The sequence below is a fragment of the Gossypium hirsutum genome, chromosome D06 (genome assembly GCF_007990345.1).
Source record: "Gossypium hirsutum isolate 1008001.06 chromosome D06, Gossypium_hirsutum_v2.1, whole genome shotgun sequence".
NCBI lineage: Eukaryota > Viridiplantae > Streptophyta > Magnoliopsida > Malvales > Malvaceae > Gossypium > Gossypium hirsutum.
Window position 1 is genome coordinate 26,425,262 of NC_053442.1, and position 72,089 is coordinate 26,497,350.

The 72,089-nt window shown below is 35.2% G+C and overlaps 1 non-coding gene and 1 pseudogene across 1 annotated transcript; one reads left to right on the plus strand and one right to left on the minus strand.

Moving 5' to 3' along the window:
- Window positions 1–16,619: 16,619 nt before the first annotated feature.
- On the plus strand, window positions 16,620–19,093 carry LOC121218397 (protein Ycf2-like; annotated as a pseudogene).
- A 1,005-nt stretch (window positions 19,094–20,098) lies between these two features.
- Window positions 20,099–20,179, minus strand: TRNAL-CAA (transfer RNA leucine (anticodon CAA)). Its single transcript has one exon. It is a non-coding gene; the product is annotated as a tRNA-Leu (tRNA).
- Between the last annotated feature and the right edge of the window lie 51,910 nt (window positions 20,180–72,089).

Here is a 72,089-nt window from a genome sequence, read left to right on the forward strand (position 1 = left end):
TCTGCCAGTAGTTATCTCAGCAGAGTTAACACCTGATCAGGAGACTAAGTTACTAGATGTTTTGAGGTGATCTAAGAAGGTACTGGGATGGACAATCGCCAATATCAACGGAATCAGCCTTGCTATCTGCATGTATAAGATTTTACTAAAGGATTTCCATAACAATTCTATTGAGCAGCAGAAAAGGTTGAACCCCATCATGAAGGAAGTTGTCAAGAAGGAGATTATCAAATAGCTCGACACTAGCATAATATACCTTATCTCTGATAGTTCGTGGGTGATCCTTATTCAATGTGTACCCAAGAAAGGGGGTGTCATCGTGATTAGCGATGACAACAATGAACTCATTCCAACTTGTATTGTCACGGGATAGAGGATATGCATGGACTATTGCAAGCTTAACAAAGCAACTTGGAAGGACCATTTCCCCTTACCTTTTGTTGATCAAATGTTGGATAGATTAGTTGGGAAAGCCTTCTATTTTTCTTAGATGGTTACTCGGGTTATAATCAGATTTTCATAGCTCCCAATGACCAAGAGAAGACCACTTTCATGTGTCCATACGAAACTTTTGCATTTAGATAAATGCCATTCGGGGTTTGTAATGCCCTAGCAAAATTTCAGCGTTGCATGATGGCGATATTCTCAAACATTGTGGAAAAGTTTTTTGAAGTATTAATGGACAATTTCTCTATTTTTAGTGATACTTTTGAGAACTATTTGAAGAATTTGAAGTTAGTTCTTTGTCGTTGTGAAGAAACTAATCTTGTCATGAACTGGGAAAAATGACACTTCATGGTTTATAAAGCCATTGTTCTGGGACAAAATATCATAGAAAGGGATTTTCATGGACAAAGCAAAGATTGAGGTGATCGAAAAGTTTCTACCACCTACCAGTGTCAAAGGTATTCAAAGTTTCTTAGGCCAGTAGGGTTTTATCGAAGACTTATTAATGATATTTTGAAGATATCTAAACCCCTTTGTACCTTGTTAGAACACAATAGAGCCTTCAATTTTGGTGAACCCTGTTTGAAAGCATTTGAAGAATTAAAAAAGCAACTAGTGACAACATCGATTGTCATAGCACCGGATTGGACACTATCTTTTAAACTTATATGTGATGTTAGCGATTTTGTTGTAGGAGCAATATTGGGGCAAAGGAAGGACAAAGTATTCCATGCTATATATTAAGCGAGCAGGACCCTGACAGACGCACAACTTAACTACACTACTACTGAAAAGGAGCTATTAGCTGTGATATTTGTGTTTTACAAATTCAGATCCTATCTAGTTGGTACCAAGGTCACAGTTTATACAGATCATTCTGTGATTAAGTATTTGGTGACCAAGAAGGATGCCAAACCTAGGTTAATCAAGTGGATATTACTGCTGCAGGAATTTGATCTTAAAATTCGAGACAGGATAGGGACCGAGAATCAAGTGGCTGATCACTTATCAAGGATGGAAGAAGGAAATGAATATGAAAATATTAAACTCATTAAGGAAGAATTCCCAGATGAGCAGCTACTAGTTATCACGGTATTACCTTGGTATTCTGATATAATAAATTTCTTAGTAAGTGGGTTGCTGCCACTTGAGCTCACCATTCAAAGAAGAAGGAAATTTCTTCATGATGCCAAGCAATATTATTGGGATGAGCCATTCTTATTCAAACATTATGCAGATCAAATTATTAAGAGATGTATTCCGGATGATGAAATTCAGAGTATTTTGCAACACTGTCATCAGCACCTTACGGAGGACATTTTAGAGGAATGAGAACTGCTACAAAGGTTCTCCAATCTGGTTTCTATTGGCCAAGTTTGTTTAAAGATGCTCATGAATTTTATCAGACATGTGACCACTATCAACGAACGGGAAACCTATAGATGAGGCAAGAAATGCTGGTGTAAAACATTTTAGAAGTTGAGTTGTTTGATGTGTGGGGGATCGATTTTATGGGTCCATTTCCACTTCTTGGGGCAATATGTACATACTTGTGGTCGTAGATTATGTTTCCAAGTGGTTAGAAGTTGTTGCTCTCCCTACTAATGATGCCAAGTCGGTGGTGCGGTTCTTGCATAAAAATATCTTTAGAAGAGTTGGTACACCCCGTGTGCTTATTAGTGATGAGGGCTCCTATTTCGATTGTAAATTAGTTGCCAATGCATTGAATATGTATGGGGTGAAGGATAAGATTTTCACGGCATATCACCTCCAAACAAATAGACAAGCTGAAGTTTCTAATAAAGAAATTAAACAGATTTCAGAGAAAGTGGTAAACCCAACACGCAAAGATTGGTCATCCAGACTGGATGAAGCTCTAGAGGCGTATCATACTACACTCTAAACACCATTAGGGATGTCACCTTTCAAGCTTGCCTATGGGAAGCCTTGTCATTTACCTGTTGAGCTCGAACATAAACCATTTTAGGTCATTAAGAAGCTGAGCATGGATTGATTCGCTGATGGTAATAAACGATTACTTGAGTTGTAACACCCCAAACTCGGCCTAGACGTTATGGCCGAATCTGCCATGTCACATTGAATTCGTTCCTAAGTTTAAAAACCTCTCTATTATTATTTAACAAATCATCAAGTCAAAACGGTTGTCTTGTTAACTACCATTGCTATTATAGGTTAATATAAAATCGCGGAAGCTTTTGAAAACTCTAATGTTTAAATTACGTGTCTTTGAAAGCAGTAACTATTTTGAAAATTCATCTTCTCCTACACTAGCATTTTAAAATAAGTAAGTAAAAACCCAATTAAAAATTTTAAACAATCATAAATGGCATTATTACATAAACAAAACCCAATACAAACATTAAATTTAAGTAAAAGCAAGTGTAGAACAACTGTAGTTACGTGGCCACCCCCGAGTCCCTCACACCACCAAATCGCCTATGGCTGAGGATTACCTGTATAGTTAAAAGAAAATGGTGAGTTTACAAAAAAACAGTGTGTAATCCCCTATCATTCAGTCAGTATACAACAAGCATAGCAGTCTGGGCCTGAGCCCTATTCATTAATAATACAGTGCGGGCCTTAGCCCAATACAATATCAGTACAATACAATAATGCAACCCATCCAAATCCAGCCAACACACCTCTCCGTACCACCAACACACCATATGGAGATAAAATCGACCCACCCAGCCAACACACCAATATCGCAGCAAAGCTGCCAGTAATAGTATTGCAGCAAAGCTGCCAGTAACAGTATCGCAGCAAAGCTGCTAGCATGTCATGTAATAAATCATATGTGTATGCAAAATGTCATACTTAGTAACAGTCATATACAAATCATGAACACATCAATCAACCTACCTCTAGGGGTATAACGATCATTTCCATCTATTAAGGGTAAAACAGTCATTTTACCCTTTAAGGGCATTTTGGTCATTTTACCTATTTTGAGCTCTCGGTGCAAAAATCGATCACTCGAAAGGTACGCAATCGCCTCGAGTGACTCAGGTAACCTAAATGGTCATAATGATGTAACTGGGCCCAAGGCCCATTACTCGGCCCAAGTGGGCCCAAATTTTGCCACGGCTATAGGATCTACATAACCTAGTCCAGTATTAGCCACAAATCGTGGATTTCATCCATGTGGCGCTCACGAGCCCGTTGAGCCCACACGGCCCATTTTGGCCTAACGTGGCCCATTACAATGCCCATGGAGGCCTCTATAGTCTATCGCTCATGATTCACAGGTTTGGCTTACTACAAGAGATCTCGTACGCCTGTGTGGTCTCAGACGACGTATTTTTGGCTTTTTGACTTTTTTCGTTCTAAAGTTAAAGTGGGGTGTTTACACGCCTGATTGTGGAAACGCACCAAGATCCACAAGCACCAAAGCCTCGATTGTCAAATGTGGCTTAGCCCACTTATACCACTGACGAAGGTTGACTACAATCTCTTTGACGGATATCTTTGATCAAGTGATGAGAGAAAGATTTTGACGATTTTAATATTACTAGATACTCTTTCACTCCTTAAAGAATTCGAACCGTCAGAGAATAGTTGTCAAGCCGAAAACAAAATTGAAGAGGTGAAGAGGGAGAGAATGGCAATATTCAGTAAACAGTTGACCAAAAAGAGGTAGAGGAAGAAGAACAATCCGGACAAAAGATGCAACACAAACTACTTCAACACTATTCGATCAAGGTTTGGAAAAGTAGAGAAACAAAAAGAAGCAACAAAGAGAAGAGGGGAAGAAAAAGAGAATTCGACACCAAAAGCAAAAAGAGGCAAACGATACACAAAATCGAAAAGAAAAATATACCCAAAATGAGCAGTACACCCCTTTGGCTGAATTTTCTGGGTATCATAGTCCATTTTCGACACACTTCTCCTCCCCCCTCACTTCCCTTGATTTTCTCCTAATATCACTCCCATTATCCCTCATTGAATTATTCTACCGATTTCTCCTCAACTCCCCCAACAACTCCATTCAAATTCTATTCAAACTCCTCTTAGCTGTGTTTCAGTCCAACTCCACTACTTACATAGCTCAAGTAGCAAAATAAATACTCCATTGCACAACTTAGGATTTGAACCTCAAACCTCACAGTTACACAACACGCCACATTGCCACTAGACCACAAGCTCTTTTTGTGTCATAAAACAAACACTATTATTTATAAGACCTATTTGCCAATGTCCAAATTCATTTAAAAGCAAAACTAAAGATTCTGCAAAAGCTAAGATTTGAACCCAGGCTTCTCAAACACTGCCATACACACCCAAATCACTTAGGCATTGAACCAAACAAGCAATTTGTGGCATTTCAAGCAAAGAAATTAAAGACTTAAATTTTTGGGGCGTTACAACTCTACTCCCTTAACGAAATTTTAGCCTAAAAATTTACCTGGTTAGAAAAAATGAGGGTATTGTTGTCGCATCGGCTCTTCGGGTTCCCATGTGGCCTCTTCTGAACTGTGATTATGCCAAAACACTTTGACTAGTGGAATAGATTTCTTCCTTATTACCTTAACCACACGGTCCAGTATCCGCTCTGGCTCCTACTCGAAGGTCAGTTCTGACCCAACCTCGATCTCCTCGACTGGTACTATATGTGTGGGATTAGAGCGATAACGCCTCAGCATGGAGATGTGGAACATATCATAAATCCACTCTAATTTTGGAGGCAACTCAAGTTGATAGGCAATCGGTCCCACACGCTTTAGTATACGGTAAGACCCAATGAACCTAGGGCTAAGCTTACCCTTCCGCCCAAACCTCGGTAACTTCTTCTATGGGGAAACCTTGAAAAATATGAGGTTCCTTATAGAATACTCAATCACTCGGCGTTTAAGATCCGCGTAAGACTGCTGCTTATCAGATGCTTCCTTCAGTTGGTCTCGAATCAGTTTTACCTTCTCTTCGGTATCAGAAACTAACTCTGGCCCTAGAACTCGCCGCTCGCCCAACTCAGTCCAACAGGTAGGAGTACGACAGCTACGACCATATAACGCCTCATACGGTGCTATTTGAATACTGGACTGGCAGCTATTATTATACGCGAACTCTGCTAGCGGCAAATAGTCTTCCCAGCTGCCTCGAAAATCTATTACACAACTTCTTAACATATCCTCCAATATTTGAATCACCCTTTCTGATTGACCATCTGTCTGGGGATGAAACGCAGTACTAAAGTCTAGTCTTGTACCCAAAGCCTCGTGTAACTTCTTTCAGAATTGAGATGTGAAGCGAGGATCTCTATCTAATATTATGGAAACTAATACCCCATGCAGTTTTACTATCTCAGCCACATACAGTTTACTCAACTTCTGTAAAGAGTAATCAGTACAAACTGGTATAAAATGGGCTGACTTGGTCAACCGATCGACTACAACCCATACCGCATCCTTCTCAGTAGGTGTTAGGGGCAGCCCACTAACGAAGTCCATAGTTACTCTCTCCCACTTCCAAAGTGAAATTTTAAGTGCCTATAGTAACCCTAAAGGTAACTAATATTTAGCCTTCACTTTTTGGCAAGTTAAACACTTACTTACAAAATCAATAACTTCACACTTAAGACCAGGCCACCAATATAACTCACGAAGGTCACGGTACATTTTAGTCCCGCCGGGATGCATAGCATAAGGACTACTATGCGCCTCTCGCAGTATAGACTACCTCAAATCATTATCCCTCGGTACACAAACTCTCCCACGGAAACACAGTACTCATTCACTATTCAACCCAAAATATGAAGTTTCCCCATGCTCAACCTGTCGGAGACGAGGAACCAGTGACTCATCCACCATGTGATAGCCCGAAATAGGGCCTAATCGGAACAGTGGTTTTGTAACGACAAATTTGAAGTGAAATAGTTTAATTTTATAAATTTTTATTAATTATTGATTGATTGAAATATTGTGTGAAAATATGGATAGGAAATTTTAATGATTTAGTGCCTAATTGAATTTTTAGGACTAAATTGAGAAAAAAATACAAAACGTGTCTAATTAGTGATTAAATGACTTAATTGAATTATTGCATGAAATTGGAAGTGTTTATGTGGAAAATAGACCATAAATTAGTGTTATGGACACATAAGGGTAATTCTAGAAAAATATCTAAGTAAATGGGTCAAGGACATTTTTGTCAAAATTGAATAAAAGAGAAAATAAGATGAAAATAAGTGTTCATCTTCTTCAAAATTGGAGCTTGCTGCCAAAAATTCCATGTTACCATAGCTAGGGTTCTTGATTTTTCTAAGCTCAATTGTAAGTGATTTCTTGCCCCGTTTTTAATTATTTTTGTATTTTTATGCTTATTGAAGCTTAAATTTCATGTTTCTACCATTTATTTTAAATGGAATTGAAGTTTAAAAATTGACCCATTCATGATATAGTTTTAATTTGATGAGTGATGTTAGATAATGAATGTTTGAAGTGTTAATTACGAGTTTTACTAGATAAATTTCGATAAAAATGTTGAAAAAGGACTAAATTGTGAAACATAGTAAAGTGTGTATAAAGTTGTGATTTTGTGAAATTGAGGGCTGTTATGAGCATGAAATATGATTTAGTGAGGTTTGAAATTAAAGAATTTAGTGAATTTTATTTTTATGAGCTTTGGGACAAAAGTGTCATTTTTGAAAAGTTATGGGAAAAAAATGTAAATTTGCCAAAATATTGAGTATGAATTGTATTTGAATTTTATGTTGATAAAATATATTAAATTGTGTTAATATAGATCAAGAAAGAAGAAATAGTGGAAGTGATCGGGGAAAAGAGAAGGTTATCGACTAATTTACAAAAATAGTCATTTTGCATCCGAGGTAAGTTACGTATAAATAATAGCAATATATTTTTATAAATTGTGAATTATATTTGATATGTGAATTAATATTGAATGTGGAAGGAAAATTGTTCATGAATTGTTCAAGTGATAAAGTGTTTAAAATAAAGTGTTAAGTGTAAACTTCCGGTTGAAATTAGGAATAGAAGTGGATACAAGTGACATGTCACTAGAGACCAGTGTTACAATGTTACAGTGAGTCCCGGGTGCTGGGTGATCTAGCATGTGTTGCAGATACTTGACAGCTTGCATGAGCAGGCCCGTGGACATTTCCAGTGTTATTGATCAGTGGTAGCTTCGGCTATATTTCAGTGGTAGCTACGGCTGCATATCAGTGGTAGCTTCGGCTACATATCAGTGTGGCACTTATGTGCTAATTCTCTACGTATCCGTGTATATTCTGAGTGTTCAACAGGATTAATAATGAGTTAAAGTGAACATGAAATGAAGTGTGTATCCAAGTACATTTGATAGAATGAGCATATGTGATAAAGGTTAACTGTGTAAATGTATGTGCAAGTGAATTGGTAAGATTGTGCATGTGTAAGTGATTGAAATTGCTAAGAAATGTATTGATTAGTTATATGTTAAAAATGTTAATTATTAAATGAGTACTTATTGTTCACATGTAACTTACTAAGCTATTAGTAGCTTACACCTTTCTTCCTTTCCTTTGTTTTATAGTGTTTTGAGCTTGCTCGAATTGAGGATTGTCGGAGCCTCGTATCACACTATCAACATACATTTCGATATTATGTGATTTCAAAATGTTTAAAGTTATGACATGTATAGAGACTTATTCATTTTGAGTATGTTCATATGATATGGCTTAAGATTAGCTATTGAAATGGTTAGTAAAGAATATGTTTTGGTGTTATGTATGCTTAAATGGTAACTAAAACAAAGAAACTATAAAAAAGTAAAATTTTTTGCAAAGAAGCAGTTTTTGGGACAACAGTAGTGACGTGAATTTGAAAATTCACCAAAAATAGTATAAATGAAATTAGAGAGTGAATGATATATAGAATTAAATCTTATCAAGTTTATTTTTACATGAAAGAAACAGTGTAGACAAAGGAATTTTATATTTTGAGATATTTTAATTTTAGTGAAACAGGGTCAGAATGGTTTTTGAAATCCTCTGTTATGAATTTCGAAATTCATTAAAAATTGTACAGAAAGAATTATGAGTCATAATTTATATGTATAGATTCCTTAGTGAGTATATTTTCTATAAAAAAAATAGAAACACCATGTGAAATCTGTACGTTGAGATAATTGATTTTTAGTGAGTAGTGGTCAGAACCATCAGATAGTGAAACAGGGGAGTCTTCAATGAATAAAATGTACTAATTGGCTCAACCAAAAATTCTAAAAATTTCATGGTAATAAGATATATGAGTCTAATTTCAGGGAAAATTTAAGGATTTAAAATTTGAGTTTCTTAAATCGAGTTATAATTAAATTAGTGACAGTCGCGCAGGTGGATAGTTTTGTTGTGAATAGTGAAATGAATTCTAAAAGCAAATTTTTATGCTCCGAACTAGTAAGTTAAGTTAGATAAAGCCTCATGCTTGAGTCCGAAAATGGTCTCAGGTAAAGGGTGTTACACAACAACTGTTTTCCCTTAATCTGTTCAGTTTACGTCGGTCTAACTTGTAGCTCAGCCAACAAGCTACCATCATCAAACAAGCTGAGACGAGCAAACATTTCTCTCAAATCAGATACAACCCTACCGCTCAATGCGTCAGCTACCACGTTAGCCTTACCAGAGTGGTACTCAATCGAGCAATCATAATCCTTAAGCAGCTCTATCCATCTTCACTGCCGAAGATTCAACTCCTTTTCAATGAGGAGGTACTTAAGGCTCTTGTGATCTGTGTAGATAGTACACTTCTCACCGTATAAATAATGCCTCCAAATTTTCAGTGTGAATACCACCGCGGCTAACTCTAAGTCATGAGTAGGGTAATTTGCCTCGTGAGGCTTAAGCTGACGAGACGCATAAGCAACAACCTTACCCTCTTGCATCAGCACACAACCCAAACCAACGTGTGATGCATCACTGTAGACAGTGAATTCTTTTCCAGACTCTGGCTATATCAAGACAGGGGCCTCGGTCAGAACTTTCCTCAATTTCTCAAAACTTTCTTACTGTTTATTAGTCCAGTTAAACGGTACCCCTTTACACAGCAACTTAGTCAGAGGTGCAGCAATCAAGGAAAACCCCTAAAGAAAGTGTCCGTAATACCCTACCAGACTCAGAAAACTTCGAATCTCAGATACGGTCCGAGGTGGTTTCCAATCCAATACGGCTTCAATTTTTCGAGGATCTATCCTAATCCCCTCAGAAGATACCACATGACCCAGAAAAGTCACTTCTCACAGCCAGAACTCACACTTGCTAAACTTAGCGTACAGTTGTTTCTCCCTTAAAATCTGCAAAACAAGATGTGCATCATGCTCATCCTCGGTTCTCGAATACACCAAGATATCATTTATAAACACCACCACGAACTGATCCAAGTAAAGCTGGAATACTCAGCTCATTAAGTCTATAAAGGCAGCTGGTACATTCGTCAGCCCAAATGGCATCACTTGGAACTCGTAATGACCATAACGAGTCCTAAATGCAGTCTTATACACGTCAACCTCCTTGACTCTCAGCTGATGGTACCCAGAACGGAGATCTATTTTGGAGAAAACCAAAGCTCCTCGCAACTGATCAAATAAATCATCTATCCTCGGCAAAGGATACTTATTCTTAATAGTTAGTTTATTCAATTGCCGATAGTTGATGCACATGTGCATGGACACATCCTTCTTCTTTACGAACAACACTGGTGCTCCCCATGGAGATAGACTAGGTTGAGTGAATCCTCAATCCAATAGTTCTTGGATTTGAGCTTTTAATTCCACCAGCTCTTTCGGTGTCATCCTATAAGGGGAGATGGACACTAGAGCTACTCTTGGCAAGAGCTCGATACCATATTCAACTTCGTGGCTCGAAGGCAACCCAGGGAGCTCATCAGGAAATACATCAGAAAAATCTTTAATTGTTCTGATATCTCGAATAGAAGGACCCTCAAAAATAGATACACCAATATAGACTAGAAAAACCTAACAACCCTTGCAAACTAGTTTTTCGACCATAAATGCAGAGATCACATTAGACAGAAAGTCCCTTCGCTCCCCAATCACAGCCACCTCCTCATCTTCAATAATCTTCAACACCATACGCTTAGCAACACAATCCAATCTTGCACGGTGTTTTACCAACCGATCCATCCCCAAGATTAGGTCAAATTCACCAAACAGTAGCTCCATCAAATCCGCTAGAAATATAACTCCTTGAACCTCTAGGTTCACATCCCTGGACAACTTGTCTACCCTTACTATCTGTCCCATTGGACTTAACACAGTCATCTCATTTCAAGTACACTCACACATGATACCCAAGGTGTTAGACACAGTGCATGTAATGTATGAATGCATAGACCCTATATCAATCAGAGTAGTGTAAGGTACATTATGAATTAGGAACGTACCGGTTATAACATCTGGAGCGTCACCATCCTCTCGGCGACAAGAAGTATAGACTAGTGCTGGCTGCCTCGCCTCAATGTTACCAGCACCTCTTCCTGGCGCTCCACCACCCTGTCCCACACCATTTCCACCTTTGGCTTGTCCACGGCCTCTCAGTGGTTGCTAACCACCTCTCACTGGCTGAACATAACCCTGACCTGTAGCTTGCATCTGGACAGTCCTCTGAGGATAATTCTTGACTTGATGCTCCATAGACCCACATCTGAAACATGCCCCAATCTTCTTCCAGCACTCACCCAGATGATGTCTCTCACAATCAAAACAAGGCTGTGGTCTTGCAATAGGAACCCCACCTCGGAATGGCCCATCAAACATGGCCTTCCAAAAGAACTCGAGGGCCCCAAATCCCTCTTATACCTGCCCCTATCCTTCTCATGGTTCTGGCGCTCAGAGCGCTTCATGTCCTAGGCGATTTTCGCTTTTTCTACTAGGGCAGCAAAATCTCGCTTCCTCTGCGGAGCTATCAAGACTCGTAACTCATCTCAGATGCCATCCTCGAATCACACACACCATTAATATTCAGTCGCCACTATCCCACGAGCATAGCGACTCAGTCGCAGGAACTCTGCCTCATATTCTGCCATAGTTTTATTCCCCTGGGTCAAGCTCAGAAATCCCTTTCTTCGGGCGTCCACATTACTTGCGCCCACTACTTTCCTTGGAATGTCGCCTTAAAGAAATCCCACGTTAACCGGTTAGCCTGAGTACCCTCTCTCACGGTAAGCCATCACTGATAAGCTTCATCTCGCACTAAAGACACTGCACCTTTTAGTTTTTGCTCAGAGGTGCAGTCTAGAAATACCCCTGAAGATTTCTACTCCATTCGACCGGAGTCGTTCTAAAATTAACCCACGGCCCACAACACCAGTATTGGTCCCTGAGACCCTTTCCAAAATGTGGAGCATAGCTTGGGATTGAGCATCATCTTCAACCGCTCGATCGTATGATCTCATCTCAGTCACCGGTGAAGCTGGTGCCTTCCTAGGCTGAACATTGACATGTGGCCTGATACCGAAGACCCAGCCCTAGCACTTCCTCGGCCTCTACTGCGGCCTCGTGTACCCCTTCCGTGAGTACATCTAGTGCTCATATCAAGTAACGTATTATCTGTTTACGAAATTTTATGCATTATTTTGTAATTCCAGTAATTATTAACAGATGTCTTAAAAAAGCAATAATCAGAGTTTTTTTCGCAAATCAAGGTCTCGATACATTTTTAGTTTACTCTCACTAAAGAGTTTCAGTACAGTCCTACTATCTTTAGTAGCCTCTCAGTGTATTTCAGTTCAAGCAATTTACAGTATAAAGAAAACTTACGGATTCGGGGCTGGAGACTCTGTGTGCCACACTTGTAAACCTTTCAAAACACTTCAAGAACAGTTTTCCAAAAATTCCAAATATTTTCAAAACCCATTCCACAGTCGAGTTTTGTAACCTGGCTCTGATACCACTAAATGTAACACCCCAAACTCGGTCTAGACGCTATGGTCGAATCTGGCATGTTACATTGAATTCGTACCTAAGTTAAAAAACCTCTTTATTATTATTTAACAAATCGTCAAGTCAAAATGGTTGCCTTGTTAACTACCATTATCATTATAGGTTGATCTAAAATCGCGAAAGCTTTTTAAAACTCTATTGTTTAAATCGCGTGTCTTTGAAAGTAGTAACTATTTTGAAAATTCGTCTTCTCCTACACTAGCAGTTTAAAATAAGTAAGTAAAAGCCCAATTAAAAATTTTAAACAATAATAAATGGCCTTATTACATAAACAAAACCCAACACAAACATTAAATTTAGGTAAAAGTAAGAGTAGAACAGCTGAAGTTGTGTGGCCACCCCCGAGTCCCTCGTAGCACCAAATCGCCTATGGTTGAGGATTACCTGTACAATTAAAAGGAAAGGGTAAGTTTACAAAAACTTAGTGTGTAATCCCCTATCAGCCAGTCAGTATACAACAAGCAGGAATAGTTTGGGCCTGAGCCCTATTCAGTAACAGTACAGTGCAACAATACAACCCATCCCAATCCAACCAACACACCTCTCCGTACCACCAACACACCATGTGGGGATAAAATTGACCCACTAGCCAACACACCAATATCGCAGTAAAGCTGCCAGTAACAGTATCGCAACAAAGTTGCTAGTAACAGTATCGCAGTAAAGCTGCCAGTAACAGTATACTTCCTCCATGAAAGTATCCCAACCTCATGCAGTATGTCATGTCATAAATCATACGTGTATGCAAAATTTCATACTTAATAACAGTCATATACAAATCATGAACACATCAGTCAACCTACCTCTAGGGGTATAACGGTCATTTCCATCTATTAGAGGTAAAACAGTCATTTTACCCTTTAAGGGTATTTTGGTTATTTTACCTATTTTAAGGTCTCGATGCAAAAATTGATCACTCCAAAGATCCATAATCGCCTCGAGTAACTCAGGTAACCTAAATGCCAAAATGGTGTAAATGGGCCTAATGCCCATTACTCGACCCATGTGGGCCCACACGCTTGTGCAGCCTGTTCAGCCCAGATTTCACCACGACTATGGGATCTACATAACCTAGCCTAGTATTTGCCACAAATCATGGATTTCATCCGTGTGGAGCCCACGAGCCCATTGAGCCCACACTGCCTATTTCGGCCCAACGTGGCCCATTACGGCCAAAGCCCCTGGAAATGCCAAAGCACCAAAGCCTCGATTGTCAAATGTGGCTTAGCCCACTTATACCACTGACGAATTTTGACTACAATCTCTTTGACGGACATCTTTCATCGAGTGATGAGAGAAAGATTTTGACGATTTTAATATTACTAGATACTGCTTCATTCCTCAAGGAATTCGAACTGTCAGAGAATAGTTGTCAAGCCGAAAACAAAATTGAAGAGGTAAAGAGGGAGAGAAGGGCAATATTCGACAAACAATTGACCTAAAAGAGGTAGAGGAAGAAAAGAAATCTGGACAAAAGACGCAACACAAACTACTTCAACACTATTCGATCAAGGTTTGGAAATGTAGAGAAACGAAAAGAAGTAAAAAAAAAAAGAGAATTTGGCACCAAAAGCAAAAAGAGAGAAACATTACACAAAATTGAAAAGAAAAATATACCCAAAATGAGCAGTATACCCAAAATGAGTAGTATACCCCTCTGGCCGAATTTTCTGAGTATCAAAGTCCATTTTTGGCACACTTCTCCTCCCTCCTCACTTCCCTTGATTTTCTCCTAATATCACTCCACTTATCCTTCCTTGAATTATTCCACTGATTTCTCCTCAACTCCCCCAACAACTCCATTCAAATTCTACTCAAACTCCCCTTAGCTGTGTTTCAGTCCAACTCCACTACCTACACAGCTCAAGCAGCAAAATAAATACTCCATTGCACAACCCAAGACTTGAACCTCAGACCTCACAGTTACACAACGCGCCACCTTGCCACTAGACCACAAGCTATTTTTGTGTCATAAAACAAACACTATTATTTATAAGGCATATTTGCCAATGTCCAGATTCATTTAAAAGCAAAACTAAAGATTTTGCAAAAGCCAAGACTTGAACCCAGGCTTCTCAAACACTCCCATACGCACCTAAATTACTTAGCCATTAAAGCAAACAAGCAATTTGTGGTATTTCAAGCAAAGAAATTAAAGACTTAAATTTTTGGGGGGTTACATGAGCTAGATAAGATAGAGTAATTTTGAGCTCAGGCATACGAGAACGCTCAATTTTACAAAGAGAAGACCAAGAGATGGCATGATAAGAAGATTATGCCACGATAATTAGAACCTGCACAACAGGTGTTGTTGTTCAATTCTACGCTTAAATTGTTTCTAAAAAATTAAAGTCTCGTTGGTCAAGACATTTTGAAATAGTTCATGTTTATCCTTATGGAGCTATAGAGGTCAAAGATATAAAGACTGGGCTTACATTTAAAGTCAATGGATAACGTTTGAAGCATTATTGGGATGCTTCTGTGACTCAAGATAAACAGTCCATTGATCTCCAAAATACATAACTTCAACATTTCCATTATCCTTTCTAATTTATTTCTTTTTCTTTGTTAATTTTATCTTTCTTCGGTTATTTCATCTGATTGGTTTAATAAATTTTATTTTATTTTTATTTTATTGTAGGTATACTAAGGGTTGGGCTTCATTTTTTATCTCATCTCACCAGGTCAGGCCATAATTACCGTACTCTTATCACCCACGTCATGTCTGCAGTAACTTTTTACATTTTCCGCCTTTATTTCTTTTTCTTTAACCTAATCATTTCACCTTCTTTACAGTTACCTTCAACCTTTGTTTTCTTGTACATTTACTCGTGTTTCCACAAAGAATTCAAAGTGTCCACCTTTTTCTTTTCCAATCACTCTAAAATTTTCAAAGCAATGGCGATGTGATCCTTCTCAATCACCCCATGTGCCACCAAGAACCTTTTTCAACGAAGCCACAGAGGAGAAATACACAAATATCACCTTCAAGCGTTCGTTCTGTTTGGAAAAAGGTTTTCTTTTTCAAGATGCACCCTTTATGGGATATGATGAATCGGTTTCTTCCATAGTCAAAAAGTACAAGTGGCACATCTTTTGCTTGTATCCAGAAGATGGTTTAGCAAAGGTGGTGCGGGAGTTTTATTTCGACCTAACCTCTCCCAACAATGCTTTTATAAATGTGAGAGGTTTTTCAGTGCTACTTGATGAGTCCTTTATCAATGCTCAGTATGGCTTACCTGATGGTCAAGATTAACATTCACAGTTTGCCACAACAATCACGATGGAGGGCTTAAATCAAGTTCTTAAGGATTTATGTGTGGAAGGAACCAAGTGGACAGTGTCCAGACAAGATTGCTACACTGTAGAACGAGTCCTTCTACTCATAACTCTACAATTTCAAAGTAGTGAATGCTGCTACTGTATTCTATAACGAAAGCAAGAAAAACCAACGTGGGAAAAATTATTTTTAAAGAGGTTCATAGGTGTGCCCAGAAGAATGCTGACAGCCTTAATTTTCCTTTCCTTATTACTGTCTTTTACCAACGTGTGAAAGTTCTAGTTCAAACAAATGAAGATATGATTCCAAACAAAAGGGCCAATATAAAGCAGATTGTGATGAGGTTTTTAGGGGAGGAATTGCCACGACATCTACCTCCTAGTTCTGCCTCTACATCCTCCACCCTAACTTGTGCCTTAGCAACCCCTTCCACTTCTTTTAATGTCTTTGAGCAACAAGTGCTCAGTTCTCTTGAGAGGTTACACAAGCAGCTCAATTTGTTTGAGAAGTAGTAATCACCAATTGCTACTAATTTGGGTAGGGCATAAGAAGAAATGACTCTATTCTGGGGTTATGTAAGGAAGAGAGAAGTTGCTATGAAGAAATCCATTTAGAAGAATTTCACCAGGCCTATGCTTACATTCCCTAGCTTATCCAAAGAACTGCTCCTTAATGCAGAGGAAGAGGAAGATGATGAAGTATAGGTTGATGAGACTAGACAAACCCCTACACATCCTGCCACTGAGGAGAAGGCCACAAAAGGGCCGAAGGGAGATGAGTAGAAGGCCACAAAAGGACCAGAGAGAGATGAAGAGAAGACTAAATCAGTGAGTATTGAGACTAACCATGACGGAAAAAAAGCAAACCCAACTTTTGCACACTTGTGGATGCTACTACACTTGTCCCACCTCAATTGACTATGCTAATAACACAGCAAGATCATGAGATCAATAAGCTGATTGATGATCTCCCAAAATTAGAAGATGAGGAAGATGAGGTGCCAATCAACGTGTTGAAAAGGAAGTAGCGCTATAAGCGTGCTGCACGAAAATCCACTCGTCCAAATTAAAGTAACAACAATTTCGCTCCAAGCTTTATTCATATTTTTTATGTTATTTGTTTTTCATTTCATTTTAGCATGCATTCATCATTTTTTTTCTTATCATTTTCTGTCTATATATATGTTTGTGCATTCATATTTTTGTCTGTTCATGTATTGATAACAATGCATCCCTTAGGTTTGGGGGTGTGTTGTGCATATAGGTTGCATTTGAATAGTTGTTCATTTTGTTTTTTACATTCATTTGTCCATGACACATAAATGCCAAATAATTGTTAGGCTATGATGAGTATATTTTTGCCTATGATGTTGAATGAGGAATTTAATTCTTCAACATTCCTAGAAAATTGTGACAGTAAATTAGGTGAGTTTAGCTTAGGATAGTTTGCTTGTAAATTGATCCCTAAAATTAGGATGTCCTAATTCCAATTACAATTTATCTATAGTAAGTTTCTTTTAATAAGCTTAGAGATTCTTGAAGCTAAATTAAGTACAAAGGCAATACTTAATAATGAATAAAGTGACAATGTTTAAGAAAATTCAAGAAAAAAATGTCATTAAATACTCCAATACTTAGAATTGCCAAGTAAGTCGGCACCACTTTTTTTACTCCATCATGCTATTGACTAGAAATGTGAGTCCAAGTAAGAGTGTATAGCTAAGGAGGTAGTTGTTTGCTCCATCCATCTTTTTAGTCACAAGCCTTAGGTCCATGATTTAGTATTCAAATTGTTACATGATTGAGTATTCGACAATTTAGTGTATGCTCCATTGTAATTGTTGAGTCAAAGGATCATGTGATGAGCTGAATCCCCTAGTAAAAAAATACATAATAAATGAATATGTATGTAATTGAGTATGTATAAAGCCAAATAAAAAAAGGGGGAAAACTAAGTTAGTTAAAAGATAAAGTAAGTAAATTAGGAGATACTTGCTATAGTGAAAGTTGCATGAGTACTTAGGATTTTTCTCTCTTTTAGGGTAACATTTTTTGCACTGCCTTTGCTAAATAAGCTTGTGGAGAACTAAAGTACAAAATGCTCTCTTAATGGTCTAACAATACAAAGGTGATTATGTTAATATGACAATTATTACGTTTATGCATATTTTGCTTGAGGACAAGCAATAACTCAAGTTTGTGGGTGTGATAACTCTTGAAAAGAGTTATATTTCAGGCATCTAGACTTCGTTAATTGTTCGTGCTTAAGTAAATTTAGTTACATTTTAGGAATTTATACTAGTATTTTTATAACATTGCATCATGAAGCTTGGATTGTGCTTTCAATACCACTATATGTTACTTTTACTTGTGGGAGGAAAGAAATTTGTGTTGCTTATAACATGTGCAGAAAGGAGGAAAAGAAGTGAAGTTTTGTCATGACAAAAGGTTGGATAAATTGCCACCACAAATGCCATGGCAAATCTAGGAAGATGCTGACTCAGCTGTCAATTAGTGTCATTCTCAACCAACTGTACCTGTACTAGAAATATCCACTTGATAAAGAAGGAGAAAGGACTGTGTGCTAAGAGGGGGACCTACCCTATAAAAATAAGAAAGAGAAAGAACGGAATGAGCAATTTTTCCTCTCACAATTTCTCGTGGGAGATCCAGAGACGTAAGAAAAGTGGGTAGCAGTTAAGGAATAGAGCAGCAACACAAGGAAGAAGGAGAAGCATTCAACCATGGGCTTCACAAGATATTGCAGCACTAGAGTTGAGGGCTAAATTGGCGAAAGTTTCCTGAAGTTCTTCCTTCAGGATTTATTCAATCAGATAGTTTGGGCTCCTAGGATATGGCGCCCTTGGGGCTTTCTATTTGATTGTATCGAAAGGCCAAATGAATTGGGATTTCCCTATTGGGCCGGGTCATTTCGGGGCAAACGGATCATTTATGATGAAAAGGATGAGCTTCAAGAGAATGATTCGGAGTTCTTGCAGAGTGGAACCATGCAGTACCAGGCATGAGATAGATCTTCCAAAGAACAAGGCTTTTTTCTAATAAGCCAATTCATTTGGGATCCTGCGGATCCACTCTTTTTCCTATTCAATGATCAGCCCTTTGTCTCTGTGTTTTCACACCGAGAATTCTTTGCAGATGAAGAGATGTCAAAGGGGCTTCTTACTTCCCAAATAGATCCTCCTACATCTATATATAAACGCTGGTTTATCAAGAATACGCAAGAAAAGCACTTCGAATTATTGATTCATCGCCAGAGATGGCTTAGAACCAATAGTTCATTATCTAATGGATTTTTCCGTTCTAATACTCCATTGAGAGTTATCAGTATTTATCAAATCTGTTCCTATCTAACGGAATCTATTGGATCAAATGACAAAGACATTGTTGAGAAAAAGATGGCTTTTCTCGGATGAAATGAAAATTGGATTCATGTAAGAGGAGAAAGGTTTCCCATTACTTAGCCGGAAAGATATGTGGCCATGAAATAGGGATTAAGTGGAACGGACAGGGTGGTAGAGTTGTGGAAACACCTGTTTCTTCCATATTTTGGACCTTAGCTCCATAAAACAATATGCTACTGCTGAAACATGGAAGAATTGAAATCTTAGATCAAAACACTATGTATGGATGGTATGAACTGCCTAAACAAGAATTCTTGAACAGCGAACAACCGGAGCTATTACTCACTACATCAAAAAATTTCCATTAATGAAATATGTAAATCCATTGGAAAATCAAAAATACGCATCTCGGATGAAATGGTTGTTGCTATCTGCTCCAATAACGAATCATTGGTTTAACTGAATAACTAAATAAAATAGATAGACCTTTCTCTTCTCTCAGGTCGATGGATCTTCTCAACTGGAGGATCCCCTATATGGATAATATATGGATAATACACATTCCAGTTGACCGAGCCTAATTCTATTCTAATTGTTTTGTTCCGAAGCAAAGATATCCACGGGGCGGTTCGCCCTATTCAGATATTCACGACCGAGAAGTACTGGATTCTCTTTCGGATAGGTCCTGAAAGGAGAAGGAAAGCTGGAATGCCACCAGGCGTCTATTATTGAATTCACCCGACCCGATAGTACCCATTTTTGGAACGTCCAGTGCAAAAGTCACGGAATGGGTAAGTCGCCAATCCCTAAAACGGACTATGTAATATACTTTATCCTCTGGGTTACGGGGGGGCATTTTACCAGAGGTTTATATTGTATCAGTCTACCCTTGTGTGCGTGATTCCTGTTGAAGCATATACTCGGGGGTGGGCGAATGATTTCAAAGTGGACTCCCCATTCATTAGATAGAGAAGATCACCAAGATCTCGTGATCCGCTGCCGAACTTATTCCAATTCAATGAGCATTCTCAATATTATGCCTTGAAGAGGACTCGAACCTCCACGCTCTTTAGCACGAGATTTTGAGTCTCGCGTGTCTACCATTTCACCACCAAGGCATCTTGCAAGTGAATCGTATTCCATGAATATGATATCTATCTAGCGTGATGTATGGAATATATGACAAAGGTGGAGTGTTGGAGTATTTCTATTGATCGGTCATGTCATATAGGCTCGAGTCGGACATCCAATTGTTTCGATTTGAAGTATCCGGAGGATGTCTATATTAAGATTATATTAAATATATATAGATTCTATTAAAAAGATGGACAATCAAACCTATTTATTTATCGATTCAATAGAAGAAAAAAAGAAAAGAGCTGAATAGGGTCCCAAATAACGAGAGATATGTAAAAATAAGGCTCGATTACGCCCATTCCTAATCCTAAATGGAATGTAACGACGTAGGGATCCATATGTAAACATAGTATCTATTTAGATACGCTCGAATGACCCCTTCTCATAATGAGAATGTATATAGCCCTATTCTGGTCTGGTCCGGTATGGAACGAACTTATAATCATGGAATCGACTCGATCATCAGATTATAGATTATAAGTTCATAACCCCAACCCATTCCCATTTTGGGCGGAACAGATCTACTAATTCTTTGATTCCAGTTAGTAAAGAGGGACCTTGAACTAAGAAATAGATTCTAGAAGCTAACTAGAAGCTAAACTAAAAAAGGGTATCCTGAGCAATTGCAATAATCGGGTTCATTGATATTCCTGGTATAGTAGATGCTATCACACATACAATCATACTCAATTCGATGGAATTGGTTGATCTTAAAGGGGATCTTCTATAATTTCGCACGTGAGGGGTTATTTCTTGGTTTCGTCTAGTCATTAATAACTTGATTATTTTTAAATAATAGTAGATAGAAACAACGCTCGTAAGGAGTCCTATTGAAACCAAGAAATAGAGGCCTGTCTGCCATCCACACCAGAATAAATTGAGTTTTCCGAAAAAACCTGCTAGTGGAGGAAGACCTCCTAGAGATAAGAGACATAGAGCTAAAGAGAGAGCCAAAAAAGGATCTTTTGTGTATAATCCTGCATAATCTCGAATGTTATCAGTTCCGGTACGTAGACCAAATAATACAATGCAAGCAAAAGTTCCTAGATTCATGGAGATATAGAACAGCATATAAGTTATCATGCTCGCATATCCACCATTTGAGTCTCCAACAATTATTCCAATATATCTTAATTGATTTCTGTGAATTTTAACTGTGTAAATATGTTGTTGAATGATACTTTAATTTTGGATTTTAATTTCCAACTCATGAGCTAATCTCATTGAATTGGGATTACTGGATGAATCTTTAGTTACTTTAATGACCAAGGCATTATCCTTATTTGATTTACTGTTTCATTCGATTTGTGCTATTTTAAAATGTATGCATGCAGTCTCTAGACATAGATGAATGTATGGTATGTTCATAAACTTGATTTAATTCTGAAAAGGTTAGATGAGTCGGGTTGTGATCGAATGATACAAGCAAGTATTCGATAGAATACTCGTAGCACTCTAGACATAGATCTGCGTTTTGTACAGAGAAAAGAAGAAATAGTGTTGGGTATCCTTCTTAAGGCTTGTAGACATATGAAGCCTTAGATCACGTAGCTTGAAGTCTGACTCTCAAAAGAAGCAAGCTACCTTGGATCTAATCTGAATAGTAGATTGGTTAAGATTTTGCCATGGCATTATTGCCTCCGTATCTTTGCCACAAGATTTTAAGTTAGTTATTTGATTTTAATATTGCATACGTGATTATTCCTCTATAAATTGTTATTCTGTTTTGTCACAGCCTGATTCATATAGTTTATAGTAATAGCTTAACCGAATTAATCCTATCTGATCCCTGAGGAGACGATCTTACTTACTACTTTATTACTTTATTCGACGCGTATACTTGCACATTTGCATATTATATTCACACGCGACACCTACTTAAAAAAAGAGTGGGAGAACTTCTAAGATATAGTTTTATCTAATTAATTGCTTAGTAAGGTGCTAATAATAGGTGAAAAATATAGCAAACAGTTTAATCTGTATGGCAAAAGACATTTGTACAAATGTGTCCATCTATAGCCTAACTTACACTTAAACCAAATGGTTTGGCCATTTCTTAGCAGATGTCTTTAGCTTCTCTAGCTCTAGCTACAGTTATGAGGGTGGTGCCTTGCCAAAAAACTTTGGTTTTCTTTATGTTATTTTCTTCTTCTACTTGTTTCATTTATAATCATTTTATTCGTTCAGGAATAATTTCTTTTTAAAACTCCAAGAAGTTAAGAAATATCAATTTCAATAGCGATGTTACTGGAAGGTTGTCATTGTAATAGAGCATTTATGTTAAGCTATTTCATTTGCATTTTTAAAATCGATTCTTCAATTGTGATTTACCTAGTAAACTTTTTCATTTATTGATGATCTGACTACTTGGGAATGTGTTATGTTATGAATGATAATATGAGCATAAGGTCTCACATATCGAGTTTTCTAGCTTGTTGAACGAGTATTTTCCAAGAGGATCTGTTGGTTTCTGTTTAAGGTTTTTTTACATGTAAAGTTCCTTGTAAAGTCTTTTCCTACAATGTTCAATTGCTTTTTATGTTATTTTCACTGATAGGAACTTGTTGAAATTTGAGTGGTTCTTCTCTTTTATTGGTGTTTTAGGTTGAAAAACAACAGCATAAAGATTTTTTGGCTCTTGAAAGTAACTTAGCTAGTAATTTATAGTATCTTTATGCTGCATGGTGTAAGTTTCAAGTCAAAGTGGGATGGATTGTGAAAGGCTTGAAACTTATTAAATGTATTAAAATTTTAAATATAAATAAAATACATTACATTAAATCTATATTATTTGTTTTTAATTTTACATGAGATCCTTTTATTATACACGTCTAGCAGCATAAAAACATTTTGTATTTAATGAAAATATGTCAAAAAAAGATATATACAACATAACAATTTCATCAATTCTTTTGCCGCATTTCAACATCTTTCTCTAAGTAAAAATATTTGAGACAAGAGAAAGACATGTATTTTCTATTTTTTTTTAAATTATTCTTTAAGTAACATATAGATTATGACATATAAGTTAATGACATCATGTAACTTTTTGTTAATGTATGAACATTATGTTTGGACGTAAAATATAATTCTCAAGCTATTTATTACTTCTAATCTTTTGTTTTTTTATTTAGAGGATAATTAAATTATTTATTTCACTAATGATATTTTAACAAATCTTTAAAAAAATATGATTAAATTACTTATTTTTATTAAATTATGTTTAATAATAATCCTATTAAAATTTAATAACAATAACAATAATCATCTATTTAAAAAATTTCTGCTAAGGGTACTCTGGTCATTTCAATTTTTTTCTTATGCTATTACAACTCTATTCCATTCAAACGTAAACAAGAACACTATTACAATTCTATTCCATTCCATTTAGCTAAACAATTGAATTACTAATTACAAATTTATTTCATAACAATTTTATTTCATTACAGTGAATCAACATTGGTGTAATAGTATTATATTTTTTTATGTTAACATTAAATTTACATTATTTTTTATTTCTTTCAAAAACATTTATATTGATAAACACTATTAATTTGTGCATGGCGAGTATGCAAATATATATATATACAAAAACACAACATAGGAAATTTGGCTTTGTTGGCATTGTTCTTTTGATGACATTTGGCCAATCAATTAATCCTCACATCAAATGGTAAATTCTTGCATTGATTTTAGTGTAATTACAATCCAAATTAATTACCGGTCATCTCCTCATTCATCTCATTTTCTAGATGCTTAATTACAGGAAAAAAAATAGATTGTGTCTTGATTTAATTTTAAATATATGTTATGGAAATTGTTTTTTGAAAAGTTCTATCCTCATTCATCTCATACAATTAATTTTTTTTCAATTCATTTTATTTTTTACTAAACATATGCATTGAATTTCTTTCAAATCACAACTTTATATTTTCTTTCATTTTAGCTTTCCTAAAATTTGCACTATATATAAAATTATATTAATATTTACCTTAATTTCATAATTATACTTTTACTTATATGATTATATAAAATAGTTTATTATTAAAATTACAAACTAAAAAAATAGAATTTCATAAAAATAAAAACTTTAAATAAAAGATAAATATAACATTTAATTTTTATCGAACCTATCGAGATAGAAATAAGGAAAAACAAGTAATCTTACTTTTTTATTTTTTTTATTTTATATATGATAGCATACATACACATATCATATCATATCATATCATATCATTTATATCATATATATAATAAAATAGAATTTTGAAATAATTTTATTGTATTATTCAAATTTAAAATAAACATATTACATTTTTCTTTGTCTTTTGACACGCTTTCTCTCTGTCTTTTGACATGCCTTCTGCTGTTGCTAGCACGATTCTTTTTTGTTCTGTTTGTCGATCTTCTCTTTGTTTTTTTTTTGGATTTGGTGTTTATGGAGGACTCAATAGCAGATCTTCTTCTTGAAGATGAGGAAGAAGAGACCATTCACTTGGGGGTTGATGTGTCTGAACGTGAAACACCATATGCAAACTGTTATGTGGGAACATTTCTTACATCTAGTGTTGTTAATTTTCAAGTGATAAAATCAACGTTGGCTAATGTTTGGCGTCCTATAGGAGGTGCTTCCATCTCGGATCTAGGGCATGAGCGATTTCTATTTCATTTTTATTTTAAAGTTGATGTGGTCAGAGTCAAAAGAAATGGTCCTTGGACCTTTAACTCTCATCTTCTAGTATTACATCCGTTTAAGGAGGGGGATGCTCCTATTTCTGTTCTGTTATTTTGGGTGGATTTTTGGACGTAAATTTATGATCTACCGCTTGGATTCATGTCTGAAACTTTAGCTCACCAGTTGGGCAGTTTTATCGGCACTTTTGTTGAGTATGATTTAGCAGCAATTAGTTAGGTTATAAAAGAATAATGCGGGTAGGGGTGAAACTTGATGTTAGAAAACCATTAAGAATAAGGAAAAAAAACTCACTCTTCCGAATAGTGAGTCGGTTTTTGTGCAATTTGAATATGAAAAGCACATATTATTTTTCTTTCCCTTTGGTAAGTTAGGGCATGGTGAAAGCTTTTGTCCGATTAAAGCTCACAGTCTGCAACAGGAATGTGTGTCTGATAGCCTATCTCTCTATAGGCCTAGTCAAGGAGAAATTCAGCTTGGAAGAGCAAATGGTTGGTAGAGGATGATGGGGGTGGTGGCTCTAAATCTGGTAACTTCACAAAATTTGCAAAAATGATAAATTATGAGATTCCTTAATTGAGGCAAGTTAATCAAGGGGCTTGTAGAATAAAAATATATGAAAACTGCTCAATCTATTTTCAATGCAAAGGTCTTGTTATATACAACTTAGAAAGGAAATAATAGAAACATAACTACTAACTAACTGAAAGTTAAATTAAAATTATATTACTAACAGCCCCCCTCAAGCTGGAGAGTGTATGGAAAACAAGCCCAGCTTGGACAATATAATCTGAAAAGGAACAGCAGCAAGAGCTTTAGTGAAGATATCAGCTAGTTGATCCATGGAAGAACAATGAAGCAGTTTAACAACACCGAATAGCACCTTCTCACGAACAAGATGACAGTCAATTTTAATATGTTTAGTACGTTCATGAAATGAGGGATTTGCAGTAATCTGAAGAGCGGAGTTGTTGTCACAAAACAAGGCAGTAGGACCAGAAATAGGTAAGTGCAAATCACATAAAAGAAATCGAAGCCACTGAATTTCACAAGCAGTAGAGGCAAGTGCACGATATTCTGCCACTGAGGAAGAACGAAACACAGTGGTTTGCTTTTTAGCCTTCTAACTAATAAGGGAATCACCATAAAACAGACAATAACCAGTCACAGAACGGCGTGTTAGAGGAAAATCAGCCCAGTTAGAGTCACTAAAGGCTTTCAGTATAGGTGATGAAGAAGCAGAAAAGAAGAGACCAAACTCAAGGCAGCCGTTCAAGTAGCGAAAATCATGATGAACAGCTTGTAGATGAGTGTCTATAGGTTGGTCCAAGAATTGACTCAACTGTTGAATTGCGAAAGCAAGATCAGGTCTAGTAGAAACCAGATACAAGAGTCAGCCAATAAGTTTCCTGAAAAGAGTATTTTCAGGAAGCAAATCTGCAAAAACATCTCAAGGAATTTTGGTAGCCATTGGAGTACGACTGAAACATCTGAATATGAGTACAAACTTTAGATTTGGCTTTCAATAGAATGATCCAAGTAAAACGACTGAAATCATCAACAATGGTTAGAAAATAACGATGACCAGTAATAGAAACAACATCAGTCGGACCCCAAATATCAATATGAACAAGTTTAAATATTTTATTGGAAACAGAATTGCTTACAGGAAAAGGTATTTTCTTTTGTTTTTCCAAATGACAGGCTTTACAATTTGCATTGTCATGGTCAAAGAAGGAATGGAAGGAGAAAGTAACTTCAATCTAGAGTCAAAAAGGTGATCGAGACGATGATGCCAAAGGTGACATGAAGTGGTGGTAGTTGACAAGGTAGTGGGAATAGTAGTGGAGAAGGTTTGAGCTGGTGAGTCCAAAATATAAAGATCATGGAAAACGTTAGCTGTACCAATCATCTTCAAAGAGGGAAAGGCTTGTAAGGAGCAATAAGTTCTGTGAAAGGTAAATGAACAAGGTAATGTGGCAGTAAGTTTAGTGACAAATAATAGATTGAAAGCAAAATGAGGAACATAAAGGACATTTGTAATATAAAGGTTATCATTGAAAATGACTGTGCCAGAAAATCGAGCACAAACTTTGGTGTCATTAGGAAGATTGATATACACAGGTTTAATTGAAGTAAAAGGGGCAAATAAGGATAAAGAATATGTAATATGATCAGTCGCACCAGTATCTATGATCCAATGGTGTGATTGAAAGGAAAAGAGGTTACCTGCAGATGTAGAAGGCATTTGATGTAAGGAAGAGGCAGTGTTGGTAACATGAGGTAAGTAGGTAGAGTTGGAAGATGGAAGCAATGCGAGCAGCTGTTGTAATTGGTCTTGTGTCAAAGTAACACAAGAATCAGATGGCAAGATAGCAACAGACTGTGAAGAGTTCAAGGATTGTGCAGCACCATCATCAAGCACAGTGTGTGCACGAGAAGCCCGACCACGAGACTTATAACCAGGTGGATAACCATGCATCTCATAGCAGGTATCAACAGTATGCCTGGATTTGCCACAAAAAATGCACTGCCGTGAATCAGGAAGCGATTTTGCCTGAGATTTCTTAGAAGAAGAATGTTAACGCAGTGTGTTACTAACAAAAACTTGAGAAGATCTAGTAGTAAGATGGCGTTCTTATTGAATGACCAAAAAAAAAGCTTTATTGATCACAGGCAACGGATCAATGAGCATAATTTGAGAGCGAACAGCAGCAAAACGATCATAAAGGCCTTTAAGAAAACGAATGACATAGTCATTATCATGATATTTCTAAAGAGTAGCAAAAACGCCACAGGAACAAGATGTTGGACAAGAACGACAGGAATCGGTCAAAAATTCATCAACTCGTCCCAGAGAATCTTCAACTCAGTAAAGTAATTAGTGACCGAGCGATCATCTTGCTTGAAAACAGAGATCTCTTCTTGGAGATCAGAAATGCGGAAAACATCTCCCTGAGAAAAACGTTCACGGAGATCGCGCCAAACAGTATAAGCAAAATCGAGCCAAATAATACTATTCATGATCAAAGGCGAGATAGAGTGATGCAGCCAAGAAATCACCATAGTATTACACCTTTCCCAAGCTGAATAAAGAGGATCCATTTGGAGCGGAACTGTGATTGTGCCATCAACAAATTGAAGTTTGTTCTTGGATAAAAGCAACATTGTCATTGCTCGAGACTAAGAATGATAATTCGAGCTTGATAAGGCAGGAGAAATAAGAACTAAGGCTAGATTTTCATTTGGATGAAGGTAGTAAGGACTAGAAGGTAGTGTAGGATCATGGAGTGCCAGTCGAAAAAAATAAAAGAGACAATGTGTTTGGGAAGCAAGAAAGTGCAGGAAAATGCAAGAGAATAGAAAATTTTACATCTGATACCATGTAGAATAAAAATATATGAAAACTGCTCAATCTATTTTCAATGCAAAGGTCTTGTTATATACAACTTATAAAGGAAATAACAGAAACATAACTGCTAACTAACTAACTGAAAGTTAAATTAAAACTATATTACTAATAGGGATCATTCAGGATTTATTTCCAATTATTCTCTTTCTACAAATGAGGTGGTCAATGCGCCTTTAATTTCAGGCCCATTAAAAGTATGAAATTTGGGTCAAGCGTCTAAGGACTGTGGCAATGATTATGACATAGATATGGTTTGCCACGAACAGGAACATAGCCCAATAAAACACAGTGATGGGCTAAAGCGACCTCGGGTTCAGTCAACTCATTCTGGAGTTTCTTTTCATGAAGATTTGAATGAAGTATTGGGTACTCTGCTGTAGGTACCAAACTCTAGTAGATCGGCAAGCCTCCCTAAGCAGGCCAGTCGGACACAATGAAGCTACTTCGTTGGAACATTCAAGGCTTGGGGAGGTCTCAGACAGTTCGTCGTCTCCAGCATATGCTGAGAAATATCAAATCCTTTGTAATTTTTTTAATAGAGACAAAACTACAAGGTTCTAAGAAGGTGGAGGTAAGACATAAATGTGGATTCCCGAATGGGATTGACGTTGACTCGGATGGTAGAAGTGGGGGTTTATCATTGGGTTGGCGTAGTGATTGCAAGGTATCACTTCAGTCTTTTTCGATGAGGCACATTAATGTGATGGTTGATGAAGATATAGATGGTAAAATTTGGAGATGTACAGGGTTTTATGGAGCACCAAAGGAGAGTCAAAGGGAGGCATCGTGGAATTTATTGCGCTCTTTGGATGATTGTTCCCATATCCCTTGGTTGGTTATTAGGGATTTCAATAAAATAGTTTATTTTTCAAAAAATAAATGAGGTTTACCTCGGAGGGAGATACAAATAAGTAGATTTTAGGAAACTTTTTTTTATTTCTCTCTTATAGACTTGGGGTATATTGGTCAATGCTTTACATGGGAGAGAGGACGAACTCACGCAAATAAGATTCGGGAATGGCTAGATAATTGGGTTGTTAATGAATCTTGGGATAATTTATTTCAGAATTACAAATTGAATTATCTTCCTCATGCTTTTCTGATCACGGTCCCTTATTCTTATAGTTTGATTGTGGAAATAATCGTGGGAAATAGTGGCATTTTAGATTCGAAGTTGCTTGATTATTAGAGGATACGTGCGAGCCGGAGGTGCTAAAATTATGGAATGAGAATGTGGGTGATCTTCCTAATAGATTAAAAGCGATTGGTGTGGATCTTGATTCGTGGTTCTGTTGTATTAAAAAGGAGAGAGTTTTATAATAATAAAAAGATCTTAAGATACAACTCATTCGGTTGACTGAATCTTATCCGTCTGATGAGGAATTGAGTGAAATCATTAATAGCAAACTACCTCTTAATTTAGAAGTGGACCGAGAGGAACTGTATTGGAAGCAGTGGAAACACAAAAATATATAGGCTTTTTCATGTAATTTTTAACTCAAATTCATGCAATTTCGTAGTAATTCTTGTCGAAAAATGTAATATAATTATAAAATAATTAAATTTTACTCAAATTATTAACATATTGAATTTTAATTAATTTTATAATAAATTTTCATAATTTTTTATTTATTTTCGATAGATTTGCACAAAAGTGACACTGCTAGAAGCTTAAAATCGGGAAGCGATTTTTGAAGCATCGAGGCTAATTAATTTTTCAGCCTAAGATGGTCCAAATTATGAATATTAATACATAATATAATTAATTTTAATTTTTATCCAATTTATTTTGGGCTAAATAATTATTATTAATTATATTATGAAAATGAGGCCCAATTGTGCTAATACAAAAGACTGATCCAACCGAGCAATCGGGATGCCCAAAACCGTCCAACATGCTGACCCAATCAGCTCAAAATAGCTGATTTATTAACTTGCAAATCAGCCCTTTAAGTCTCCTTGAAATCAGATTCAAACCCCTCCACTTTCTGTACTTTTAAAGATTTGCCTCAAGCTAAATTTAACAAAGGTTGAAACATTCAAACTTTGCTACATGTGTGGCCGGCCAAGGGGGGCATATCACATCTGATTTTCTTTTTCTATTTTTAACAGCCAATCCCACCTATAAATACCCCCTTCACCTATTCATTGAACACACCTCTTATTCCACACATCTCTTTCTCTGTCACTCACTTTCTCTCATTTGTTTCCCATTTTCCCTTCTAATTTCCTTTGCCAATTTCCCTCTTAGAAAAGAGCCCTTCAACCACCTTATATAGCAACATTCAAGTTCTTGTAGAAGCCTCGATTCAACAAAATGAGCAGAGGAGGAGCGGAGCAAACTAGTTAGGCTTCGAAGAAATACCGGATTTAATTCTAGTTTCCTATCCTTTAAATTTTATTGTTGTTATTATGAACATGTCTATGAATATTTGTTATGTTGTTATTCTTAATTTAATTAACATGACTTAAATTTAATTTGTTTTAGGTTGACTGCATTTCGTCAACTTAAGTTATTAAAATAATGTTTGTGTTGTTATAGGTCTTGGTAAATTGTTTGATTGTGTAAAACCATGATTATGTTATACTTGCATTATAATTGTAAGGTAAATAATGAATTAACTATTAATCGTATTGAAATTGTAATTAATTGACACAATACTTAATCAGTGCATGTTTAATCTTCTAAGGTAGCTGAGGGTTAAATTAGCGATTGTATTAAACGGTACATTAGCCTTGCATAACTTGCAATATTATTGTGATTAAACTGTTTCAATATGGGAATACATTTTTACCTCACTTAATCTTTTACTTGCTTATTAAAATTGATTAATTATTAGAATTGGCATAGTAATATGTTCAAGAGATTAGTTAATTTAGTAAGTATGAATGTGCTATAGTTAACAAATTACCAAGTTGCCGTGAAATTATTCGTAACAACGTGAACATTGTTTTAGTAATATTATGTTAAGAAATGTAATTGATTTAACACAATTATGTCATATTAATTAAACTTGTTTTTCAGAAATCGTGCATTGAAATTTTTACCTTTTAAATGTTCTTAGTTAATTTACTTAGCTAAAATCTAGTTTTATTCAACCCGTTTTCAAAACAAACGATTTTCCTTAACCAAGGAGTTTTTAATTGCATTTCATAAATATTTCTTTGCACAGTCCCTATGGGTACGATAACTCGACATTTACTTGTTACTTTATTACTTGTTGCAATTGTGTACACTTGCACATTTCCATCCTTCCAAACAGCATGCATAAGCTAACTGGCTAAAAAACAGTGATCACAACACAACCTTTTTCCATAAATTTGCTGTGAAAAGACGTCGGCGAAATAAGGTTGATAGTCTTTCAAATTCTAATGGTTTGAAGTACGAGAGTAATGAGGAGATGTTTTCGCTCGCCACTGATTACTTTGACTCCTTTTTCACGTCGAATGGAATTGGAAATCCCGAAGCTATCTGGGAAAGGGTTGCTCCGTGTATATCCAGAATGATGAACGAGAATCTTGAACAGGACTATTCTTATGAGGAAGTGTGTGTGGCTCTAAAATCTTTGAATTCGTTGAAGGCTTCTGGAGAGGATGGTTTGGGTGTAGTACTTTATCAACGGTTTTGGTACATTGTTGGAAAAGGGGTAGCAGACTACTGTATAGCGAGTCTTAATAGTGGTCATAATATTACCAACATAAATCAGACACAGATTGTATTGATCCTTAAGGTTAGCTGTCCTAAGCTCATGACTCACTTTCAACCCATTAGTCTATGTAATATCCTCTACAAAATTATGGCAAAAATGTTAGTGACCAGATTCCAAAAAGTCTTCCACTACTGTATAGATGAGGCGCGGAGTGCATTTGTCCCAGGGCGGCTAATCATTAATAATATCATCATCGCATATGAAATTTTGCATTCCATGAGGAGGAAAAGAGTTAGGAGGGAAAGGTCTTTTGTTCTAAAGCTTGACATGAACAAAGCGTACGACAGAGTTGAATGGGCTTTCATTAGGACCATGCTTAGAAGATTGGGTTTTTCGAAGTTGTGGGTTCAAAAAATTATGTGTTGTATTGAAATAGTGTCTTATTCAGTGGTTATGAATGGTGAGGTGAGAAATTTGTTTCTTCCTTCTCGAGGCATTAGACAATGAGATCCGCTTAGCTCCTATTTTTTTTCTCATTTGTGGAGAGGGACTTTCAGCTTTTCTTCGGACGATAGTTATGAATGGGATCTTAAGGGTGTTCGAATTAACAGGCATGCCCCTTTAATTACCCTTTTTTGTCGCTGATGACAGTCTTATTTTTGGGAAGGCCACAACTGAATGAGCTATGGCGCTTAAAGAAAAATTGGAAACTTATGCTCAGAGTTCGGGACAATTGATAAATTTCGAAAAGTCTAGTATGTTCTTTAGTTCCAATATTGTGCAGAGAAATAGAGAGGAGGTTTGTCAAATTCTGGGTGTTGATTTGAATATGAATAAAGAAAAGTATATCGGGCTTCCTTCGATTCTAGGAAAAACAAAAAGGGGGCATTTAGGGAGGTAAAGGAAAGGCTGCTGAAAAAAGTATCTAGTTGGAGTTCAAGAATGCTTTCAGTGGGGGGAAGGGAAGTTTTAATTAAAGCAGTGTTACAGGCAATCCCCATGTATGCAATGTTTTGTTTTTTGCTACCCAATTATTTTTGTAAAGAACTTGAATCTATTACTGCTAAATTTTAGTGGCAGAAGAAAGCTGGAAGAAAGGGTTTACATTGGTGTTCTTGGAACTCATTGTGTATTCCAAAAGGGGATGGAGGTATGGGTTTCAGAGATCTATATAAGTTTAATATTGCTTTACTAGCAAAGCAAGGATGGCGACTAATGGAAATTCTAGACACTTTAACAGTCACATTACTTCGAGCAAAATATTATCATGGATCTAATTTTTTGGATGCCCTACTGGGTTCTAACCTATCTCTGATTTGGAGAAGTATATAGTGCTCCAAAGCTTTGCTTCAATCTGGTCTTGGGTGAAGGATTGGATCAGGGTTATCATTTTTGATATGGGAGGATTATTGACTACCGAGAAGTAGAAGAGCACGAGTTAGTACGAGTAGAGTAGAGGGCTTAGAGCATGTGAGTTATTTGATTATCCCGACTCCAAATCGATGGGATAAACAACTAATTTATTCAAATTTTTTGGAGGAAGAAGGAAATAAGATTGTAAGTATCTCTTTCACTACTACAAATCAATCTGATAAAGCAATTTGGATTAGAGAACATTCGGGTACTTATTCTGTCAAAAGTGGTTATAAAGCCCTTTTAGAGCCTTCCTAGTTTAGTTATTTGGAGCAGTTCAATTTTAAGCAAATTTGGAGTTTAATGTGCCCTGCCAAAATTTGCATTTTATTGTGGAGATTTGCTAAAAATTGCATTCCTACTTTTCGAAACTTGCACTTCAGAAGAATTATGCACGATAATAGTCGCCCGCGTTGTCAGGATTGTAGTGAATCGACTGTTCATATTGCGCGAGACTGCACGTTTGCTATGCAGGTCTGGTCAAAGTTAAATTATCGGTGGCCAAGTTATGTTGCGGATTTGAATTTCAACGAATGGTTAAACTGGCTATTCGTTAATTCTGCTAGTAATACTAAAGAGGAAATCGCCATTACAATATGGGCAATCTGGTTTGCCCGCAACAAGCTACTGCATGAAAGGGAAACACAAAGTGTGAAGGAGGTTATTACCTTTAGTCGGGGATATGGTAGGGATTATAGAGAGATGTCATGAATGTTAAAGCATCCCAGACCCCGAGCCTTAATTAATTGAGAGCCTCCGCCTATGAACTTGGTCAAAGTGAAGTGGACGTTGGGTTTTCTGAGGCAAATAACCGCGTAGCACCAGGGTTTCTAATTAGGAATGATGATGGTAATTTAATGGGCTTGAGATTCAGAATGCATAACCTGGTTAGGACGGTGGTGTTGGCCGAAGTAATGGCTGTTCTGCATGGTCTTCAGTTCGAGAGTCATCTTGGAAAGCGATTCGTAAATGGTTATTAGGAATCTTTAAGCATCGGAGGAGAATTATTCAGAGATGAGGCCAATTACCTGGGATGTGAAGACACTGGCGAGGGGCTTCGCATCTTGTCGTTTCGAATTCGTCGCGAGAGAAGGAAATACAACAATGCATGAAATGGCGTCCGAAGGAATGAAACACTGGGAAGATTCCTTCTCGGTAAAGGATGCTCAGCTTCGGGTCTTGGAACTGTGGATCTGGATCGTTGTTTCCACCAACCTTCGTGGATGCCTCCCTATTCTGTTCGCAGTTCTTGGTTGAGAATGTTTGCCACTCTATGCGTCGAATCTCAACTCTCTTCTTCTAGTTGGTGGCTCTGTTTGCCAATCTTGGGAACGTTTGCCGTTTTGGGTTGCTGGTCATCGAAGGGTTTGGATGTGTTTCGTTTGTTAATTAATTGTTTCTGATTTGTTTTTCTATCTGACTTTTTTTGGGTGTTGTTTTGCTTTTGTTTGGTTTGGGTTTTGTTTTATTTTTGTTGTGTTCGGGTTTTATTTGTAATTTGCTTTGGACTTCCTAGCCTAGTTGAAGCAAAACAGATCGTATTTTCAAAAAAAAAAGAAATGAAATAATTTTAGTAACAATTAGTTCTAAAACAATTTTATTACATGTTGACATATCAACATTGTTTGATTTCGTAATCAAATTATTAGTAAAACATTATAAAATAAAATAAAATAAAATAGATTCAAAAATTAATAAGTGCATTTCAATTAATACATACAATTGACTCGTGCATCACACATATATACATATTAAATTACATATATTAGAAGGTTTGGGTGAAAAATGAAAATATACACATGTACACACCCTTTTTAACTTATTTCCATCCTAAATTCTTAAAATATTGAGGGCTTCACAATTTAACACATCTTGCAAATAGTATAAAAATTAATTTACTTAATAACCTTTTTAAAATTATCCATGAATTTGACTAATTATTTTAAATATTTATTAATTGAATATTGTCCACTTATATTTTCAATAAAATTGATTAATTTTATCTCAAATCATATATTAATAATTCAAATGAAATTTTCAGTTTTTTTTTATTTTAAAGAAAAAAGTAAAAAATTTTAATTTATTTTATATTTTAAGTTAATTTAAACATTTTTAAATGAATAGAATTACTTATGCTTATAATATGGTAATACTATTCTTTAAAAAAGTCATAAAGTATATGAGACACAATATCTTAAACAATATATCAATATAATATATATACACATAATACGCATGTTCTTTTTTTTCTATATTGATTTATATATTAATTAATTTAATTATTTAAAATTTTACAATAGTTCAGATTTATGTAATAACGAATAACGATAATTTTTAACATGAATACAGATTTGGTATATATGAGTATTAATTTATATGAAATTGCATTAAAAATCTTAAATTAAATACGTACTTAAATATTTATTTTTTAAAATTAATATCATACATAAAAAAATACCATATATGAGTTTTACAATTACTATAATATCATAAATTAACAGGTAATCTATAAAAACAGTCACTTTTTTTGCCTCATATTACATTTTAGTCACTTACGTTATCGTTTTGTTACAAAGTGGTCACTTTACCGTTAAACTTCGTTACCCCCCTAATGGTGATCCTACATGGCAGTCCAAATGAGTTTTAAATGCCAACTTGGATGTCTTACATGGCAGTCCAAATTAAATTTATTTAATTAAAAACCTATTTTCATCACAACAACTAGACATCCAAGTTGGCATTTAAAATCCATTTAGACTACCACGTAGGTCTGCATTAGGGAGATAACAGAGTTTAACAGTAGAGTGGTCACTTCGTAATAAAACGATAACGTAAGTGACTAAAACGTAACATTTCAAACATAAGTGACTAAAATGTAATCTGAGGCAAACAAAAGTGACTATTTTTATAGTTTATCCTAAATTAAAAATAAAAAATAAAGTATTTATATTTATATTTATATTTTTTTAACAAAAATTATTTTTCAAACTTTACAGATCGTAAAATTATTTTAGATTAATATAATTTAATAGACATATACAACAAACTCGTGCATTGCACAAGATAAAAAAAATAGTACATATACTATAGCAATTTAAAGTTACAATTAACAAAAGCATTCTAATGTGGCATAGTTAAAAATTTGTCATTTGGCATGCTAATTATTTGCCATGTGTGTTTATTGACTAAAGTTTAAATTGAATATTTTTTCAATCTAATTTCCTTATAAAAATATATCAACATTGAATATCAATTCATATAGGCTTAATATAACATTTGGTACCTGAACTTGACATTTTTTCTAATTTAGTACCTAAACTTGATACTTTTTCTTAAGTTAGTACTTAAACTTTTTTGGGTCTAATTTGATACCTAAACTTGACTATTTCTCCTAATCTGGTATCTAATCTTTTTTTTTGTTTGTTTGTTTGATTTGGTACTTTTCAAATGTTTTACAAATTACTCCAATATACTAACAATGTTATTTTTTTATGAGGTAGCAAAAAAATCAATGTATGACCGAAATGTGACAGATGATATGATATTTTTTTATATTAAATATGTTCAATTACTTTTAGTTTTCTTATTTAATTAATTATTTTGTTAATTAAAAATAATAAATTTCTTTTAATTTGGCATTTTAAAATAATCTTTTTTTTCTTGTTTAATATTAATTAGTTAAGTAAAGCTCAATACCTTTTTTTTAACATAAATTTCCTCTAATACTAACAATTTTTTTGTAGCATAACAAAAAAAAATTAACATCGTTAGTGTTTTGCGTAATTTGTATAACATTTAATAAATTTAGGTACCAAATTGAACCTAAAAAAAAGTTTAGGTACCAAATTAAGAAAAAAATATCAAATTCATGTACCATATTGGGCCCAAAAAAGTTTAGGTACCAAATTAAGAAAAAAAATGTCAAGTTCAGGTACCATATTGGGCCCAAAAAAAGCTTAGGTACCAAATTAGGAAAAAGTGTCAAGTTCAGGTACTAAATTGGGCCGAAAAAAAGATTAGGTACCAAATTAAGAAAAAGTGTCAAGTTCAGGTCCCAAATGTAATATTAAACCATTCATGTAACAAGGATCATATATGTCAATAATATTTGCTATAATTAATTGTCATAGATTACGAAAAAAAATAAAAATTTAAATATACTTAGTCCAGTTTTACTTTTTCTTAATATTAAGTCCTTATATACCGTTTTTAATATCCAATATTGGAAAATATAAATATGTGGTTCAAGTCCGTAAAATTTAAAATTTACACATTCATTTATACCCTCATTTTTTAATTATTGAAATTTGAATTTCATATATAATATTTATCAAATATTTCTTTCAAAAAGATATTAAACATATTATTGAAATCATACATATTTTGTTATACAACTTTTCTTTATGTATTTTTTTAATAACTTAATTTACATAGTGTTTTTTTCCTTTTTTTTAATCTTTAAATATATTCTAACTCTTTTTTAAGAGTAAAGCTAAAATTGTAATTTGTAATATCAAACCATTCAAGTTTATTTTAAATATTAACTTTTTGGTCTTATTTTATATTGACTATAATTTAAATTATCATCGTTATAAAAATTAAATATTTATATTATTTTTACTTTTTCAATAATATTATTGGTTAATACTAGTAGAATCTTAGTAATCCCAGCCTTACGAATCAACATCGTAAATCTTTTAATCTTTGCCTTAGCATCTTTATTTTCACAACTCTAATTGTTTGCTTGATTGTTCTGTACATTTTATTCATCATTATTCTCCTAATTGCCATTACATTTTTATTACTGTTTTTGCCTTAGCATTAATCTCACTTTACCATAATAGCTTACCAAATTAAACCTATCTAATCCCTTTGGAGACGATCTCACTTATCACTTTATTACTTGATCTGACTTGTACACTTATCACTTTATTCACAAGCAATAAGTTTTTGGCGTCGTTGCTGAGGATTAACAATTTGGTGAAATTTGGTTTGGTTATTTTATTTAATTCCATTCAGTTTTAGTTAATTCAGTTGTATTTTATTTTTATAGGTTTGTTATCAGTGCATGAGTAGAGGCATTCCTGCTAATGAAGAGTACCCTTTTGAACCTGAGATCGAGATAACTTAGAGAAAAAGGAGAAGAGAAGTGCGTAACCTGGCTAGGGACAGGAATGATCCTGGTCTAAATGATCCATTAAATCCAAATGATCAGGATGTTGATCTTTCTATTCATCACGTGATAGACAATCGAGACAGGCCAATTCGTGAACATGTTGTGCCAATTTTGGATGATCTGAATACAAGGATAGCTAAATCACACATTCAAGCTCAGCGTTTTGAATTGAAATCGGTGATGTTTCAGATGTTGCAAACACACAGTTCAGCGGGTTGCCTACTGAAGATCCACGATTGCATTTAAGAATTTTCCTAGAATTCAAAGACTCGTTTAGACAACAGGGTGTTTCTGAAGACGCCATGAGACTTAAATTGTTTCATTTTCCTTGAGAGACAAACCAAGGGCATGGTTGAATGTTTTGTCGTCGGGGACAGTGGCATTATGGAATGATCTTTACGAGAGGTTTTTGTTACGGTATAATCTGCCAAACATGAATGTCAAGCTTGGAAATGACATCACGTCTTTTCGACAAATAGAGAATGAAACGTTATATGAAGCTGGGGAAAGATTTAAAGAACTACTTCGAAAATTTCCAATTCATGGGTTTCAACACTAGACACAGATGAAGGTGTTTTATAATGGGTTGAATACACATACGAGAATGGTAGTTGATGCTTCTGCCAATGGTACTTTGTTGGATATATCTTACAATGAAGCACATTAGATTTTAGAACGAATTGCCAACAATGATTATCAATATCCTATCACGCAATTTAGGACTGGTAAGAGAACTGCTGGTAGTATGAAACTTGATGCAGTCACTTCATTGACTGTCCAGGTATCATCTTTAACTAATATGATCAAAATAATGAAGATACCAACTATAGTTAAGGAGATGAAAGTAGTCGAGCCAGTGTGTGTTTATTGTGCTGAAGACCATGAGTTTGACAAATGCCCATCAAATCTAGCATTTGTGTACTACATAGGTAATTTCAATCGAAACAAAAAACCCTATTCCAACACATATAATCCAGGGTGGAAACAACATCCAACCTTTAGTTGGACTAATCAAGGTGCGGGGAAATTTAACAATGCATCAATATATAACGCCATCAATGCACTGCCTACTTATACTCAACCTATGCCGAGGCAAATTGTCTAGTAAGGTCAGGCATCAACTTCATCATCATCATCTATTAAAGCCTTGTTGAAAGAAGATATGGCCAAGAATGATGTCGTAATTTAGAGTGAAATTGCATCCTTTTGAGCTCTTGAGAAACAAGTGGGGTAGATAGCAAATACTTTGAGTTCGAGAACACAAGGAGCTCTACCAAGTGATATTGAGACTTCAAAATCACAAAGGAAGATTTATTGTAAGGCAATTACTCTTAGAAGTGGGACTCAGCTGAATGAAATCGTTAAAGATGCCATGACAGAAGAGGGCAAATCAGATTATAAGAATGGAAAGATTTCAAAAACGTTTGAAAAGTACACTGCAGCTAAAAAGGATAAGTAAAAGATTGTTGCAGCAAAATCAAATCTTGTTGCCGATAAAAATACAACGGCAAAACAATGTCAGCAGCCTGAATGATGGCCACCACTACCATTTCCTCAACGATTTCACAATTGTAAACAAGAGGCTCAGTTCAAAAGATTTTTAGATGTCCTTAAACAACTTCACATCAACATACCACTAGTTGAATCTTTTGAGCAGATATCCAATTATGTGAAGTTTATAAAAGATATACTATCAAAGAAATACAGATTGGGAGAGTTTGAGACTATTACTCTCACTGAAGGGTGCACAGCGATGTTAACGAATAATTTACCTCCAAAGTTGAAGAACCCAAGGAGTTGCACTATCCCATGTTCAATGGGAAATCAATATGTTGGTAAGGTATTATGTGATTTAGCAACAAGTATAAATCAAATGCCCACGTCTATGTAACGCCCCAAAATTTTTATTTTTGTTCTTGCAAAGGTGTGACACAACTATGTATCTACTTCAGTGGTTAAGTGTTCTGGGTGTGTGAGAGGTCCCAAGTTCAAGCCAGGACTTGGGAAAATTTTGGTATTTTTATGAATAAACCCTATCTTTGGTCAGTAGGCTTTTAAGTAAAAGTTGGCAAATCATTAATAGAATGGGCCTACTGGTCTGGTGGATAATGGAGTGTTGGTGTGAAGGAGGTCCTGTGTTCAATTCTCTGTGATGGCGTGGAGACAGAATTTTTGCACCAATTTTGGCTAAGAGTTGTGTTGGGGAAAAATTCTGAGTAGTTGTGTTTTAGTGGGTTAATAGGGAGTGATTTTAGGAGATAATGGGGGAGAGGTTATCAGAAAATATCTGATTATCTTTCTGTTGCAGAAAAAAAGTAGAGTTTCAGTTTTCTCTCTAATTATCGAAACTTTTTCTGACATTTTCTTCTTCTTCTTTTTCCCTCCTCTGTCGATTCTTTTCCCTAGTTGCTACCGAAATTTCCATTATTTTTTCCCTTTTCGTTTCTTTCTTTATTTTCCAATTGATTTGGTTGTTCATCGTTGGTTGTGTGTGTTTGATAAGTATCCATTTTGTCTATTGTTAATCGTTCTTGGTTAATCTCTGAAAGGGGGATTCCTTTTTTGTGTTTAGGAGTTAATCAAAGGGCTGGTGGTTTTGAATCGACGTTGTGATTGTGCGAAATCGTGGTTACTCAAGCGAGGTAAGGGTATTGTTAGGTTTTTAGCAGAGTTTCTTTCAAAATTGGTTGATTAAAAATGAATTAAGTGATTAATTTGGAGATTTGTTGGTCGATTTTTAGGTTCTGGAGGCTTAGGAGTGCTTAGCATTAGAAACGATACCAGGTGTGTACCCGAAATGCTGAAAATGGGATTTGACGAAAAGCCAAAATTCCTTGCTGTCGAGAAATAAGATAAAATGATGCGAAAAATTATAGAGAAAACAAATAAGGGTGTTATAAACTTGGAAATCAACATTCTGCACTAAAATAGTTTTGGACAGTAGTAGTAGTCTAGCTTTGAAAAATCATCAAAATTAGTGAAAATTGAGTTAGAGGTTGAATAAAATATGAACTTAAATTTTATTGAGTATGGTTTTTCATGGAAGAAACAATGTAAGCAATGAAATTGTAAGTTATGAGATATAATGAATTTTGTGAGACAAGGTCAGAATAGGTTCGGGTTCCCCTGTTCTAACTTTCGAAAAATCATCAAAAATTGTAAAAAATTAATTAGGGGATTAAATTGATATGTTTAAATCCTTAACAAGTCTATTTTCAAGAGAAATAAACGGAAACATCATCCAAATTTCGTACTAAGAGATAAATAATTTTTAGTAAGGAAAGGTTAAAGTTGTCAAATAGTAGAATCGGGATAGATTTGAAGATTTTACTGTACTTATTTGATAAACTATAAAATCTAAAAATTTTATTCTGGAAAAATATTTGAGTCTAGTTTCGAAAACATCAAGCGAATCTTAATTTGGAATTCTGTAGCTCAAGATATAAGTAATTTAGGGACAATGACTCAAGTAGACAACTTTGAATGAACATATAAGTAAATAGTGAAAACATTTTTATATATTTAGTTACCATGGGTTACAATAAAAATGGATCACATGGCCAAGGCCAATTTGGGCCAAGTGGACCAAACAGGCACACACGGACGTGTGGGCCCATTTTTACCGAAATGTTTCTAAGGTGGCACGGGTTGCCCAAGTCGACTGTGAACCTATTGTAAGGTCGGTAAGCGCTACTTAAACCTCTAAATGTGTGAAATTGACTGAACGATATCTGTACTAAGCATGTTAATATCTGAACTGAATATATGTACTGAAATTGCATAATAGCATATCATCCATTGTATGTTGCTTTGCATTGGATTGGGGGTTGTTATTAGGAGGAAGTGTACTGAAAGGCTTTAAGCCTAATTTACAACTTAGCTGCAAATTACTGTTTTGTGCCGCATTCGGTACTACTTGGAGTGTAGGGATGGGTGGGTTGATTATATCCCCACATGGAGTGTAGAGTTAAACGAATATGGTGTGTAGAGGCTGGATGGGTAGGATTCTGCTACTGCATAACTGTTACTGCTACTGATACTGTGACGGGCTAAGGCCCAAACTGTCACTGATACTTAAAAGGACTTAGGCCCAAGACTATTCAATTGTGCATTGTGAATATTGATTGGTTGTTTGTTTTTGCAGGATTACACACTGATTTTACATAAACTCACCCTTTTTGTTTAATGTGCACAGGTAATCCCCAGACTTAGATGAATCGGTGCGACAGAAGACTCAGTGGTGACCACAGAAATTTTTTGGACTTCATGGTTTTCAATTTACATTTTATGATTTAGTTATTATCGATTATTTGGGTTGTAATTTAAGGACCTTCTAGGATTCTGGTTTTAAATTTTGGGTTTTTATTTATTTATTTTACTTTATGGATTTATACTTGCTGGTCGTAGGAAATTCGGTTTCCAAAAAGTTAAAGTAGTTTCTAAACGCATGATCACTTAGATTATTTTATTAAAGCTTCTGCAACGAGTGATGTTTCAAAAAAAATATTTTAAATGAATAAAGACGACTTCCTAAGTTCTAAAAATGGTTTACTAAAGATAATAACATTCCATGTTTTCAACGTAACAACGAGGTTTCAAAAACACTATCGTGTGATATTGCCAGATACAGCCATAACGTCTAGGCCTGGTTTGGGGTGTTACATTTAGTGGTATCAGAGTCAAGTTGCAAAACTTGGCTGTTGATTATGGGTTTTGAATTTGGTGTTTAAAAAATTGGTTTTTAAATGATTTAAAATATTTATACTGGGTATGTGGTGCACCAAGTCTACGGCGCCGATCCTGTAAGTATTCTGAAACTGATACATGCTATGATATTCTAAAACTGATATATGTTATGATATTCTGAAACTACTGTAGGTAATATACTGTGAAAACACTCTAGATGGTTTATATTGAGACAGTAGCAAAACTAATAGAGACTGCGATTTACGAAAACCACTCTAAATTACTGAAACAGAAACTGATGCATAAAAATTTGTAATACAGATAAATTTGAATAGACATGAGCGCACGAGGTATTCGTGGACGTGGTACTCAAGGCCAAGGTAGAGGCCGTAAGGGGGTTCGATCTGAGTCCTCTTCCCTGGGTAATATACAGAATTTGGACACAAGTGAGACGCCAGTGTCGCCTGCTACTGAGACTGAGTCTCATGATCGCATGGCTGGGGACGACGCATTGTCTCAGTCTATGTTAAGGATATTGGAGAGGATTGTTGGGCCTAATACTGGATTTGGGGGTCGTGGGTTGGTTACGGAACGACTCCGGTTCATTGTAGCTGAGCTCTTCAGGGGTGTCACTAGGGTTGCCCCTAATGTGGCCAAGTACTGGATTAAGGCCACGGAGAGGATCATGGATGACCTAGATTGCACCTTCGAGCAGAAATTAAAGGGTGCAGTCTCGCTGCTGTGTGATAAGGCTTGTCAGTGGTGGCTTATTGTTAAGGAGGGCACTCAGCCCAAACGTCTGACCTGGGAGTTCTTTAAGACTACCTTCTAGGGGAAGTATGTGGGGGCTAGTTATGCAAACGCTCGTAGGAGGGAGTTCCTGAATCTAACACAGGAAGATCGATTAGTGGTCGAGTATGAGGTTGAATTCCTGCAACTGAGCTGCTATGCGCGAGTTACGGTGGTGACTGAGTATGAGCGCTGTGTCCTCCTTGAGGATGGCCTCAGAGATCATTTGAGAGTCCAGCTAGCTCCGCAGAGGGAGCGTGATTTTTTTTCACTGGTTGAGAATGTGAAGATCGTGGAGGAGGTTAAGCGCGCTGACGCCAAAATAGCGATACGGAGAAAGGTAGGAGCAAGAGGGATTCGAAGCCCTCAAGTTCTCTATAGAGGCCTAAGAGAAAGGTAAGAGCTGATGGGCCAGTTAGAGCTGGGCCCCTTGTTACTGCTACTGGACTACAGCCATGTGTCGACTGTGGTAGACGCCATTAAGGCGAGTGTTAGAGAAGGACTGGGGTGTGTCTGGGGTGTGGATCATTGGATCATCGCATTAGGGAGTGTCTATTAAGGGTCGATCAAATGGAAGCTCAGGGTACTGGTACTACACAGCCACATAGAGGCCATGGTAAGGCTAGGGGTGGTAATGGCATGGGTCATGAACAGAGAGCACCGGGCAGAGGTGCTGAACAGACTAAGGCGAGGCAGCCTGTTTTAGTTTATGATGTATGTCACCGAGAGGACAGATATGCTCTGAATTTCATTATGGGTACGTTTCTTATTTATGATGTGTCTTACATTGCATTGATAGATATAGGATCCACGCATTCCTAAGTTGCCTGTTTTATTTCCAAAAACCTAGGGATTCTGGTTGAGAGTACTTCTAGTGAGGTGACTGTACTGAGCCCACTGGGGTAATCTGTTAGAGTTAGCAAACTGTACAGGGATGTTCCTTTAGAGGTTTAAGGGACAGTATTTTTGGCTGATTTGATGGAGCTTCCATTTGGGAAGTTCGATATGGTATTGGGGATGGATTGGTTGGTCAAGCATCGTGTCAGTTTGGATTGTGCGATTAAGAGAGTTGTATTGAGAACTGAGGAGGGTAATGAAGTAGTTGTGATTGGGGAACGTTGGAATTACTTGGCTAACGTGATCTCTGCACTGGTAGCTGAGAAACTGGTTCGCAAGGGATGTGAGGCGTATTTGGCCTACGTAAGTGTTTCCACTTCTGGGGACTCTACTGTAAAGGACATCAGAACTATGAAGGATTTTTCGAATGTCTTTCCTAAGGAGCTACTGGGTTTACCTTCAAATTGGGAAGTAGAGTTTGGGATTAAGCTTTTCCCTGGTACAGCTTCGATGTCTATTGCTCCCTATCGAATGGCACCGAAGGAGCTTACGACGCTTAAGGCTCAAATTCAGGAGTTATTGGATCATGGGTTTATCTGCCCTAGTGTGTCCCCATGGGGAGCACCGATACTGTTTGTTAAGAAAAATGATGGATCCATGAGGATGTGTATCGACTACCGACAACTAAATAAGTTGACTATTAAGAACAAGTATCCACTTCCGGGGATTAATGATTTGTTTGACCAGTTTCGAGGGGCGTCTGTGTTCTCTAAAATTGACTTGCGTTCTCGGTATCATCAGTTAAGGGTTAAGGAGATTGATGTGCATAAGACAGCATTTAGGACTCGTTATGGTCACTACGAGTTCCTAGTGATGCCATTTGGACTGACTAATGCATAGGCAGCTTTCATGGATTTGATGAACCTAGTGTTTCAGCCCTACCTGGATTGGTTTGTAGTGGTGTTCATCGATGACATATTGGTTTATTCGAGGACTAAGGGTGAGCATAATGATCACCTTAGGATTGTTCTTTAGATTTTGAGGGAAAAGCAGCTCTATGGTAAGTTCAGCAAGTACGAGTTCTGGTTACTTGAAGTAAAATTTCTGGGTCATGTGGTGTCTACTGAAGGGATTCGAGTCGATCCTTGAAAAATTGAGGTTGTATTGGATTGATAGTAGCCTATGAATATGTTTGAGATTCGCAACTTTTTTGGGTTGGCAGGTTTTTATCGACGGTTTGTGAAAGGATTTTCACTGATCGCAGCACCAATGACTAAGCTGTTACGTAAAGGTGTACCGTTTGACTAGACTAATACCCAGCAAGAGAGCTTTGAGAAGCTTAAGACTGTACTGACTGAGGCTCTTATTTTGGTACAGCCTAAACCTGGAAAGAAGTTCACGATTTATAGTAATGCATCACATGTTGGTTTGGGATGTGTGTTGATACTGGATGGTAAGGTGGTTGCATATGCGTCTCGTCAGCTTAAGACAGACGAGGCAAAATATCAGACGTACGATTTCGAGTTGGCCGCCGTAGTATTTGCATTGAAAATTTAGAGGCATTATATGTATGGTGAGAAGTGTACCATCCACACTAATCACAAAAACCTCAAGTATCTCCTTACTTAGAAGGAGTTGAATTTAAGGCAGCGAAGATGAGTTGAGCTGCTTAAAGATTACGATTGTACCATTGAGTACCATCTTGGAAAGGCCAATATGGTAGCTGATGCATTGAGTCGTAGGGCTCTGACTGATCTGAGAGCGATGTTTGCTCAACTTAGCTTGTTCAACGATGGGAGTTTGTTGGCTGAGCTTCAAGTCAAGCCAACTTGGATCGAGCAGATTAAGGGCAGACAGTTGGAGGATGAGTATTTAGGTCTTCGGTTCCAACAGATTGAGAGTGGTAGCACTACAGACTTTGGGTTGAACTTTGAGGGTGTGTTGTGTTTCCGAGACCGGATATGTGTGCCGAATGATTCAGATTTGAGGTAGTCTATTTTGAGAGAGGTTCATAGTAGTCCTTATGCTATGTACCCTGGCAGAAATAAGATGTATCGAGATCTTCGAGAGTTGTATTGGTGGCCAGGGTTGAACCAAGTGGTTACGAATTTTGTGGCTAGATGTCTGACTTGCTAGCAGATTAAGGCTGAGCATCAATTGCCTTCGGGATTGCTGCAGCCGATTAAGATTCTGCTATGAAAGTAGGAGCAAGTAACAATGGATTTCGTTAGTGGGTTGCCTTTAACACCCACTAAGAAAGATTCAGTTTGGGTCATCGTAGATCGATTGACTGAGTCTGCACACTTCATCATAGTTAGGACAAATTATTCTTTGCAAAAGCTAGTGAAGCTCTATATTTCTGAGATAGTGAGACTACATGGCGTACCGATTTGATCATCTCTGATAAGGATCCTCGTTTCACATCTCGATTTTGGAAAAAAGTGCTTGAGACTCTAGGTTCAAGGTTGGACTTCTGTACTACGTTCCATTCTCAAACCGATGGTCAATCAGAGAGGGTGATTCAGGTACTGGAGGATATGTTGAGGAGCTGTGCCATTGACTTCCGAGGCATTTGGGAGGATTATCTGCCGTGAGTGGAGTTTTCTTATAATAATAGCTTCTAGTCTAGCATCCAGATGGCACCTTACGAGGCACTGTATAGTCGTAAGTGTCGCATTCCTTTATGTTGGACTGAGTTGGGCGAGCAACGTGTTCTGAGTCCTGAGTTGGTCTCTGAAACAGAGGATAAGGTTAGATTGATTCAGGATCATTTGAAAGCGACTTTTGACAGGTAGAAATCTTATGCAAATTTGAAGAGGCGTGAGATCAAGTATTCTGTGCGGGACTTCATCTTTCTCAAGATCTTACCATGGAAGAAGGTACTGAGGTTTGGTCGTAAAGGCAAGTTGAGCCCTAGGTTTATTGGATCTTACCATATTCTAAAGTGGGTGAGACCAGTTGCGTATCAATTGGAGCTACCTCTAGCGTTGGATCGTATCCATGATATGTTCCATGTCTCTATATTGAGGCGTTACCACTCTAATCCTACTCATATTCTCTCTGTTGAGAAGATTGAGGTTAGACCAGACTTGACCTTTGAGAAGGAGCCTGTCCAGATTTTGGATCGTGACGTAAAGGTTTTGAGGAGGAACTCTATTCTTTTGGTGAAGGTTCTATGGCGTAATCATAACACTGAGAAGGCCACATGGGAGCCTGAGGATGCGATGCATCAGTAGTATCCTTATTTGTTTTGATCAGGTAAGTTTCAAGGCTGAAATTTTTCTTTTAGTGGGGTAGAGTTGTAACGCCCCATAATTTTTATTTTCATTCTTGCGAAGGTGTGACACAATTATGTATCTGATTCAATGGGAAAATATTCTAGGAGTGTGAGAGGTCCCAAGTTCAAGCAAGGACTTGGGAAAATTTTGGTATTTTTATGAATAAACCTTATCTTTGGTGAGTAGGCTTTTAAGTAAAAATTGGCAAATAATTAACAGAATGGGTTTGCTAGTCTGGTGGATAAGTGGAGTGTTCGTGTGAATGAGGTCCTGTGTTCAATTCTCTGTAATGGCGTGGAGACAGTATTTTTGCCCCAATTTTGGCTAAGAGTTGTGTTGGGGCAAAATTCAGAGTAGTTGTGTTTTAGTGGGTTAATAGAGAGTGATTTTAGGAGATAATGGGGGAGAGGTTATCAGAAAATAATCTGATTATCTCTCTATTGCAGAAAAAAAAGTAGAGTTTCGATTTTCTCTCTAATTACTGAAACTTTTTCTGACGTTTTCTTCTTTTCCCTCCTCTGTCAATTCTTTTCCCTACTTGCTGCCAAAATTTCCATTATTTTTTCCCCTTCCGTTTCTTTCCTTATTTTCCAATTGAATTGGTTGTTCATTATTGGTTGCGTGTGTTCAGTAAGTAACGGTTTTGTCTATTATTAATCGTTCTTGGTTAATCTCTGAAAGGGAGATTCTTTTTTGGTGTTTAGGAGTTAATCAAGGGGCTAGTGGTTTTGAATCGATGTTGTGATTGTGCGAAGTCATGGTTACTCAAGCGAGATAAGGGTTTTGTTAGGTTTTTAGCCGAGTTCCTTCAAAAATTGGTTGATTACAAATTAATTAAGTGATTAATATGGAGATTTGTTGGTTGATTTTTAGGTTCTGGAGGCTTAGGAGTGCTTATGCATCAGAAACGACACCAGGTGTGTACCCAAAATGCAGAAAATGGGATTTGGAAAAAAAGCCAAAATTGCTTGTTGTCGAGAAATAAGATAAAATGATGCGACAAATTGTAGAGAAAACAAATAAGGGTGTTATAAACTTGAAAATCAACATTCTGCACTAAAATAGTTTTAGACAGCAGCAGTAGTCTAAATTTGAAAAATAATTAAAAATAGTGGAAATTGAGTTAGAGGTTGAATAAAATACGAAGTTAAAGTTTATTGAATCTAGTTTTTCATGGAAGAAACAGTGTAAGCAATGAAATTGTAAGTTATGAGATATAATGAATTTTGTGAGACAAGGTCAAAATTGGTTTAGGTTCCCTTGTTCTGACTTTAGAAAAAAGGGTATTAAATTTATATGTTTAAATCCTTAGCGAGTCTATTTTCAAGAGAAATAAACAGAAATATCATCTGAATTCCGTGCTAAGAGATAAATAATTTTTAGTAAGGAAAGGTTGAAGCTGTCAAACAGTAGAATCGGGATAGATTTGAAGATTTTACTGTACTTATTTGATAAACGATAAAATCTAAAAATTTTATGGTAGAAAGGTATTTGAGTCTAGTTTCGAAAACATCAAGCGAATCTTAATTTGGAATTCTGTAGCTTAAGATATAAATAATTTAGGGACAATGACTCAAGTAGACAGCTTTGAATGAACATATAAGTAAATAGTGAAAACATATATGAATATTTAGTTAGCATGGGTTACAATAAAAATGGATCGCACGGCCAAGGCCAATTTTGACCGAGTGGGCCACACGGGCGCACATGGGCGTGTGGGCCAATTTTTACCGAAATGTTTCTAAGGTTGCACGGGTCGCCCAAGTCGACTGCAAACCTACTGTAAGGTCGGTAAGCGCTACTTAAACCTCTAAATGTGTGAAATTGACTGAATGATATCTGTACTGGGCATGTTAATATCTGAACCGAATATATGTACTGAAATTGCATTATAGCATATCATCCATTGTATGTTGCTTTCCATTAGGTTAGGGGTTGTTATTCGGAGGAAGTGTACTGAAAGGCTTTAAGCCTAATTTACTGGCAGCTCAACTGCAAATTACTATTTTGTGCCACATTCGGTACTACTTGGAGTGTGGAGATGGGTGGGTTGATTATATCCCATGGACTGTAGGGTTGGACGGAGATCGTGTGTAGAGGCTAGATGGGTAGGATTTTGCTACTGCATAACTGTTACTGCTACTGATACTGTAATGGGCTAAGGTCCAAACTGGAACTGATACTGAAAAGGGCTTAGGCCCAAGACTGTTCAACTGTGCACTGTGAATACTGATTGTTTGTTTGTTTCTGCAAGATTACACACTGAGTTTACGTAAACTCACTATTTTTGTTTAATGTGCACAGGTAATCCAAGACTTAGATGAATCGGTGCGACAGAGGACTTAGCAGTGACCACAGAAATTTTTTGGACTTCATGGTTTTCAATGTACATTTTATGATTTAATTACTATTGATTATTTGGGTTGTAATTTAAGGACCCTTTGGGACTTTGGTTTTAGATTTTGGGTTTTTATTTATTTTACTTTATGGATTTATACCTGCTGGTCGTAGGAAATTCATTTTTCAAAAACTGAAAGTAGTTTCTAAATGCATGATCACTTAGATTGTTTTATTAAAGCTTCTGCAACGAGGGATGTTTCAAAACAAATGTTTTCAATGAATAAAGGCGACTTCCTAAGTTCTAACAAAGGTTTACTAAATATAATAACATTGAATGTTTTCAACGTAACAATGAGGTTTCAAAAACACTATCGTGTGACATTGCCAGATACGACGATAATGTCTAGGCTGGGTTTGGGGTGTTACAATCTACTTTCAGGAAGCTGGGAATTGCGAAAGCAAGACCTACTACGATTCCGTTACAACTAGCTGACCGATCCTACGCACATCTAGAAGGTAAATTTGAATACGTGCTAGTAAGAGTAGATAAGTTTATCTTTCCAGCAGATTTCCTTATTTTAGAATGTGAAGCTAACAAATATGTTTCAATTATTCTTGTAAGATCTTTTCTTGCGACATGCAATAATTTAATTGATGTGCAGAAAAGTGAACTCACCATGAGGGTAAATGAATAGCAAATTACATTCAATGTATTTGATGCCTTGAAATGCACTGATGAGAGTGAAGAATGTCATGCCATTGACCTAATAGGAGCAGCAGTGGAGAAAGAGTTCACAAGATTTTGCCACAACAATTCTGATAGTAATGAAGACTCACTTGAAAGGAGTGACACAATAATTTTTGAGGACCTGGGTGAACTTGCAGAAGCTAATAAGTTTGAATCTTTGGATTTATTAGATCGCTCTTTCAAGCCTCCTAAACCTTCTATAGAGGAACCTCTCACACTAGAGTTGAAGCCTTTGCCGCAGCAATTAAAATATGCTTATTTGGGAGAAAACAACAACTTGCTAGTAGTTATTTCTACCGAGTTGACACCCAATCAAGAGGTGGGGTTGCTGGAAGTACTCCGATGATCTAAGAAGACATTGGGATGGACAATTGCTGACATCAAGGGAATCAACCCTGCTATCTATATGCATAAATTTTTACTGCAGGATAGCCATAGCAATTCTATTGAACAACAAAGAAGGTTGAATCCAATCATGCAGGAAGTTGCTCAAAAAAGATATTATCAAATGGCTAGATGCTGGTATTATCTACCCAATCTTCGACAGCTCGTGGGTGACCACTATCCAATGTATACCCAAGAAAGGAGAATAATGATGTATAAAATGTACGAAACAATCAAGTAAGGAATTAGAGGTTTGAAAATAAAGATGCTACAACAAAAATTAAAAGATCTACAATGTTGATTCGTAAGGCTAGGATTTCTAAGATTCTACACATATTAACCAATAATGTCTAGACAAGATCAATCTTATTCTACTGCTTGGAATAATTCTATTATGGTTTGCTTCGTTTGAGAGCTAAACCTTGAGTTACCACACCTAGGGCACTATATATCTATAGGCTTTGAGTCTGGTTCCTACTTCTATTCTTCTTCTTCCATACAGAACGCTACTATATGTCTAGAGTCTGCTACGAGTATTCTTTCGAGTAATTGCTCATATCATTCAATTTTGATCTAACTAACCTAACCTTATCAGTATTAGATTAATTTCATAAACATGTCGCACATTCATCTATGTCTAAAGATTATACGCATGCAATTCATAAATACCATTGAACGAAGCAGTAAATTAAAACTAATCTAAGTTTTAACCGTTAAAGGAATTAAAGGTTTCATCAAGCAATCCCAACTCTATAAGATTAACTCATGGGCTGGTAAATAACATCCAAATTTAGAATAACATTCAACATCATTCTTTCTCGATTCAATGCACAAAGCAATAAATAAAAAAACCAAAAGAACTTCAGGAAGATGACTTTCGTCTATCCAACCCATAGCTTTGGCGTCGCAATATCTAATAGTGGCCAAGAGGGACTGCCTTCTTTTTCTTCCTTTCGATTCTACCTTATTCTTAACTATTATCCTCTATTCTCGTCCAAGGATCTTTTTTTCCCAATTATCTCTCTAATTGTCCACTCTCCAAAAATCCCCCTTTTTCAGTTTTTATTTTTGGGTTTTATATCTTGTCCTTAAAGGTAGACCCATCATGCCATGATCTCATGTTCTTTTTCCTCTTTTTTAGGCTGATTTTTCTGGTGCACTGATATGGAATGAAACGAAGGAAGTGGAAGAAGGATCAAACTCAAGTTGTTCAACTCAAAAAGGAAATATTTGGATCTGACCTGAAAAAAAAAGACATAAATAAATTTAGTAATAAAGAAGTCGAAAACAGTAAAAGAAGAAATTTGAGAATAAAACACAAATAATAATAAATGAATAAATAGAACAAATTTAAAAGTGAAAGATGGAACAATAAACCGATGGCTATGATGGATGGAAGGATAAATGTTCAATTGAACCCTTCGAGATATAAATCCCAACAAACTTAATTAATAGCTCTAATCAATCCTTTAAGAAATAATCCTTGGTAAGGGTGAAGAATGAATTCTCACGACTCCTTGAAGAAAATCAAGAAGAAAACTACTTCTAAAAATCACAAGAAAGAAATCTTGCCCAAAGAAACAAACTCCCAGAGTTGAAAACTTTATTAATGAAAATTATTGCCTTTAATGAACAATGAAGAAGCCTTTATATAGGCTAGCTATGTACATCTAAATAAAACTCTAAAGTATACTAAAACTCTAATTAATCTAAACAATAAGTAGTTTTAAACAAAACTTTCTTGTTAACATAAATCTCCTAAATAACTTAAAATACTTAATAAAAAATAAAAAAAAATAATAAGAGATAATAAATAAAATATTGGGCTCATGTATAATAAAATTAAGCCTAGAACCCGAACCTAATATGAAACGCCTAAGCTTATGGGATTGATTAGGGTCCTTGAAGTGAAATGCCTAAGCTTGTTAATATTCTCCACATAGGCTTGTTATCATAGATTGAGAGTTTAGGGCCATGAACAAAATTAATCCTTTCTAATTCATCATTGCTCCACAATCCATCGTCTTAAAGCTTCACTCTTCTTCTCGAATTTTTTATACAGTTTTGAACGAATAAGTTAAAGTTTAACTTTAACTGCTTGGATTTGGATCTCTTGATTAGGCCTTGAGGAAAACTAGGCCCATCTCTATTATGGCCTTTGAATTGGGTCGAGCTACTCGTATCATTCCCCCTTCCACAAAAGAATTCGTCCTCGAATTTGTAATATCAAAAGGAGAAAGTTCAACGACATTAAAAGTGGCACTAACATTATACTCACCGGGAAGATCAATTTGATATGCATTATGTTTAATGCGCTTAAGTACTTGAAAAGGTCCATCACAACGTGGATTTAATTTCATCTTGCGTTTAATCAGAAATTGTTTTTTTCTCATATGGACCAAAACCTAGTCACCGAGCTCAAAGATAACTTGATTGCACCCCTTGTTAGCTTTGTTGGCATTCACTTCATTCATTTTGTTGATTTGTTGTCTTGCTTTCTCATGTATGAATTTCACCAATTCTGCTTTCTTCTCCCCATCTAAATTAGAAATGTTTTCTATAGGCAATGTCATAAGATTAAGTATAGTTAGTGGGTTAAAACCATAAACAAGTTCAAATGGGGAATAATCAATTGTACAGTGAATAGGTCGATTATATGCAAATTCAATGACATACATTCTTCCCAATTTTTAAGGTTCTTACCCATAACCTCTCGTAGTAAAGCACCTAAGACTCAGTTGACTACCTCAGCTTGTCCATCGGTTTGGGGGTAACATGTAGTAAAATATAATAATTTAGTACCAAGCTTACCCCCACAACACTTTCCAAAAATGGCTAAGGAACTTTACGTCTCTATCAGATACAATGGTACAAGGTATCTCGTGTAGGCGCACCACCTCTTTAAAGAATAAGTCAACCACATGTGTAGCATCATTCGTTTTGTGACAAGGAATGAAGTAAGCCACCTTTGAAAACCTGTCAAAAACAACAAATATACTTTCTCGACCCTTTTTAGTTCGACGCAAACCAAGAATGAAATCCATGGATAAGTCTACCATGGCAAAGAAGGAATCGGCAAAAGAGTATAGAACCCATAAGCAATACATTTAGAACATACCTTTTTAATGTTCTTCTTCATGTGCGGCCAATAAAAATATTCTTGTAGAATATCTAGTGTTTTGGCAATACCAAAGTGTCCCATTAAGCCTCCACTATGTGCTTCACGAATTAGTAACTTTCTCATGGAATATTGTGGAACACATAACCCGTTTAGGCGAAAAAGAAACCCATCTACAAGATAAAACTTGTTAAAGGCACCATTCCCACAATTGCAAAAAATATTTGCAAAATCAACATCATTTAAGTATAAATCTTTTATATGATCAAACCCTAAAACTTTAGCATTTAATGTAGTTATCAAAGAATATCTACGAGATAAGGCATCAGCACCTACATTTTCTCTACCTATTTTGTATTTAATTACATATGAAAATGTCTCTATGAATTCTCCCATCGAGCATGTCTCTTGCTCAACTTACCTTGTCCCTGTAACCATTTTAGGGAATCATAATCCGTATGGATAATAAATTCATGTGGCAGAAAGTAATGTTGCCAAACTTGTAGAGCTTGAACTAATGCAAGCAACTTATTGTCATAAGTTGAGTAGTTTAATTGTGTCCCATTCAGTTTTCACTAAAATATGTGATTGGTTTTTTTTCTAGCATCAACACAACACCAATTCCAATACCTGAAGCATCACATTCAAGTTCAAAAGTATTAGAAAAATCAGGTAATTTAAGAACCGGAGCAAAACATAATTTATCCTTTAAGGCTTGAAAAGCCTTTTCCTGAGCTTTTCCCCATGTAAAACCCACACACTTTTTAATAATCTCAGTTAATGGGGCGGCAACAGTGGAGAAATCCTTCACAAAACGTCTACAAAAACCTACTAAACCATGGAAAGATCTCACCTCGATAATTAATTTATGAGTGGGCCACTCCCTAATTGCCTTTACTTTTTCTTTATCGACATGAATAACTTGAGCACTTATTATAAAACCTAGAAAGATTAGTTTATCACAACAAAAAGTGCAACAAAACTAACATAGAAAACATGATCATCTAAAAAATTTGAGTAAATCAGAATACCATCAAAATATACTACCACAAATTTACCTAAATAAGGCCTTAAAACATTATTCAATAATCTCATGAAAGTACTAGGTGCATTAGTTAGACCAAAAGGCATAACACGTCACTAATATAATCTAAACTTAGTTTTAAAGGTTGTTTTCCATTCGTCCCCTTCCCTCATGTGAATTTGGTGATAACTACTTTTTAAATCAATTTTAGTAAAAATTATTTAACCATATAACTCATCAAGCATGTCATCAAGTCCAGGGATTGGATGTCTATACTTTACCATTATTTTATTGCTTGGGCGACAATCAACACACATTTGGAATGAACCATCCTTTTAAGGCACCAATAGGACAAGGACAGCACAAGGGCTCAAACTTTCTCTAATGTACCCCTTTTGAAATAGCTCTTCCACTTGCCTTAGTAACTCATTTGTCTCCTCTAAATTGCTTCAATAAGCTAGACGGTTTGGAATGGTTGCACCGAGTACTAAGTCAATTTGGTACTTTATGCCTCGTAGAGGTGGTAAAGCTTCAGGTGCCTCATTGAAACATCCTCATAATCCTAAAAAAGAGATGTAAAGACACTAGGCAAAAAATTGTTAAGGTTAGCTAAAGATAAATAATTTTGCCTAAACCTCACAAGGATACAAGGTTATTTGTGATATAGGGCTCTCCTTACATCTTTTTTACTACAAATAAATTTTACACTCTGTTTTTACCATTAGAGGGTTCACTCACCATTGGGACGTTTGTATTTTGACTTTTAACACTAATAGTCTCTTTTCTCTCTAACTTTTTAATTATATATTTCTTCCCTATAACCCCCTCACACTACTTTTTCATCTTGAGTTGATCATTGTGTACATCTTTTGGATCTAAAGATGCTAGAGTAAATTTCTTCCCTTTAAACACAAGGGAGTAACAGTTCAATTTTCCATGGTGTACCACATCACAATCATATTGCCATGGTCTACCAAGAAGCAAATGGGCAGCATCAATGGGAACTACATCACACCAAATCTCATTAGAATAATTCCCAATATTTAATGCAATTAAGGACTGTTTAACTAACTTAACTTCAGAACCTTCATTAAGCCATTGTAAGTGATATGGCTTAGGGTGTCTTTGACAAGGTAAGGATAAAGTATCCACTAAAAAACTACTCACCACATTGGCACAACTACCACTATCAACAATAAGAGAACACAACTTTCATTGAATCAAGCACCACGAATGGAATATGTTAGTCTGTTGCACTTTGTCAGAATCGTCATTTACTTGAATACCTAAGGGATTGTCGCACTGCAAGACAATGGTACTTAAGCAAATCCTCCCCATCAATAGGAGGTTTCAAAACCTCTTCATATTCTTCCTCGTCATCATAGTCACAAACAACATTACTAGCATTTAAATCATCATTATCAGAATTAGAAATAAGGGTACCATCATTACTTATCAACATTACCCTTTTATTGGGAAAATCACGAGCATAATGTTCATTTCCATTACATTTGCAGCATTTAACATCACGATAATGATTCAAAGTAGGTTTAAAAGAAGTACCTATAGGTGGTGCCCCATCTCCAACTAAGTTGCTTAGGTTAGTCTTTAGATGGAGGTAGACAATTCACTTATGGCAGAATGAATTTCAAGCCCTGAAAGGTAGAGGTTGATGTACTCCAATTAGATGCACAACCCCATAAACGATTCTTAGATTTTCGTTTCAATTATTATTCAACCGTACAAGCTTTTTGAACTGCTTCATCCAAATCAATAAAAGTCTGAAGATCTAAAATCTTAGCGATATTTTCATTCAAATCATTTACATATCAAGCTATAGTATCTTCCTCCTCCTCATCCTAATTAGCTTGTTGCATCAAAATCTCCATCACATGAAAATATTCCTATGACATTTATATTTTTTTTTTTTTTTTTTTTTTGTATCGTTTTCGCATGATTCGCTTTAAATCATCCAATGAGTCAATGGATCTCTCATGGTTCATTCGTTGGGACCATAATAATTGAGTCCACCAACTTAAACCATAATCAGAGAATTCCAAGGTAGCTAATGGGACCTTCTCTTCCTCTGAACATTTGCAATATTCAAATAGTAGCTCAATTTTATTCTCTCAATCACAATAGGCATCAGGATCATACTTCTCATTAAATGGTTGAACACTAAATTTTCGTTTATTCACAGAAAAGTGGCTACGAGAACTAGTACAAGAGGTTGCATCACCAGCACGTTAGCCACGTTTAATCAGTCCAGAAGACTGTCGCGGCTCATAACCATTATCATAATCATCCGTCTTATCATCATAGTGAAGAGGTTGCTCATCATCATCATCATCATCATCGTTGTTAGTTTTCATTAGAGCTAAAGTTTGACTGAAATTTTGTTGGACCGTTTCGTGATGAAGGACTTGATTTTGGATTATGGCAAACTTATTTTCCAAACTTTACTGCGCCTCTTTAAATTCTTGTCGAAGTTCGTCAAGCATTGCTGTAAGTTGGTCCATGGTAACCATGGATAGATTATAATCCTCATCCTTACTACGTGTACATACCATTATAAGAGGCTGAAATAAAAAACACTCAAAAAATTAATCAAAGAAAATTAAACATTACCGTTATATACTCGCAATAAAAAAAACTCTAAGAGACAAAGAAAAAAATTAAGATTTTCTCACTTGTAACTTTTAAAGAGTAATCAAACTCAATAATATTCAAAAAGATGTGGGATCACTCTTTAACAAAGTTGACCTAAGGCTCTAAGAAGCCAAAAAAAAACTCGACTCCCAAGGAAGTAAGTTGTGCGGAGAAAGGAGAGGCAACTCTTTTCATACCTATTAACAAAAGAAACAAAAATGTGTTAGAATGCATAATAGAATAAAAAAAAAGCTAAAACAAAACAAAACCCAATGCTAGAATCAAAGAAAATAAACTACCCAATTGAAAACCCAAAATATTGGAAAATAACTTCAATTTTTTCATTGGAGGTGTTCTCGATCTCCAAAAATCACAAAATTTAAACCGAAGTCTCCTTAAATAATGTAAATTTGATTTGGAAAATTTTGGCACAAAATTCAACTCACAGAATATTTTATTTTTTTCACATTTTATTTTTCCTATATTTTTATCACTTTTTTGTGAGAAATATTTTTTTATATTCTAAAATAGTGCCAAGAAACAGTATGTAAAATTTCAGATCGTTTGGAAACCGTTTACCCACTGAAAAATAGTTTTTTTCGAAAACTTTTTGGGTAAAAAGAAAAAAAATGTTTTGCGATTGTTTGCTGGAAATTAGTTTATAAGAACACAAAGAACACCTAAAACGCCCGAATCTGATACCAAATGGTATGGAATGAAGCGAAGGAAGCGAAGGAAGCGAAAGGAAGATTAAATTCATGATTTTCGACTCGAAAAGGAAAATTTTGGATCTGATCTGAAAAGAATAAATAAATAAATTTAGTAACAATGAAGTCAAAAATAGTAAAAGAAGAAATTTGAGAATAAAGAACAAATAATAATAATAAATAAATAAATAAATAGACGAAATTTAAAAGTGAAAGATGGAACGATAAACAGATGGCTATGATGGATAGAAGGATAAATGTTCAATTGAACCGTTTGAGATATAAATCCCAACAAACGCAATCAATATCTCTAATCAACCCTCCAAGAAATAATATTTGGAAAATTGAAGGGTGAAGAATGAATTCCCACGACTCCTTAAAGAAAATCGAGAAGAAAACTACTTCTAAAAATCACAAGAAAGAAATCTTGCTCAAAGAAATAAACTCCCAGAGTTGAAAACTTTATTAATGAAAATTATTGTGTCTTGAATGAACAGTGAAAGAGCCTTTATATAGGCTAGCTAAGTACATCCAAATAAAACTCTAAAGTATACTAAAACTCTAATTAATCTAAACAAGAAGTAGTTTTAAACAAAACTTTCTTGTTAACATAAAACTCCTAAATAACTTTAAATACTTAATAATTATAAAAAAATTCGTAATTAAAAAATAATAAGATAATAAGAGATAATAAATACAATATTGGGCTCATGTATAATAAAAATTAAGCCTAGAACCCGAACCCAATATGAAACGCCTAAGCTTGTGGGATTGATTAAGGTCCTTGAAGTGAAATGCCTAAGCTTGTTAAAATTCTCCACATGGGCTTATCATCATAGACTGAGATTTTAGGCCCACGTACAAAATTAATCCCTTCTAATTCGTCATTGCTCCAAAATTTATCGTCTTGAAGCTCCAACTCTTCTTCTCAAAATTTTTTTTTGTGATAAAGTCCTAAACGAATAAGTTGAGGTTTTACTTTAACTGCTTAGATTTGGATCTTGTGATTGGGCCTTGAGCATAACTAGGCCCATCTCTATTATGACCTTTGAATTGGGCTGCATTACTCGTATCATACAAGTACAGTAGGGCTGATAACAGTTAAGTGTTGACTAGGTCGCTTCCTGGCATTGCAACGAAATTCGTGTTAGTAAACTGTCCACCCTTTTGCCACGACAAAACTTCACTCCTTTACTTCTTTTCCTCATTCTGCACCTACCATTCAACAAACAAATCCTTCCCACAAACAAGTAGAAGGAACAGGTAATAAATTTTAAGCACGGTCGAAGCCTTTTAATGCACGTTCATAAAAACACTAATGGAAAATCCTAAAATGCAACTAAACTTACCTTAATACCGGTAATTAACCAAGTCTAAATACATGAACTATAACTCTTTTGAAGAGTTATCAGACCCCCAAACCTGAGTTATTGCTTGCTCTCAAGCAAAATATGCATGAATGCATAATTGTCACAACAACATAACCATATTAAACAATCATTTACTCAAAGAACAATATATACATCAATTCTCAGCCATTTTCTTTCTCCAAAAACTTGTTCGAGTTTCAAAGGTTTGCTCAACCAAGGTAGTGTAGAAAATTTCATCCTAAAGCCAAAATTTCCTAAGTGCTCGTGTGTGTTTTCTGGCCAAATTAAGCATCTCATAATTTACTTAGTTCATTCGTTACCTAAACTCAAGTTGCTCTAAGCTTACAAAAAATGCATATATTTTTTTTCTTTTTCTTTTTTTTGAAACTAATCTAAGGGATTTAGCATGTCACAAAATTTTTTGACTCGATAATCACAATAGAGTAAACACTGAATTACTGAATACTCGATCTTGTCACAATTTAAATAAAAGTCACTCATGAAACTAAAGCTTTTAACTTAGAAGATGAATGGAGCAAACAACTACCTCATTAGATACTCAGCCTGATACTATAGTGGAACACCCCTTATATTCTTATTGCACATTCTTACTCAAACTCACCTTTCTAGTCAACAACACGATGAAGCAAACAAAGTAATGCTGACTTACTTGGCAATTCTAAGCATTGGAGTGCCTACTGTTCTTTATTTAAGTAATGCTTTGGCAATTTAACTGAGTTTGGCTCAAAAGTCCCTAAGTTCATTAAAGGATACTCGCTATAGTTCAAAACTTCCTGAAGTTAGGAAATCTCATGTTTAGGAGTTAATTTTCAAGCAACTCTCCTAAGCCAAACTGACCTAACCCACTGTCACATGTTCTAAGTATATTGAAGAGTTTACGCTCATCATTGAGCATCATAAGTAAAGATTGTAATCATTACAGGAAAATAATCCGTCCCACTTATGTGTGCCATGAAAAAATGAATGATAAGTGAACTGAAAATTAAAACATGCTCAACTAACTAATTAAGGCAATACTAAATGCTCAACACCTGCCTAATAGGTGGCACCATTGGTGAAGCCTTCCTGACAGGTGGCACCAGTGTTAGCTCCTAACTTCACTGGACGCTGCTGCTAGGTGATGGACGCACACTTATCGTCAGTTTATTCAACTAAAGCTGAGCGCAAAACTTTGTTACGATTTATCCGTTAGACACCGGGTGCCAATAACAAGTTGATCCATGTTGATGATGTATAAACGATCCATTGATGAAGGTCGAAAAGGATGTATCCGAAAGGGATATAAATGAAAATTTTGAAAAGGATAACGAAAAGGTTGATATCTCATCCTTCAGTCGTTCGCTATTCAACTAACATGTTTCGAGTGAGATATGTATCACAAGTAGGAATATGAGATGAATGTTTGACTAGTATAGTTTGGTGATGAATATAAATGCATTATTGTAATTATATGTTGCATGAGTCTTTAGATATGTTAATTAGTTATGTTTGTGATGGTTTAAAGAGTAAAATGGATATATGGGTATTTTTTAAATATTTGATGTTATTTCATTAGGTACATCAAGTAATCAAGGATTAATGGAATGAATATGAATATATGTATGGAAGGTTACATGGTTATAATTTGTAAATTGAAAATTAATGTTGTGAAGAATTGATATAGGATTTGATGATGGTGAATTAAGTGTTAAATGGAATTTGGAAGGCAGAGCTTATATTGATTGGTTATATTTATATGTCTTATTGATTCATTTGCTAACCTTTGAAATGTGTGTGTATAGAAATGAAATATGTGCAATTGACATATAAATGAATTCATGTTTGAATGGTTTAAATTTTGTATGTTCGGTAAGACTAAGTTCATGTTATACTAGCGTACTAAGCTTAATGCTTATGTTAGTTATTTCATTTCTTTGTAGGCCATCGGAAAGCTAGAATGGTTGGGAACATCATTGGAGCACGATCACACTATCCATCGATCCATTTTGGTGGTTTTTGAATGTTTTAACTTATGGTTATAAATGGCATGCATAGGGTTGTATGTTAAATTGGTATGCTTTGGATTGTGCCAAGCTTTGGTATGTTTTAATATCTTTTGTTACTGGTGTGCATGGTCTTTTGAAATTAGGAAAAAAATGGTTGATTGATATGTGTTTGGTTCATTGAAGTGATTAAATGATATATGTGCTTTGGCATGTAATTGGTGTTTATCTAGTCTGATCACATGGTGTATTTTGGCTCTTCTTGTGTCTAGTTGTACATATATATAGTTTGATTTGGCTTGTATATGTTTAAAATTTTGTGAATATGGTCATTTTAATTTTGCCTATCTAAAGTGGTAAGTTTTGATGGTATAATTTGAAAAGAAATGGTCTTTTGGTATTCATGACATATGATTGATTTATGATATTATAATTTAGTTCATGAATGGTTTTGGAGTGTGAATTGGAGAGTCTATTGATGACATATTGGTTATTCATAGGTTGGATGAGAATTTGGCATGTTTTTTATGCTTTGAATGTACTTTTAACCATGTGAAATAGGTTAGATATGGTGTGCATTGGTATGTAAGTAATTGGTATGTGAAACCATCCATTCGTATAGTTGGGGTTCAACAGTACTAGCTTTGTCTTATCGCGAGCTTTGTCAGATGACAAAGCCTCGAGCCGTGGACATAGGCAAGTGCCTCATATTGCTGCAATCCTGGGCCCTTCACCGGATGTCATTCTTGGCATCAGTTAGTCACCAAGCATATGTATTCCCACTCATGAATAGGTGATAAAATTTATGCATTATAACAACTATTTGACATTTTTTGCATAAATTTGTTCTAACAAAGTTTTCTTTTATCGTAGATGGAGTAATTTTCCCGATATCAGAAGGTCATACACGGTTCTGATATACCGTTAGATGATTGAGACACACGCTTGGGAGGGGGTAAGTTATTCTAATATTTGTGACATGTAATTACTTTAATTATCTTATTTAGTATAACCATGTTATTAATTATGTAGTTCATTTGGATGCCCTATTCCTTCCTAAACATTGTGGTTGTTATTCCCCCATTTGCTTACATCCACTCACATTTGTGGTGCATTAATGCACCCCTACTCAATTTCCAAACAATGAAGTGGTATAACAGGGATCGAGTACTGTGATAGTTTGGGTACATACAATATATTTCGGCACCGCCAGTGGAATTGGGGGAGATCTATAGATTTAACAATAGGGGGAAAAAAAGAAAAGAACTAGGTGGTAGAGCATCAACAATATGTTGTAATGTGGAACAATTGGATGGGGCGAATACCTCATATGGATTTTTCTTTTGATTTACAGCCCTCAGTAGAGTACCTACGCTGGTACTCTCATATAAACAGATCACGTAGGATAGGGAACTTGTTTCCCCAGATACGCAATGTGTGCTCGAGAGTGTACACCTCATCGATAAATTGTTAACTATTGATCGAGGCTCGAGCACAAGCTACAACGATGTGCGCACAAGGATAACAAAAGGATTAGAACCTCTCATAATTGCACCGTCTGTTTCGGAGATTAACTCCGTATGACCTAGGTAGGATATCAGGTTGACGACTGATGGAATCTGTAACTTGAAAAGTTTCAAATTGTCGATAATATATTTCTACATTCATCGACCTCGTTATCCGAATATTCGCACCTATTCCCTTCCTAACACGTTCAACAAATACGTGTCCCGCCTCTATTTGGTTGACTTGTTTCAGCCTCATTCTTGGCATCAAGGTAGCCAGCCTGTAGAATGTAGTTGAGAAAACAAACAAAATCGAAAGATGTTGTATTTGCCTCAACATGGAGTTAACCGTCTCTGTGAGGGTGGTGGTCATATGACCATATCGATACTCATCATCGAAACTTTGAGCGCATTACCACGGCTTTATGGGACCCAACCACTCTCGAAAAGGAGTGTTCATTTCACCTTGCATGTTAGCCTTAAGTCTAGTCATCCTTTACCAGAAAATGTGTGGCTCTAGCTCATACACTGTGTATGTATTAAGACAAGACAAGTTACAGTCTCGAATTAATTTGTTCTAGTATTAAGAACATTAAAACATATGTTGAAACTAAAATTTACCCATTTCACAACTTGTCTCCGCCAGTCTGCATTCTTGTAATCTCGGTGGAAGTTAGCCACGATGTGCCGGATACAGTAAACAGATCTCCACGGAACACCGAAACTCTTAATGGTGGCAATTATTCTCTTCCATCTATCGGATATGATGCAAATATTATCGTCCCTAACAACATTCATCCTCAGGTTCGTGAGGAAGAATTCTCATAGTTCCATGTTCTCCTTATCCATAATGGCAAATGCCATCAAGAGTAAGTTCCGATTCCCTCATTGAGTAACTATAATAAGTAGGATCTGCGTATATTTTTCATATATTCAGGTCCCATAAAGCTGCACAAGCGGCTTGTAGTAGGGAAATGCCCTCACGTATGGATCAAATGTCCAGAACATCCGGTGGAAATTTCTTCTTCCTAGTTGTAGTTGGTCATTCGGGCTGTAATACGGTCGTGCCTCCAACTGAATGACAATCCTTGGCACGTACTCCCGCATAGCGGCTATCCACCCCTATAGCACATTGTACGACGCATCTCAATCTTCATACAACTGCTCCATTGCCATTTGTTTAGCTATCCAAGCTTTCTGGTATAATACTCGATACTGGAATCGTGCTTGCATTTCGGCAATCAGTACTGAAACTAGCACATATGAAATATACATCCAACTGTTGTTGTCAAAATTACTCCATCGAAATAAACACATACGAAAAATTGATTTTCCATCTTCAATGCTAAAAATCTGTTAAAAAAAATTAAAATTCTCAATATAATGTCAAAAAAAACTGTAAAAAAAAATAAAATTCATATCTACGAACCTTTGGGATTTCTTCTCAGTTTTCTCTCTTCTTCTACGTTTTTTTTTTTGCTCTTCTCTTCCTTTTCTTCTAAACCACCGAAAACACTGGTTAAATCCACTGGATGCCGCCTAGGATGTACCCACCACTGGTGTCGCCTCTGACGTGCCCTCCACCACCTTGAACATACCATTTCGGTAATTAACGATGGTGGAATACCATTTTGAATTTTTTTTTTATATTATAGGAGTAAAAAAGCCCCGAATTTACAACAAGCAGTGCTTTCTCATTTTTTTTAAATTTTTAATTATCCATTAAATTTATTTTTAATAAAATCATATTATATATCATTAAAATTTTAAACAAAAAAATAATTAGTTATAATATATTAAATTAAAATAGTTTTTAATAATTACGCATATAAATTAGATATTGTAATATAATTTTAATTTATTCAATTATGAATGTGATAGATTTTTCTTTCTTTATTTTTTAAATATATTAAAATAATATGATAATAGTTACGCATTCATATTATTAATAAATGTTTTATTATATTTCTATTGTATTAATACGGATGTAATATGCATGAATCATATGGTTAATAAATAATATTAATAATTATGCATATTTTTAATTATATATCATAATATTTAATTAATTAATCCTCACGATCAATCAGATATCAACATTCATATTATAAATTTTAAAGAGGGGATTATTTAAATATATTATTACATATTTATCGATATTATTTATAAAATAATTTAAATTTTAATTAATATGTCATTATTTAACCGCAATATTAACTAATTTAGATATTTACCATCAATAAATATGTACAATACCTTTAACTTCAAATAGTTTTTATTTATTTTGAATATGTAATGTTCATTTCAAATGTGTTTATAAAAAATAATTGTTATATGATTAACAGTCCAAAAGATTGCAAAATTTGGTGCAAGAGAGAAGATGGAGAGCAAATTCTATTAGGACTTGAAAATGGGCAATTTGAAAATCTAATTAGGAAAAGAAGAGAAAAAGATGTAGAATTTTAATTCTATTGGAATTTTGAGGAAGGGTAAGATATGGTTTCTAATTAGGAAAGGATTGATTAAATTTCTAGGGTTTCCCTAGGGGCAGCACATGCAATTTACCCAAGTTTTGCTGAAATTAAAATTAAAATGAAGGGGAAGGAGAAGGCTCAAACCTAGGCTGTTGACGAGTATGCTCTATCACCTAATCATTCAGCTTGTGTCCCATTTGTTTTTTATTTTAGACACTTAATTGTATATAGATTGGGGCGTATTTGTCAAAAACACAAAATTAAAAGGGAAAATAGATCTCGGACTTGGGTCTTTTGGGAAGAGCTCTAGCGCTTTAAGCATTGAGCCTATTACTTATTTCTTGCTTAATTCAAAAACCTAACCACATATAAATTTCAGGGTGGCAATTCAAGCATTTAAACAAGGCTTTGCTGAAAATTAAAAGAAATAATAGGAAGAGGACTCGAACCCAAGCCCCTAGCAAAATTCTACTACTACACAACCACTTGGCCAGATGTCACTTTTATACTCAAAGGTTCACAGCATCACCATAAAAATCGGGGTGTGACAACTAGATGGCCGAAATTAATAAAAATATGAGAGGAAGAAGGTTCAAACTAAGGATCTCTAGGAAGGACACTAACACTTAACTATTAGGCTAGTAACTTTCCTTGTTTAACAAATGCACAATGATAATCTTATACATCGGGGCGTGACTACTCTTGGTTTCACAAACCTGACCAATGTGACACCCCAAACCAGACCGGTACGGGCCGACCCGAATCCAAAATGTTACATTAGTCACTTACATGACCTCCGTACAACCACTAATCACACCCCACAAATTTATATACATGCATATTCATCAATCATATAGTTCAAAGTAAACATACAACTCTAAAAAAAACATGCTTCTGCAACGTTACTCTTGATTAGACCAACATCAAGGGTGAAATCGTCATTTAACATACGACACAAGTATCATTCATAATTTAACAAATTAAATCATATGTACAGTATAAAAAATTTTAATAAGGACAATAATTGAAAGAAAATACCATAACTGATAAGTAAAACTCATTTAATTTTTAAAGCAAAGTTTAAGGATTAAATCATAAATTTAGTAAAATATTTAATAAAACCTCTTTGTAAAATTGGGAGTAAATTTATGGAATTATCCATATAAGACTTAATCATGCAAATTTTCAAGTCATTTCATAGCATTTACGGGCTCCAATTGCATATCATAAAAATCAGGACTCAATTACAAAGATAACAAAACAAGCCCAAAACCTACATATGACACACTGACACCTATAAACACATATTATTTCGTGTTTTCTTTCCAATTTTCCTATTCTAACGTATCATATAACATACATAGATCATACAAATCATACTTAATTACACTAAAACATACATTAACACACTTTAACACTCTAACCAATTAGTTATACTAGCATGGAAACCTAAACTCACAATTCATATTACTTAACATGTCAAATTTTCATCTAATACATTTCTAAGTGCATTATAGGCTTATACCTTACCATTTGGTCATTTTAAGCTTGTCTTAATATTCAACAAACCATTCAAGCATATATAATAATAATTCACTAAGCACATGCATATCATCCACCATGCAACCAAAACCTAACAATCATGCGTATTCAAGCTTAAAAATCAATCAATCAACCACAAACTCAATTCTTCTAACCCCATTTTTGGGATGTGACATTTATTCCCTCTTATAAGCATTTTAATATGTATTTTTTATTTCATGTTATTTAAAGCTTTTTTATTTTAATTAATGTTTATAATTAATAAATAAATTTTTTTCAAGTTTTTTTAATTAATAACTCTTTTATTTATAAAATCAAATAATAAATATGTAATTATCTTTTAAAAAAATCAACAAATTATTTTGATATATTTTTCTTTATATATAATATTTATATGTCAAATATTTATTTTCTCCACCTATATTGTGGGACTAATTTTCCAATATATGCTGGAAAAAACTTATTTGAGTATATGTGTTGTTTATTTTTTAAAATTTACTAATGTAACACCTTGAAATTTAGGGGGTTAGAATAATTAGATGTTATTGTATTAATCTAAAACGAAATTTGATTAGGAGGCCTAATTTGAAAATAGTGTATTTTCATTGAGTGACGACCTAATTGGAAAAATGGTAAAAGTGATTTAAAAATATTAATAGTGAGTCTTGACTCTGAGTATTAACTATTGTATATAAACTAAAATAGGAGAGTATTAAAAACTTTAGGTTAAATAAGTTAAAGAAAAATTAGGTAAATATGTAAGGTAAAAACAAAATATGTAAGTTGAAGAAAAAATGAATATATATAATTAAGTAACTAAAATAAAAAAGAAATAAGCCTTAGGCTTGATGGTTAAGTAACTTGTATATTCTTTAGAGAGCCTAAATTCAAATCTCATTCCTTCCATTTATTTTCCTTTTATTTTGAAAATTCAGCAAGCCTCCAACAAAAAGCAATAGGTATAATTAAGTGCAAAAACTTAATAAGAAATGGGTTTTGGCTGAGTGGTAAGGTATTGGCACTCTTAAGCACTTGGGCTCAAATCACATTTACCCTTCCATTTCCTTTTAAATATTATAAATTCACCCCAATCCAATCCCAACAAGAATTCCATATCTTTTTATCTTCGTATCCTAATTTGAATTCAAATTACCCCTTCTCAAATACTAATAGAATTTATCTTCCTTATTTTTATTTATTCCCTTTTTCATCTTCATCTTCTCCTTTGAAAATATTTTCTCTCCATTGTTGACAATTATTTTTGTTCCCGAATCAAAATCTATCCCCGATTCCAACTTGTTTTTCTAACTATTGATTTTCCGTTAATTAAATCTCGTATTTTCATCAAGATTTCAACCACTGTAGGAGATTGAATCGAGCTTGAACGAAGGATAATCACCCGAGGCCCCGAAAAGGTTAAGATTGTGTCCTTTTTACAAAAAATCAAGTCAAAATTTGAAATTGCCCAGTTGCACACGACCTACCACACCGGTGTGTGGCCTGTTCGTGTGGACCATACGGCCTCACACACAGCCATGTCTCTTTATTTTCCCTTGGATCCACATTTCGTACACAGTCATGTGGCTCTTATACCTCACCCCTTTGTATTGACACGGGTTGGTCACACGGTCGTGTGGCCCCTAAAACTTAAAAACTACAAATTTTCCTTATCTTTAATTGTTTTATGCAATTCAGTCCCTGCGGAGGTTTTTGATAGCATCTAGAAAACTAGATTATGCAATTAGGTCCTAAACTAGGAATAGAATAATCGAATGCATGAATAAATGAATTTATGATCTTAATTGCTTTTGATTGATTTCTTGATCCATGAATGATTTTATATTTATCAATGTCATAAATGTCGAATGAATGCCTCGTATGCCTAAATGATTGAACTATTGATTGATTGACATAATTGTGCATGTCGTTATTATGCAATGAAATAGAATGTTGAAAGTATTAATGATTGAATGAATGAATGCATTAAAGAATGATTGCATTGAATAAACATGGGAGGGACGATATGAAAGGAGGAAGAATGGCAGCTTGGATTGACTGCATGAATGAATAATTAACTGTATACCCAAAGAAAAGAATATTCCAACTACAATCTCACTATGCTGCATGATCCCTCTAACAGCTATTTTCTGCAAATGGTTGAGAATCCGCAATTAAACGAATGTTTGTTGTGTACTCACAGCCTCAGTAGATTCCAACTACGACGGTCATATTGTGTACCTACAAAATAGCAAATTCCAACTGCAATATTATTGTTATTGGGCATCCAAGATCCCTCTAACAGCTTTTAACTGCTAGTGGTTGTGGACCCTCAGCAAAATGACAGCTTTTATCTAAACCCTATGAATGTAGTGGTAAAAGTCCACGAACAGAGTAGAAAGGTAGAGGGGGTTTTGGGGAACTCCCTATTTATGTGTGATTTAGTGCTCGAGGGTAGGATTATCATTTGTTAAACGAAATGTTAAACAATCATTGCATGACATATTATGAATACTCATTGAAAAGTACATGATGAAACGACTGAACTGATAAAGGTGCATATATCTAATGTGAATGATATTATGACTCTATGGTAGATTTGTTTAATTGACTTCGACTAACTATTAATGCTCTGCTTGTTTAAAGTGACAAAATTGAATTGCCGTATTGATTTGATTATTATGATTAACATACATATTTGAATATTGATTTGATTTATTGTAAATGGATTCCCACTGAGCTTTCATAGATCACTCCCCTTATTTTCCATCTTTTCAGATAACCTAACAGACTAAGACATAGACACAGCCCTCGAAGGGTCTCGGCTTGTTCTCTCCAATGATTTATTATTTATTATTACGATTATCGTTTTATTTTATTAAAAACTATGGTATGGGGCAATTATTTTTAATTACATCAATTAGGATGCATGATATTAATAGGTATTTATATAGATGGAATGATTTATACTTAATATTTCTTATTGATAATGATTTTAGAATGTTGTTTATTTATTAAGTGTTTTAAACAGGTTAATTTTTATACAAAGATTATTGATTTACTTTCCGCTACTAAATTAATGTTAGTTTTTTAATTGATTTATATGAGATATTCATTATTATAGAATAAGTTTAGAATTGAGAATGGATTTGAAAAAAAGACAAGATCACTTCGGTGATTAATGTGATCTCTTCAGCTTGTGTCTACCGTCTAGGCCGGGTTGGGGTGGTTGCAACCGATCTATTTTGTTTTTGGAGAGAGAAAGAAAAATGCGACCTATAGGTCGCGCTTTCATCCACATCAGCTAAAAATAGACAACTCATTTCATATGGTCAAATGGTTAAATGTTAGTGCTTTTGTCCTTGAGTCCCAGGTTTGATTCCTTTAGCTCTTTTGGTTAGATGGTTAGATAATTGCGATTTCATCCTTGAGTCTTAAGTTTAAGTTTGATTCCTCTTATAAACATTTTAATATATATTTTTTATTTTATGTTGTTTATTATTTTTAATTAATGTTTATAATTAATAAATATATTTTTTTCAAGTTTTTTTATTTTTTATTTATCTTTTTTAATTAATAACTATTTTATTTATAAAATCAAATAATTATTAAAAATATAATTGTTTTTAGTAAATATGTATAATACTTATCTTTCAATCCATACCATGAGTGCAGTAAATTGGCATATTATATATTTTTGTATGTGTATTTGAAATAATTATTTAAAATATTTCACATATAAACATAATGATATTTGAAATATTTCACCTATAAAAATATTTGAAATATCATACCCACAATGTAGATGAAAAAATAATGATATTTGAAATATTTTACATATTTGAAATAATTATTTGATTTTATAATATTAGAAATCATCATAACCCAAAAATATAAGTGGAGAAAATAAATATTTAACATCTAAATATTATATATAAAGAAAAATATATCTAAAAATTAGTTAATATTTTTTTTTAAATAATTACATATTTATTATTATGATAAAATAAGATGAGATTTCTTAGAGGATACTCATTGTGAAGCTGGCTTACCTCCGCTTTTGATCACTGTTATCATGAGCTGTGTGTCTTCTACT